Source organism: Cricetulus griseus, chromosome 2 (assembly GCF_003668045.3).
Source record: "Cricetulus griseus strain 17A/GY chromosome 2, alternate assembly CriGri-PICRH-1.0, whole genome shotgun sequence".
In the NCBI taxonomy this organism is placed as follows: domain Eukaryota; kingdom Metazoa; phylum Chordata; class Mammalia; order Rodentia; family Cricetidae; genus Cricetulus; species Cricetulus griseus.
Genome location: NC_048595.1, coordinates 426,143,829 through 426,215,239, shown reverse-complemented (window position 1 = coordinate 426,215,239; position 71,411 = coordinate 426,143,829). Strand labels below are relative to the sequence as shown.

Sequence of the window (71,411 nt, the reverse complement as noted above, 5' to 3'; positions counted from 1 at the left end):
GTTGTGAGGCTCAGCAACAATTATAAATGAGCAGGAGCATTCTGCACTGTAAAATTCCACAGAAACATGAGTCAGATGCAATATGGTGTAGTGGAAAAACACTGAACTCAGTGACAAGTTGAGTAGGGGACCAAGGGCAGAATCTACCACTTGCTTCCCCCTGGAACTTTGAACAAGTCATGTAACCTTAGTTTCCTTATCTATAAAAAAAGGCTTGTTGTAAAATCCAAGGTATCACACATAAAAGCATCAAGTACCAAGTAGATCTTCACTCTGTATCAGTTTCACTGATTTGCATCAGATGAGGGGAAAGCAAGGAAGACTGTGAACCAAAAAAAAAAAGGACTGCAGTATCAGGGAGCTGCTTGGTCTGAGCAGGCTTGAATGGTCTGTCAGACATCATGAGAAATGAGAGTGGAGGGGCTGTGGATGGGGCAAGGAGTGGGGAATGGCAAATCATGGAGTTTGGGCTCCAGAGAGTCATTTATGGCCACCAGTGATTTCATAGGCCAAAAAAAAAAAAAAAGATACATGAAATGTTCCCTGTAGGAAGTGACTCAGGAGTGTGGAAACCTACAGAATGGTTGGGTTCTCTGCTCCAGGGACAGAGGCTAACTGGATGGAATGGAATGTGTGTGATAGAGGGTCAAAGCTTAATTAGCAACCCCATAGGTAAAGCCAGAGCTCAGCACAACTCTCTCTAGATTTCTAGATCTTTGCTTTTGTATCAGCCAACTATAGGTACAAAACTAAAACCAAAAGACAAACATTTATTATCTCAAAAATAGAAATCAGAAGGGGAAAAAAAGAATAGAAATTGGGAAGTACCCTAGCTGGCTACTTTGGACTCTGGGTCTCTCACAAAGTTGGACCAAAGGTGCTATGTGGTACTACAATATCTGAAGGGTGCACTTACACAGTGGATACTCAGAAGACTTGGGGGATGATATTGCTGATCAGTAGGGGACCTCAGCCCCTTCTGTGAACTTCTCTGTGGAACATCCTGAGACCTGGCACCTTGTCTGCCAACAGAGTACACAACAGATAACAAGAGAAAAACTGCAAGGTCCCAGTCTCAAAAGCTGCACATCACCACTCCTCAAGCTCTCCTACTCACACTAACTACATAAAACTATGGCCTCTGAATTAAGCATTCCTTCCTGTAGAATGGAGGCACTCAAGATTCTGGAAGCTCATGTAACCTACAAGACACACAAGCCCACACACATCCCTTCCAGATTACAAAAAGCAGTAGATACTTGCTAGGGGAGAAGAAACTTTCCAGTAGAGTTCTTTGCAAGCTCCACTAGGGTTACCACGACAGAGAGAATGTGGTGTTAAAGCAGGAGGATTGCCACTAGTTCAAAGCCAACTGGGCTACAGAGTGAGACTTAATTCTCCTCCCTGAATCTCCAGAACGAACGATCCTTGCTGAAATCTTAATTTTAGATTCCTTTCACTTCTGACTTCTCAAACAGTAAGACGTTGTTTGTGGTGACTGATTACAGCTACAAAAGGAAACTAATATAGTATCTCTCAGGAGTTCCCAATTGACACTTGGAGGTTAGGGAAAGGCTGGGTAGAGAAGGAAGATATGAAAGAGGAGGTGAGGGAGAAGGAGCGCCTTAATGACCTGCCTCAGAAACAACCCACCTTCTTGCAGGACAAAGTGACTACCCGAATTCTCTGGGCTCTGGAGCTACCTGGGGAAAGGTAAGACATCAAAACCCAAATGCAAATGAGGAGAGAGAGCAAAGGGGAACTGTCCAAAGGCAGGCCTACAGATTGGACAGAAGTAAAAGCATGTAACTAGTCCCCTATAACCTCTGAGGGCTTGCTCCAAGATGATCATTCTGAAAATTCTACCCTTAGGAGGGAGGGAGGGGGGAGAGAGAAAATGGGGGGAGACATCTCTGGAAACTGGAGACTGAGAAGAGGGGTGAGGAGGAGGCCTTGCTACCAAAAGCTTTTGAAGAACATGCTCAGAGTCTATGGGCAGAAAACATTCTTGTGTCCCAAGCTCTGCCTGACTGTGCCTGAGTTTCAGTTCACACCCTTCCACTTCTCCAACAAGGGGAAAGAGTGTGATGAGAGTGAGCTCAAAGCATAAGGATAAAGGAGGAAAGAGTCATGTACTTTTCTAGGAATGGCAGCTTGCTCATTCTTCCAAATGACTCAGCGTCAACTCTCCAGGCCTCAGTTTCTCCATCTGCCAAGCCATGTTGTTATGTTACAGGTGCATGTGTATCATAAATTCTACACCACAGGAATGCAGCAAGCAAATTATAAATGTTAGCTGTTTTTCATCTAAAAGGCATTTTCTGAGTGATTAGATAAGATAGTGTAGACGATAGCTAGATAAGAAAGTCTCAGATCTTAATGGGTTTGTGGACTGTTGGAAGACACAGATTATATGGGACACTTATATCAGGCAGGAGAATCCTAAGACTATGGGGCTATCTTACCAGTAAACTAAACTATTGTTGAAGCAAGATGCACATCACCCATGAGGCCACTTTGTGAGTGCTAGCTAGATCTAAGAAAGATGATCAAGAGAACTATGACCTTTCCCATTCTACACCATAATGCTCCCAGCCATAAGAGAAGAATTGTCCTTGACTGATATTAAAATTTCTACAAAATAGAACCTGAGAGATGGCTTAGCAGGAAAGGGCATTTGCCACCAGGCCTGATAACTTGGGTTTGACCCCTTGGATCCACATGGTAGGAGAGAACCAACTCCAGAAAGCTAGGCTCTAATCTCAACATAAATATGCTGGTACATGTGTGCCTATGGTGCCTATGCATACATGCACATATACAAATAAGAATGTAGTAAAATTGTTAGGATTTCTGCAAAAATAATCACCATAGAAATGGCTCCATGGGTGTCACTTTTTTCTTATAATGAAGAACTCAACCTATGGAATTCCAAAGTTCCTTATTCCAGCCCTCCACAGCATATTTATAAGCTGCCTCTTCTTAGGTCTCCGTTGCAATATCACAAAAGTAAAATGATATTTCTCACCTGCAGGATTGCTGTGAAGTATTACAGAGTGTGCTGGTCCCTGGTAAACTCTCAAGAAAAATAGTTCCAGGGTGCAGAAAGAAACACTCACGCCAGAGGGAAGTTGAGTGACTTTGAAGAACCTCTCTGTTCCTTCCCAACTTTTGCAGCTTATCTAGCTGACACTGCCCTGGAGTGATGATAATGGTGACATGACATGTATGGCTGACTGAATAAGTAGAGGAGCAGTTCCTGGTCCAGAAGTATCAGCCAGAGCATCCACAGGGTCATCTGATCTATATATGGCAGTCTTCAGGCAGTTTTTCAGGACCCCACTCTGGTCCACCACAGAGACAGCACTTCCATTTCCAACTCTCACTGATCTGGAGCCAAAGTCTACCTGCAGCTCGTCTTTGAGTGGATCAAGAAGGCACACATCCCCTGTCCATCAATACAGTCACAGGGTTTTCCAGAAAAACAAGAGTAACAGAAGCACTATCTTGTGCTGGAGCTGCACTGAGAGGCTCTCTTAAGGAGTTGGTATCGTTATTCTGCCCACTTGATGGATAAGTAAACTGAGACTTAGAGCCATACAGTAGCTGTAGATTTTAGGAAGAAATCAAGATCTCTTGATATAAGGATCTCATTGGAAGCCCAGCTCTTCCCTCCAGGCCATGTAGGCACATGGCCTTGGAAGACAAAGAGACTCCATGCCTTGGCAGATCCATCCAGACTGCAGTTGGCTCTATAGGACCCTGGTCCCTCCTTCATTTCTTAGTTCATTTTCCACTTTCCCTCAAGGCCTCTGAGTAGCTGGCCCTGAGTCAGCATTGGGGAGAAGCAGGCTTCAAGCAAGCTCTTCCCAGAGTCTCCCTGGGGAAGGTAAGAGAACAATAAAGCCTTTAAGCCTCTCTCAGACCCTCCTGGGTAGGGAATTCAAACAAGACAGAAGAGGAGGGGCCCTAGAGAATTGTCCTTTCCTCCTCTGCTGAGCCAGTTCAAATTCCAGAGGACTGGGACCCAACAAGTTACAACTTACCAGGAGCTGTCCCTCCAGCTGCAGCAACCAGTTAATTATGAGGTCAGGGGTGGGAGGGGATGGGGGGAAAGTTCAGACATTTTGTGACAGTGCAATTTTCTTTTGCTCTCTTCCTCCATTCCCTTCTTTCCTGTCTCCTCTTCTTCTTCTTCTTCTTCTTCTTCTTCTTCTTCTTCTTCTTCTTCTTCTTCTTCTTCTTCTTCTTCTTCTTTCTTCTTCTTCTTCTCTCCTCCTCCTCCTCCTCCTCCTCCTCTTCTTCTTCCTCCTCCTCCTTGTTTTTGAACAACATGTTCCCAAAGGAAGGTTAGCAGAGTGCACTGGGCACACCATCTGTATACTGCAGGAACCTTCCCAAAGGTAGAGAGTGGAACTGGCCTCTTCATTTCATGCACACTCATTGCTCATGTATCAGTGCCCTGGGAAAATGGGAACAAATGGCCCAGACCTTTCTCTATTGAATGATAATCTTTAAAAGTTCCATTTCTCTCCTTGAGCAGAGAATTCATATTAATTAATATAATTCAGTGAAGATACTGAAGTCTACCCATCATCATGGCTGGAGAGTTGTTCAGTGGCTAGGAGCACTTCCTGCTCTTACAGATAATGGGAATTTGTTTTCTAGCACCTCTGTTAGGTGGCTCCCATTTGTGACTCCAACTCCAGGAGATCTCATGCCCTCTCCTGGACTTGATAACAAAGCATATAGATGTTACACACACACACACACACACACACACACACACACACACACACACACACACAAATAAATCCTAAAAATAAAAGGTCATCCATTATCTCAACAACTTAGATGGAACATTATGGGTAATTAGGTGAGTATTAAACCCTTGTCATTGCCAAATGCTGTATCTCAAGGTCTTTGTGAATACCCAAATTTAAGGAAATGGAAAAATCAGAGAAAACCTCAAGAATATTTGCAAGGAATTTTGCTATTGTTTTTAGTTTGTTTGTTTTGTTTTGATGATACAGATTTTATACTATAACCCAAGCTGGCCTGATACATACTATGTAGCACAAACTGGCCTCAAACTCACAGCATACTGTGAGCTCACTCTAATTGGAAACTCAGCCTCCCAGCCAAGCAGAACTACAGGTGTGAGTCCCGCCCAGGTTTATAAAGAGATTTTTAACTCGAAGTCTAATCTCCATCAGTATAGGCTTAAAGTGAGGGAGAGTCTAAGTGAGACTAAGAGATGGGTGAGGTGCTATCCACATTGGAAAAGAGGACCCTGAGACAATGTGGCTTTGCTATTTATGTCCTCATCTAAAGAGGAGTTAAAGATGTGGCAGAGGAGAGAGTGTTTTGAAGGGCCAGCTGATGCTTGCCTTGGCCAGAAGAGGGAGGCACACAGAAACCAACAGAAAGCCTGCCTTTTAGGTGAGCCCCTAGCTTGATCACACCCACGGAGTGGGACATCTTCTCTTGGGTCCACAGGGCCTTTCGCTGAAGTTAGCCAAGAAAGTGGAGAGGGAGTTTGCCTGGGAAGAGCAGGAACATTCAGTTCTGGAAAAGGAGTCCTACCGTGCAAACCCGAAGAGCTCACTCTAATTGGAAACTTGTAGTTTCCTCATCCTTGTCCCTTCACTTGACACTACTAAATTCTGGTCAAGTCCTCTGAACACTAGCATCAAAACACCAGAGGATGTGTCTTGATCCAGGTGCCACTGTTCCAGGCCAATCAAAGAGCTCTAAGCTCAGACTTGTAATGCTGGCCGCTTTCCCTGAGTCTCCAGAACTCAATCAACAGCCAAAAGTCCTTCTTCCCCTACCTTTTGCAAAACCCAGAGCCAGCTATGCTCCAGTTTATTAAGTCTTCCATGCCTCCTCCTGCTGAGGACTGATTCAAGACCTGCCAGGTGCCCCTAAGTCCCAGTGCAAAACTTTGCTTGCCACACTCAGAGCCATTTCTGGACTCCCCTCTCACACTGGAGTTGGAGCATCTAAGACATGACTTACTTTTCCTAGATTAGGCCTAAGTTCTTGAGGCTCTTGCATCATATTCTATCTCCAAAGAGAAGAAAGGGTATGATGAGAGCAGCTTGGAATGGGGATGGGGGTAAGGAGGGGGAGGGGCAGGGAAGGAGCCATACACTTCTCTAAGACTCTCACCATATTCACTTTTCCAAATGGCCTAGTGGGGAATTTAATTAAGAGCAGTCAGTCAAATTTTGGATAGATGTTGGAATTCTCCAACAATCCTCAGGGACTTGAGAAAGGTTTGGAAATACAATGTTAGTAATTATATAATCATCCAAAATAGAAAAACTAGAAACACCAAAATGACCTCTAACCTAGTCTTGGCTTCCTGTCATGACACTGATGAGCAACTGACACACCCTTCCCATTTGCCTTAGTTATCTTGTTTCCCATGGGCAAGTGTGTGCACATCTCATCTCCATGGAAACCAGCAGATGCTGGGACTCCAGGAATAGGTGCCAGAGTCAACAAACAAAATACAGGATACCCAGTCTGGTTTGAAATTTAGAAAAACAACAAATAATTTTTGTGTAACTATGTCACAAATACTGAATGAGACAGGTGTATACTAAAATCTGTTCTTTGCCTAAATGTCAAACTTGACTAGGCATCCTAAATTGTATCTGGCTCTCCTATCCTTAAAGCATTCAGCTCTAAGTACCTCACAGAGGAGTTCTCCCCTAGACCCACAGAGATGGACGTTTTCCTCATGAACGTGAACTTGAGCTGTTGAATCTTCCTATTTTCAGATTCATCTAAAATTTATTCCAGCTATGGATCTAAGGAACAAAAGACTCCTTTCAGATCTCCAACCATCTGCCTGGCTGCAGATCTCATTCAGGAATGTGGTCCATGACTCAACGGATAGGGAGAAAGGGATGCTCAAACCCACAAAATGTCAATGGCCTTTGGCATCCCAAATGGTTATTATCTTACCCATTCTAAATTCTTCCTTTTGCTGCAGTCCTGAGAGAGGAAATTTGGGTTAAGGAAGGGATGACACATGACACTATTGGCTCATCTAAGAAGTCTAATTCCCAGGTGCTAGAAAAAAATTTATATATCAAAGAAATGGTTCAGAGTTTTTTTCTGGTTTCTAGGGTGTAGCATGCTTTTTTGTCAGCTGCCAGCTCACAAATAATGACTTGGAGACTTCTTATTAATTATAAAACTTGACCATTAGTTTAGGCTAGTCTCACTAGCTCTTATAACTTAAATTCACCTGCTTATATTAATCTATGTTCTACCATGTGGCTCAGTTACCTCTACTACATACTATGTATCTGACATCTTTGGTGTCTCCCTGGCATCTCCTGTATGCTTAGATTCTCCCCTCCCAATTCCCCCCCCACCTCCAAAGTCAGGCTTATTCTCTCCTGCCTAGCTATTGGCCATTCAGCTCTTTATTAAACCAATCAGAAAGCTCCTTAGGCAGAGACACATCTTTGCAGTGTAAATAATTATTCTGTGACACTGGGGTAACATCACAGTGATGTTCTGGACAGTGCTGTTCAGTTCATTCCCAGAGGAGTGTTCTGTGCCTGTTACAAATGGCCCTCAGCCTTGCACTCAGTAGAAACTGATGGTAGTCATGGAAGGATGGTCTCAGAATATCTTGAAACCCTGCCCCTGAAGATAACCTGAAGGATTGTGTTGTATCTCCTTTAAGTTGGTGAGCTCTCTTGCCCAGCAGAGAGGAAGAAAGATCTCTCAACTCCCTGACAGGACACCTAGAAGCATCTTCCTCCAGGCTCTTCCCTTGTTGGGCATATATGAACAAGACTCTTTCATGTTTTTGACTCATTCTGAAATGAACTGTACCCAGAACTCAAGTGTCTTTGACAACTTGGCTGTGAGCCTGGAAAGGTCGGGGAAAGATATGTTTCCCCCAAGTCTCCAAGCTGATTCACCCTTGCAGCCAGCCTTCTTGGCTTCAGTTTCAAGATAAACAGAATGAATTCACTTAGCCTTCCAGGTATTATGGGGTATACCAAAGAGACAATGCTTATGAATATCTCACAACTTCTCAAAATGATACAATAAAGACCCAAAACATAATTTTCTTACATGAAAAAGATAAAACTTTCAAGTCAGATTGTGAACACAGGAAATACTATAGAGTGTTTTTCTGGCATGGCCAAGGTTGTGGATTCCATTCCAAGCACCATAAGAATCCAAATGAGGGCCTGGGGATATAGCTCAGTGATAAAGTTCTTGTTGGCTTGGGGTATGTACGGCTCTTGCCTAGTATGTATGAGACCCTTGGTTCAACACCCAGTGCTAAAAAAACAAAATCAGTTTTGTAGATCCCCAGGACCTCTCCAGTGCAAAACTCAGAGTGTTTAGAGGCAGGGAAAAGAATAACCTTAGTCTTCCTAGAACCCAAATTATTTAAAGAAAATAGATGGAGCTACAAGTCTCCCTGAAAAAAAGTGTAGTAGTGGCCAAGCTACAACATTTCACAGTTCAGGAGAAGGAATCTGAGAGTTAAATGAAGACAAGACAACGGGTCATTCTTGCAAGGAGAATGCCATTTATTTTCAAAGGGGAGAAGACTTATATAACAACAGCAGTCACAGTGGAAATTTATTCAGACAGAGGTCCATGTCCCCAAGCCCCCCCCCCGCCGCAATGGGTGGATAGTTTGCATACTTGCATACAGGCCTAGGTGGAAGGAGAGAAGTGAACGCCTAATCAAAGTGGACAGCAAACCCCAAGGGCACCGTAGGTCACCCAGCAAGGTCCTAACAAAAAAGAAAAGTAGAAAGAACTGCAATTTGGTAATCAGTATTTGACACCCCAGAAAATTCTTGTACCTGAAATATGTATATCATGAAAACTAACAGGAAAACAAACATTTTACATGTGCCTTAAGGTAGGCATTCTGTGAAGATACAAAATCCCAACATTTATCAATAGTGGAAAGAAGACTTGGTGATAGCCAGGCACCACTCAAAATCAGAAGCTCTAGGAAGATGCTTGGACAAAGTCTCTTTGGGTAACAAAGAACAGAAACCCAGCTAGTTCAAGGGATCACTGAGAGGGGAAGCCAAGCACCTGTCCATGAGGAACTAGAACTTCAACTCAAAACCCCCTATCCACTTACTGTGCTGTATGCTTAGAATATGACATGTACTATCATGTGTGGTGAACCCTTCAAACATGCACAGTAAGCAAAATTATTCCTGTTTCACAGGTTAAGGAAAAAGAACTGAAGTCCCAAATGGTATGAAGGTCACTAGGTTGGTGAAGACACTATGGCCCAGCTCTGGCCCTAAGTATCTCCTGCTCAGTGACAAAGTCAGTCACCAAACAAGGCCCTTCCTCTGTAGACAAAGTCAGATGGAATGTGGCCCTAAAGGACAGTATACTCTGCAAGACACTCTAATGAAGGAAGAATAGGAAGGAGAGTGTCAGAAAATGGACAGGTGCAAGAGAGGAGAAAAAAATTAAGCCAATCTGAGAACAGTAGGCAAAGGATGGTGCAGAGAAACAGAATCCAAGGCCTTAGCAAAGCCCTCACTTTAAAGAATCAATTTCTGTCCCCTTTGTCCCAGAACCAGAAATATATATATATATATATATATATATATATATATATATATATATCCAGTAATAGGCAGAAGAAAACCCTTAGTTCAAGGCCTTTCCAGAGTCAGGTGAAGAGTGTCTTTTAATCTGTCCATGCCCCAACATTTCTATTATCAAGGAAGAGGGGCATAAGCCCAGACACACTACACAGAAGACACAGAAACCCAGGTTTCACTTGAACTTTAGGAAAGTCGATGTCAAGCATGATGAAGCTGATGGCAGGATCACTGTGGTCTCAACTCAGTCATACTCAAATACAGGGACAGCAAAAGAGATCAAAATCAGGCCCTGAAGAGAAGAAGAGGAAATATCCACAAACAATCTAGAGGCCTATATACACACACAGGGAGAAAAAGAGACCAGAGAGAGAAAGTAAAGCTGCCTTGTTTGCTCTCATGAAGGACATCTGGATTTCTCAGTGAAATTCTGACTTGGGTCTCTTCCCTGTTTTCCAGCTGGACCCAACCGTGCAGCTCCTGGCCAGAGGTGCCATGAGTCAGCCACAGATTGGAGCTCAGTCCCTCTGCCCCTGTGCTCTGCTCTCTGCCAGACCACACAGCCTCCCTCCCCACCCTGCCAAGCTGGCTTAGCTCCCTATCCAGGTAACACACTTCAAAGGCACCAGGGTAAGCTGGAACACTCTGGGCCAGCCTCGGGACAAGAACTGATTCCAAAGGGCTCTGGCCCAAACACTCCTCATCAATTTTCCTGAATGTCTTTCCCCACTTGCCTCACTTCCCTGACACTGTGAATAACCCCTGGAAGTCACAAGTGGAAAACCTAATTTTTCATGAGATCCATCAAGCCTCTCTTCTGCACTGCTGCTCTGAGTGCCTTTATTATCGTGAGGTTGACCAGATGTCAGCCAATGTCAAAACACAGCTCTACAACAACAGTCTGTGCCTTCTTCCCTGAAGTTAGTCATATTCTCTGGGACAGTCAAAAGACCAGGTGAGAGGTCTAGGTGATCACAGAAATAGAACATCAGTCAAGGTGTCATGAGAAGCTCACAAATGGCTCTTATGGTCAATAGCTCCTTGCATCTCTCTCAGAGGATATCATTTTCTTCCATAGAAAATGTAGTGCCCTGCAGCCAGGATCCACATTCACTTATGTGTCCCTAGTAACACAAAGTAAAGCAATGTGTCTGGTGCCGAAGTGAACTCAGCAAGTATCTGCTTACTTGAGTTTGTTTGTTGGAGGCCCCCTTGGACTTTTATGTAACTATAGAACTTGAGAATCGTGAAAAATAACTCAGTGTAGCTTCCTCACCCATGTTCTTCCCTCAGCTTTGTCTGTGTTTGTGTTTTGTTTTAGTCTGTTTTGTAATTGAGACAGTCTCTCTTCCAGGTTAGCCCTATGATTTTACTGATGGCCAACATGAGAATGAAAATGGAGTTGTCCTATTGATCATTGTGAAAGGCAGAACTCTAAGATAATCCCTGATGACCCAAGCTCTTGTACAATTCCCACCCCATGAGTGCCAGTGGGACCTGTAGGATGTTCCTAACCACTAGACAATTTTGGCAAGAGACATTGGATATGGCTTCTGAGCTCAGGCTACCTTATAGGAAAAAGGTGGTAGGATTTGCAAACGTAATGTGAATACCTAAGCAATTGACTTTTGAGTTATTCAAGTGGGTAGACAGGTACTTGAGAAGATGTTTATAACAAACAAAAGTAGGTAGAAAGATGAAGAAACATAATCAAAAAGAACCCCATTATAACTCAATAATAGTGAGACAAGTAACCCAATTTTAAAAGGACAATGGAGCTAAGTAGACTTCTTTCGAAAGAATGTCCAATAAGTACATGACAATATTCATAGAAGATAACCGCAAATCAGAATCACAGTAAGATACTGTGTCATATCCAATAGGGCAATTATAATAAAAAGATAAGTTAAAGTGTTGGAAAACATGGAAAATTGGAGTCCTGGTATATATTGCTCCAAGAAATACACAAAGGTCCTGCTGTTGGTTGCACACCAGTGCAACCAACCAGACAACTCTTCAGAGAGTTAAACACAGAGTTAGATACCATATGAACCAGTGATAGGTATGTCACTCAAGAGAAATAAAAGTACATATCTATGCAAAACTTTGTATATAAATGTTTATAGCAGCATGATTCTTTCAAATATATTTTTATTTATTTTATGCATTAGAGTGTTTTTTTGTCAGCATGTATGTATATGTACCATTTGTATTCCTGATGCCAGTGGAGGCCAGAGGAGAGTACCAGTTCCCTGGTACTGGAGTTACAAATGGTTGAAAGCCACCATGTGGATGCTGGGACCTGAGCCTAAGTCTTCTGCAAGAGCAGCAAGTGCTCTTAACTGCTGAGCTGTCTCTTCTGCCCCATAGCAGCATGATTCATAAAAGCCAAAATACAAATAGTTCACATTTCCACCAGAAGATTAATTAATAAACAAAATGTAGTATTTCCATATGATGGGAAATCATTCCACCATAAAAAGAGATGAGGTCTCATTAAATTGCTGAGGCTGAACTTGAATTGACTCAGTATCCCAAGTATGTCTTGAAATTATCCTGCCTCAGCCTCTGAAGCAATTGAAATTATAGGCCTGCACTACCAGATCTAATTGTTTGTGTGCATTTTTAGGGTGTAAGATGAAAGAATGTCTATAGACATAACATTGTCCCTGATGCTGAAAAGCCACATATTCATCAAATAATCATGCATCACTTAAAAATGAGGATATATTATGAGAAACACTTTGTTAGGCAGTTTCATCATACAAATGTCAGAGTGTACTTATGCAGTCCTATGGGAGCCTACCACATACCAAGAATATGTTATAATATATAAATAATATGTTATAATATATATAAAGTTTATATAATGTTACTACTAGGGCTGTGATAGATAAAACAATGCAAGATTAAATTAAGGTCAAGAGAAAATGATACAATCAAGAGACATGGTAACCACTATATGACGCCCTTGCTTATGGCATAATATTTGACAATATGCTCTGTGTGTGTGTGTGTGTGTGTGTGTGTGTGTGTGTGTGTGTGTGTGTGTCCGTGTCCTCTATGTGTGAATGCACTTCTATCTATAGGTATACACATACACATGTGGAAGTCAGGAAATAACTTCAGATACTACACTTCAGATGCCTTCCATCTTTTAAGCTAAGGTCTCTCATTAGCTTGGAATTTCACCAAGTAGACTAGACTAACTAATCATGAGCTTCCAGGGACCTTGCCTGTCCCCAGTTTCCACTCTGCAATCACTAGGACTATAGACATGTGCTACCAGATCCAGCTTTTTATGTAGGTTGGGGCAGTCAGAATTCAGGTTCCTACACTTGTAAAGCAACACTTAACCAACTGAGCCATCTCCCTGGCCCATATGGTATGTTTATTTAAAAAATGTAAGTAGACAGAGTTAATTCTAACAACAGAAACTGTGTATATGCGTAAATCAACAATGCAGTTTTTGTTACCAGTTTCAACTTTCTGAAAGTTGAGATGTTTTAACAAAAAAAAATAATAGACAGTGATATTCAAAGTTGGAGGTTCAGGAAAAAAAAAAACATCTTCCACATTAAGTCTTCCTCAACTAGGTAAATTTCATCTTTCTCCTCTTATCCTTTCCATGCTTGGATCGGTGGATGGATTGGTGGATGGATGAGTGGATGGATGGATGGATGGATGGATGGGTGGATGGGTGGATGGATGAATGGATGAGGCAGATGTTTATAGTTAGTTGAATGATGTGTCCTTGGTAGTCAATTATTTAATTTATCTTTTCCAAGTCAACAGGAGCACAAGTTTCTAGTGAGTCGTGTTTATGCTGTGTAGAATACTCATTCACCAACAAACTGGTAGCCAATTTTCCTGTCCCCATGGTGTCTCATCTGTATGTGAAACCTCTGACCTCTGATGCCCACACATATGTAAATTGATAGATACATGGATAGATAGCTAAAGAGATAGTAGATGGATGGATGATGTATAGATAGGTGATAGATAGATAGATAGATAGATAGATAGATAGATAGATAGAGTTGACAACAGCATAGGCTGTTCATGTTACACAAGTGTGCTCAGCTTGTGGATTTGTCCACTATGTCTCTCTTAATTGGACAAAAAGTCTACATCTCAGCTTGGCAATGAACAGGCTAAAAGGCGCTCCCAGAGGTCTAAGATGGTTCAAAAGTTATTCCCTGCCCAATTAAGTTGAATAGTCTCACAGTCCCATCAGTAGGCCAGGAGTTGGAACCAAAGATAGGTTTCATGGAGTTCTGGAAAGTTCCAGGTTCTGAGAAACTAAGAGCCTAACTTTGGATCTTGCAGTCTTTGTATTGTTAAAAACAGGGACATTGATGACCTCGGACCATGGAAGAAAAGACGGAATACAATGCATGTTGCTCAACTTGAATAATCAGATCAGTGACCGAGCAAGTAGGCCATTGTTTCTCAAACTAGTGTGTTCTACAGTAGAGTTTCATTCTCTATTTCTTTTTTTAATTGACAATAGATTATTTCATGCAATATATTATTACAGTTTCTTCTTCCCTAACTCCTACCAGATCCTCCCCACCCACCCAAACCCACACTTTTCTTGTTCTTATTTGAAAACAGTCATCTAAAAAAATAAGAAGATACAATTAAAAACCAACTAGAATAGGACAAACTAAACAAACTGGGGGAGGGGAGAAGAACCAAAGAAAAGGCACAAGAAACACATACAGAGTCACACATATTCGAACACACAGAAATCCCATAAAAACAAGAACTGGACACCATGATATATATTCAAAAGACCTGTAAGGTTAAAAAAAAAAAATGCCCAGACAAAGAAGTAAACCTCCCAAAGTACCACTGAGTTCACTTTGTGTTGGCCATCTACTACTGGGTGTGAAGCCTTCCCTTAAGCATGGTTTGTATACTCAGTGAAATCCCCTTGGAGAAACTAATTTTTCCTTTGCAAGTGGAGTGGATTACAAATTGGAGATAGCTTCTGGGTTAGGGATAATGGCTTGTGTCTACTTCCTCTCTCGGCGCACAGCAAAGTTCCTTAAACTATTCATACCTATGGCTTCTTTTTGTCTGAGTATATAGATATATAAAATAAGTATACAAATCAAATGGCTACTGATAAGTCATAAAAGTGTGTTTTAAAATAATTATTTGAGATATATATGTATATGATTTACTATTTATGAAAGACAAAAATGGACTGTTGAGATGGCTCCGCAAGTAAAGGTGTTTGCTGCCAAGGCTAATGAACTAAGTTCCATTCCTGGTACCCACATAGTAGAGAGAACCAATTCTCACAAGTTGTTTTCTGACTCCCACATGTACTCTGTGAATTACACACACATACAAAAAGTATAATGTAATAAAAGACAAAAGAAACTCTACACAGAAAAGAGATAGACGTTTGCTCCTTTTAAATAAATAATTAAACTTTAGCACTTGATAGTGAAGGGCACAGGGCTTCTGCAATACTTTCCAGAGTTGGTTGATATTTTTTACTTTACAATTATAAATGCTGAGAACACCACTTCACAGAAACACATGATAAAAGGTGGTAGAAGTATGTTTCCTGCCATTTCAGAAATTATTAGAAATTCAGCCTAATCCCAACCCAAAAATCATTTGACATTTTCTTAAAGAAAACACAAGCCAAAAACCCAGTCATTCTTAAAATCAAACATTCTAACACAGTACAGTCTGAAGATACACTGATTTAAAGATGGTAGGAAAACACTAAGTCTTCGTTTTCCATAATTAAACCATTATGCTTCTGTAAGAAGCCTGTGTAAAATCAGCCTAACTCTGAATGCACAAAAGTCTGGAGTCTGAGCCAATGTGTTTCGTGCAGTCTACACTGGTGTGCATGACAATGCTACCGGTATGTACAATGCAGAGATTCTGTGCTGTGTGTTCAGAAGAAGAGCTGTGGTGAAGTCCCATGATGCAACACTGGTGAGACTTGCCAGAGCACCTTGGATTCATCACACATTTGATTTTGAGTTCATTTTTAATCATTGCACTTTTAGAAATCTTTTACTATTGCTACATTTCTCATGGACCCCACATTCAGTTCCATGACCCCATGTATGGGGGGACACGACTCACATTTCACGAAATGGAATCTCTAAGTGTGTTCTCCGAAAGTTGCATTACAGTGTGCATTTGTGCTTCATTTTGTGAGTAATCTTGAAAACTGAATGCACCTTAGATCACTTTGGACAATCACCTTCTAATCTAGCTGTAGAAAACATTTTTCATTTTCATAGACATCAAAGCCAAGCCACACACCTAACTCACATTGTCAGTATCTTGAGACAGTGGGAAGGGGCTGAGTGAAGCCTGGGTGACTCACAGCCAGGTTGCAAAGGTGAGGGTTTTGTTTCCCACATGATTAAGGAACTTTCTGGTAGGAATTTTGGCTGTAACCAATTTCTATCTTGCAAACTGGCTTTAAAACTAACCACTGTGAAACCAGATGGTGGTAGCAGCACACGCCTTTGATCCTGGCACTATGGAAGCAGAGGCAGGTGAATCTCTGAGTTTGAGGCCAGCCTAGTCTGCAGAGTGAGTTCCAGGACAGTCAGGGCTACACAGTAAAACCCTGTCTTGAAAGGGGGGGGGAGCAAAACCAAACACTGCACAACAAGACTGTAATGTGTCTATTAAGCAGTAATGGAAGGATTAAATTATCAATCAGGCCATCAAACATTATGCACCAAACTCAAAAACTTTATACAGTAATAGTTAAGTCACAATCACAAATATTAACTTATTTTCCAGCAAGACTTCAGTCTAACACCAGCCAACATACTAAATTAGTGTCCCCTCTAATGTTGTAGCCTTGGGAGCTTTGGCTGGTTTTATTTACATTTTTTATGGATTTAACAGGGATGTGAACTATTGTTCATTAAGATACACTGACTTTACTGTGCATACATAGTTTTCTTCTCTTACGGAAACAAAATGGTTTAATTGTGGAAAAGGAAGACAGACAATATTTTCCTAACAGCTTTCCTCAGCATCCAATGAGTGTTTTGGAGTTTTGTTTTTATTTTTGTTTTTTGAATAGGATTGTGCTAGAATGTTTGATTTTTAAAATAGCTGTTTGAGTTGTTGACTTGAGTTTTCTTTAAAGGTTGCTAAGTAAATTTTGGTTTGGGATTAAGACTTTAGCATGTTTGTGCAAATTTAGGGTGTGTACAATTTTAAGGCTAACAATGAGAGTCAGATTTTATTTTATTAAAAGACTTGTTTTTTTAAACATTTTTTAAAGATTTTATTTATTTATTATATATACAACATTCTACTTCCATGTGTATCTATCTGCACACCAGAAGAGGGCACCAGATCTCATAACGATGGTTGTGAGCCACCATGTGGTTGCTGGGAATGGAACTTGGGACCTCTGGAAAAGCAGTCAGTGCTCTTAACCTCTGAGCCATCTCTCCAGCCCTAAAGACTTGTTTTTAACTTTAATTACAATGTGCTTAGATGGGGGTGTGTGCATATGCTTGTAGTGCCTAAAGAGGCCATCAGGTCACCTGGAGCAGGAGCCACCAGATATGAGTGCTGGGAACTCAACTTAGAGCAGCTCAGACTGGTAACTGCTAAGCCATATCTCCTGCTCCCAGAAACTATGTTTAAGACGGCAACGTCTGTTGTCTTGTAACCATTTTCTAATGACTAAAGGGAAGATACTTGAGGAGGGCCATCTTCTCCCAGATGTGTCCTGTGTGTTGACCCTTCCACCCTCTCTCCACTGAACTGTGATGAAACCCAGACCCCGCCAAGCACTGTGGTTTTATTTGGCCTTTTCATAGCTCAAGCTCATCACATTAAACCTGTTTCAAGCAGTTAACCCTCTGTCTCTCTCCTCATTCCATTTTCCTACCCTCTTCCTTCTCTCTCTCCCCCCTAGTGCTGGGCCTCCCCACCCTGTCTTCTAAGTCACAACGGATCACTTTTCCTGGTTAATCTCATTTTCCAAAATTAACACGGCTTCTGCACTGCTTATTGTAGGAACATGCCAGATCCCGTGATCTGAGAAGAGAGGAGGGCTCCAGGCCCAAACTGTATTTATGGAGCTCCGCTCTGCCCCTATCTGCCTGGATCTGCTCCAGAGCCTTCTAAACGTTAATTCGTAAAACCATGAATGCATATACTGCTCACATAGGGTTACAAATCACTCTGAGTCACAGCTGGCTTCTGCTCTTTTATAACAGTCAAGCCTCAGGGTCAATTTCAACTCCAGTTAAGTTGCCGGCTGCAGCAAGCCTCACTATAAAACTTGAACTTTAAAACAGCACATGGCTTGACCCTCAAGATCATCATCTTTTCTATAAGAAATGTCATATAAAACCTACAAATCCACTGTGCAAAAGGACACAGAGCTATCGGAAGAGAGTGCCTACATCTGCCAGAAGAGGATGGGAGAGGGCTAGGCAGGTGAGCTGTTTCCTGCAACACCTCCTTCCTCCTGAGGAAGTCCCCAGCCACAATGGCAAAATGTTCTGAGCATCTGGTTGTGACCTTCTGTGTCTTGACTGTGTGAAATAGATTAACATTTTTTAAAAAAATGTAAAGGGGAAAGGTGCCATACACTTTGATGGAGATCACATTCTAGTTACTCATCAGAGAAGTTCTAGGGCTTGTGTTGATGGGCGCAAAGTTACCACAGTCCAAGCTGGAGGGACCTTGTCTCTCCAGGGTAGTGAGTGGCTGCTAGTGGGACATGGATGATTTTGTGGGTCAGGTAGGTGTGGTGCTAATGCCAGGAGCAGTGGGCAGGCTTGTCAGCATGTAAATGTACCCACAGGGTGTGTGTACACAGCTATGCCCCTCTGTCAAGCCTTTATCTCTCTTTATCCGTGCACCTAACCCCATTGTTAGCCCCTGCTTCTTCTTTCCCTGCGTGAAGAGAGATGGAGGCATGTTTTCAAAGATGTATCTGTTCTGCCACCTAGCCTTCAGTGATGTCATTGCACCAAAGCAGCCTGGAGAAACTCCTCTGCCCTGACTCAGGCCTGCTGAATTTCTTTACTGGGAACTTGGTGCCTGTAGACCTTAGAATAGGATCCAGATGAGACCATGGAGTTAGTGACATGCTCTGGTCTCTCCCTGTGTATGTATCTGGGAAATAGACAGGTCAATGGTCAGTTCTTGGAAGTGGAACCAATGAGGTAAACAAGCCTCTCTTGCTTCTCCTGACCCTGTTAGCAGACATCATCAGTGCCCTTGAGATCAAACCAAAATCTTCCAGAAATAGCCAGCTTATGGAGGCTTGGTAAGCATGATGAGCTAGCCAGGCGTTGGTGGCACACACCTTTAATCCCAGCACTCGGGAGGCAGAGGCAGGCGGATCTCTGTGAGTTCGAGGCCAGCCTGGTCTCCAGAGCGAGTACCAGGATAGGCTCCAAAGCTACACAGAGAAACCTTGTCTCAAAAAAAAAAAAAAAAAACATGATGAGCTAAAACATGCCCTCTGCCCTTTGAAAGTTGTCCAGGTAAACAGCACAAACCTTTCATTCGCTTGCAGTTCTTGAAGCTGGGTTCTAATCGTCACTTAATTCTTGTCAAAGCAAAGGAGAGAGTGACCTCAGAGGAGATGGAACATGGTGGGTGATATTTAACTTCCAACATCTCTGAGAAGATCATACTCAAAGGCCTTGCAGAGCTCAGCTATACACCACAAGCATCAAAGTTAACTTATACACAAGCAGCAAAATTCATGGCTGCAAAATTAAGCCAGTGGTCAAGGATGCATCTGGGAGTAGATTTGAATCTGACCAGAATAAGCTGGCTATCTCAATGACATTTGTTGATGTTAACTCCCCTCAGCCCCCACCATCTTCTAAAGGTAATTGTAAAGAGCCTGGAGCTTCTGGAATAGTGGGCAGAGAGAATGGAGTCATGGGAGGCCCATATGCCCCAACACCCAACACCCTCCTCACTGAATGTCACATATGGACTGCTGAGCACAAAAGTCACCTCATCAGACCCCTCTCTTTGAACAAAATTCCTGCAGACAATCCCAGGGTGCTGAGGGGGGCTACATCCTCTGAAGAACCCAGCCTGTGTCCTTGAACACCAGTGCCTGCCTCTCAGTTCCTTCTTCCCTCTCAGAAGCAGTGATGGAAACTTCGGCTTAACACAGTCTTTCATTGAGCTCTCCCCATGAGCCCACCCATCTCTCCCATTATCCCACTGCCACCATCCAAGGACCAGCTCCCCATACTGTCTCTTCTTTCTTCTCTCTACCTAGCTATCTTCTCCACAAACCATCTCCTCCTCTTTTCCTGGTCTTCACACAACGTATTTTCAAGCCACAAGAAACCAGCTAGGAAAAAAATAAGTTGTCACTGCAGGCCATCTTTTCAGAGTGCGGGATGAAGGGAACTGGGTAATTTACGGTCCCTCAGAAGAAACACCTAGTTTTCCAACTTATCTCAAATGCTGCCCCAAGCTGAGCTGAACCCAGCCCCACAACCTGCCCTCCACATTCTACCACTCTTCTTACCTGAACTTGACTTAAATGAGAAAACAGCAGTTGATCTCGAATTTGCTCCCTGCTTTACCAACAGTAGAGACAAGCAGTTAGAACAAGTCTTTCCTCTCTCTCTCTCTCTCTCTCTCTCTCTCTCTCTCTCTCTCTCTCTCTCTCTCGTCAGTGCACACAGCTCTTTCCTCCCTCTCCTAGCCAACACAACACCTAAAACTCCATTGGCATTAGATGCAAAAGTACAACTTTAAACTCTGGGCTTGTTTTAAAACTTGCCTTTCAGCAAACAGGGAATTGAGATTATGGATTTGGATCTGTGGATGTGAACGGCACTGAGTGAGATGCTCCCGAATGGAGCTAGCAAGGGCAATATTTTCTCAAAAGCAGTCCTCCAGAAAAAAAATCTTATCATAGATAAGGGTGCAGTCTAGTGGCAAAATTCATGAAATGCAGCCCCTTTTCTAAAAGGAAAATAGAGCGCTTAGCCAGGGAGGAAGAGACTGGGACTTGGAGAAAAGGCAAGAGCCCCACCCCAAGAACTCCCCAGAGATAGTCACTTCATCATTTGGTTTTGATCTGTGGTGGGCAGTCTACAACCCACCTAGCATGTCAAACTCATTTTTAAAAAAGCTATGACCATCATATTCCTTCTTTCAAGGATTAGGTTTTCTTTTGTTTTCCTAAGGAAAGAATGGTCCCTAGTGCCAACCAGCAGTCTGGGGTTTCAAGTGCCATGGTGAGGTCCTGGGTGTGGATCTCTCCTGTCCAGATCCCTGAGCTGTATTCCTTTGCACCCATTAACCTTAAGACAAGGTTTCCTTCAGTGTGGCAGGAACAGGAACAGGAACAGTCTGGTAGCCTGTTATCACTAGTCTACCTTCCTTCCATCTAAAGGGACATTTAAGGTGTCCATAGGAAAGACACCTTAGATACCAGGTAATACTGACAACCCACAGCGTTTCTTCCAGTCTCAGTCATTACTCCCAACAAAGCTAGATGGTATCCCTTCTTGAAAGTCCACATAAAACACACACACACACACACACACACACACACACACACACACACACACACACACAAAGAGTTTCCCTGGTCAGCTATGTAGGTGAAGGAAAATGGCCACTGAATGCAACTAAAACCAGTACCCCACCAGAACACCTACAAGCCTCTTGCCTTTATCCCCTTTCCCAGACTTTTGATGAGGGCGGGATCTTCCCCACCCCTCCCCCGCCCCTAAATTCATCCCAACAACCATCACGGGCTAGTGTGCACTACTTGTCCCCCGAACACAACACACAAACCTTCAGTGGTCACTTAGACGCTTTTTTTCTAAAGGTTGGAAAGGACTTCTTAGGGAGGTTATACATGGCTAATAAGAAAATGTGAGTCCTAACAGCCAGGGTCCAGGCTAGTTGTGGGGGAACCGAGTCATTGCATTGTGTTCAGCCAGCTCGTGAAGATTACTATCGTCTATTCCTCCCTCCACCTTCTCCCTGCTCCCTGTAGCTTCGGTCTGTCCCCCAAGCCCTTTTCATACATTCCATGGGGCGGAGGGCAGTGTTCAGGGAGCGAAGGGGAGCCCCCGTGTGTCTAGAAGGCCTCTCCCCACCCCCACCCCGTGTGAGTTTGTGCTGCAAAGCTCCTTGGCATCCTTGCATGGGTTGGGTGTTGGGGAGCTCAGATTGCAGCTACAACTGGCTGGCAGCCAGGGGCCGTCTATTTAAAAGCGCCTGCTCGACCAGAGCCCGCAGTCTCTTTGGAAACTTCTGCCGGGGGGTAAAAAGAGCTAGCAAAGAGCTGCAAAGCTGTTTGGGCTTTTTTCCTTTTTTGTTCCTTTTCGTTATCCCCCTCCTCGATCTGCACCCTTCTCCGGAGTTCACGCAGAACCTGCGTGTTTCGAAGAGGTGGTGGCAGAGTGGGAGACAAGAGGTGTTAGGGTCCAGGTTTAGTGGGGTTTAGGTTTTTGCTGATTTTTTTCTCTTGATTTCAACATTTCCCCCCATCTTCTTGGCAGCCGCCGACGCTTCTTACCTGTTCTGAGGCAGCGGCGAAGCTCGCAGCAGAGGCTTGGAAAGGAGTGGGGGTGCATTTTAGATTTTAAGCAACAACAACAAAAAAAATAAGCCAAGCCCATTTTTTTCTTCATCACCCCCATTTCCACAGCCTCCAAGCTCATTATTTCTGTTGCTTTGGGGTGAGCAATTCTGTGGTCCCCCCCACCCCTGCAATCCTGACCCGACCCCGCCTCGGGGTTTCTTCGGTCTCCGCTCGCTCTGCGTGCACCTGGCGCGCCTCTTTTTTTCACCCCCAACCTGTTGCAAGTCTTTAATCCTTGCAATTGGGACTTGCGTGCAGGCACCTGAATCCTTCTTGCCTCATATTTTGCAAGTGTTTGGGGGAGGGCACCTGCTCTACCTGCAAGAGATTTAAAAAAAAAATCTCCAGGCGCCCTCTTGGCCCCTTTCTCTACGCACTCTCGCTGTCCTGCCCCGCCCCGAGGTAAGCGAGACTCGGAGAAAATGGTGCTCAGCGCGGTCCTCCTGCTGCTGGCCGCCTATGCCGGGCTGGCTCAAGGTCTGGGCTCTTTCGTGCACTGTGAGCCCTGCGATGAGAAAGCGCTGTCTATGTGTCCCCCCAGCCCTCTGGGCTGCGAGCTGGTCAAGGAGCCTGGCTGCGGCTGCTGCATGACTTGCGCCCTGGCGGAGGGGCAGTCGTGTGGCGTCTACACTGAGCGCTGCGCCCAAGGTTTGCGCTGCCTCCCCCGGCAGGATGAGGAGAAGCCGCTGCATGCCCTGCTGCACGGCCGCGGGGTTTGCCTCAACGAAAAGAGCTATGGCGAGCAAACCAAGATAGGTGAGCGTTCCCGGGGTGTCAGTTGCACCGCACACGGCCAGGGAGTGGGAGGGGGACTGGGACTGGTGGGGACCCGGGACCGGTTGGGACCCGAGCGCTTTGCGCAGCATGTGGCTTAGACCGGGGTAGCTCCTGGGAGTAGATGAGGTAGGTCCTTGCAGCTCGGACTTGGACCTCTGGCAGATGCTGCTATCCTAGGCGTCTGTCTAACCCAACCTCTTGCAGTTTGCGCTCCATCTCCTCTAAACCTCCACCCCAGCCCGACCCTCCCCCACTCCTTAACTCGTGGCAATCCTGACTCCGAGCTCCTATTGAGTCTCAAAGTCCAAATCCCGTGTACCCACTCTGAAAAAGAACAGGTTAAATTATCAACTCCCTTCTCCACCCCACCCCACCCCCACACTTTGTTCCCTAAACTTAAAAAAAAAATCTTTTCGTTAAAAGGTCATTTTAATGGGGGCCTGGAGATGCGTTACACATCTTTGGAGTTAATTCTACCTTGACCCTCCAAGCTCCACTCCCCATCCCGTTGCCTCCAGACTTTCCTATCCCCCCATTCTTACTTAGTCAGGGGTGCACTCGCATGTGTACACACACACACACACACACACACACACACACACACACACCACATCTTAATAACTAATGCCTTTGGCGCAGAGGTGTTGAGACCTCATCCATATTTACACTTGCTGCTTTTGAAATGATATGATTGATTATGATCGATGACAAAACACATTAGACTGTAAAACGTGTCTTTTTTTTTCCTCCCAGGAAGAGAAAGAATACTTCAGGAATATTGGGGTAGAGTGTGGGGTAGAGGGTGAAAAGGGGTTTGATGTTCTGTGCTGAATATTCTTCCCTGAATCTAATGACTTTTTCCCTCCTGAATTCAGATTTTTACCTAAGATTAAAAATGGACATAGGTTTGAGAGGTAATGAGAGGTGTGGGATGAAGACACCCTCAAGTTCCCAATGGATGCTTGCCCTCTCCATCCTCCCCTCTCCCCCCCCCCAACTCCACTCCACCCTAGCACCCCCGCCCCCATCCCCACCAATCACTTAAACCAGACTAAAAGTGAGTGTGGCTAAATGCGCGAGGGGCCCTGGAAACGCAGAATTCAAGGGGCGGAGACAGGAAGACCATGCACTGCGAGCCACCCCTCCTCTTGCCCCGCCCATCATTGCCCCGCCCCTTCTTGCCCCGCTTCCAAGTTCTATGTGCCAGAAGTCTATGGTTTAAGTGATTGACAAAGCGATGCACAAAATCTGAGCTAGGAGAGATTAACAGCTATTGGCTCTCTCCTAGAGGAGCTACGACTTAGCTAAATGTTTATTTGGTACAGTTCCTTACAAAGACAAAGGCCTTCTCACCACCTGTCATCCTCTATCACTCACAAACTCTTCAATGTGAGGAATTTTGTAATTTTTACATTTTTTAAAAATGTAAACTAAGGACCTAAGGATTGAGCTTAGCATCTCTCCCCAGGAAATTCAGGTTTTGACTGTCACAAGAAGTTGCCTCATGAGAGGGAGAGGGGCGTACAAATCTCGGAAGCCCCAGAGACCATTTTTCCGAGTTATTTTTATTACATTCCTGACCGTCGAAACGTTAGGAATCCATTACCTGGCTTGGAGACAAGATCTGTGGCTAGCAATCCCATCACAGCCTAAGTGCACAAGTTATGACTCCGCAGTATCCCGGCCGCACTTTATTTGCCCAGCCTTGTGATTGACAGGGAGTAGTTGGGCTAGATATGTGCGCACGCGCGCGCGCAAACACCGGGCCAACAGAGCTGCAGCATCCAACTTCCCAAGCCAACCCAGTGCACGCGCCCGCGTACATGCGCGCGCGCACACACACAGACACACAGACACACACACACACACACACACACACACACACACACACAGACACACACACACACACACACACACACACACAGGATTTTTGTTCCGCGCCAGGTCGCTTTAGCATTCTCTGCAGCTGCTTCAGTCCCCACCTTCTACAACCAACCCTAAGCTGCCAGTCCCCTCTCTCCTCGCCCTCGCTCCAGCCACAGCGCTTCTCCCCGACCCCAGCCCGCCTCAGGCAGGTGCCTAGCCAGCTGCGGTTGCGCCCTGGCTGCTGTCCACAGTGGCGAAGGTTGATGCTTTCCTCCCGGATGGGAGCCGGCTCTCGGAGAAGATCTTTCAAGCCGAAAGCCATTAGCTGGATCCCTAAAAAGCTAAAGATGACGTCATTCTAATGGAGAGGAAAATAGTGAAGAGAGGAGGATGTCCTCCGGGTCCTTTAGAAAAAATTCCTGCTCCCTAGATCCCCCTCCCCCACCATCGGAATCTGAGTAGTATGAACGGATGCAAGCCATAATATACATATACTGTATTTATATTTGGTATGCAATCAAAAGTAAATGTTATATATTCCTATATTATTCGCATTATGTAACAACCCTAGCACAGCGCGTTTCTAGAATGAGACGTGAGGAGAGGAGGAGAGTGAGGTGGCAGGCAGCCAAAGCTTCGGGAGAGGAAGGAGTATGCAGGCAGGCGGAGACTAGCGTTCTGCTGAGTCCGTTGCTTGGTAACTGGAGAGGGCGTGGCCTAGAGATCGCTTGGTGCTGGGAGCAGGCCCGCCCAGCATTTTCTTTTGGCTGGTTCAGGGACCAGAGATAGATATAGAAGCAGAGGGCAGTGTGTGTGAGGCTACAGGGACGAGGGAGACAAGAGTTTCTAGGGCCAAGAGCAATAAATAAAAGTGAGCTTCAGTGGGTCAAAGAAGGCCCAGACTTTCCTGAGGGCCGTGTCTAGAAAGGGCCTGTGGCTTTGGTGGTGGGAGCCCAGCATACTGGAGGGTCTGAGTAGTGTCTCCTGGGCTAACAGAGACGTGAAATCTGAGACAGAGAGAGTAGAGGGTTGTGAATGTCAATCCCGTCATTGAGAAATCAGGCAAAGAAACATAAAATGTGCTTTAGGGGAAGTAAGGAGAGGGGGGCATTACCTAAATGAAAATGCTTTTACTACTTTGAGGGGTTTGGCCTCCATAGGCCTGGCTTCAACTCCAACCCTGCTCCAAATGCCACGCTGAAGTCCATCCAGAGTAAGGCTTTTTGGCCAAATCCGTGTCTCATGGAAAACTGAGAGAGCCAGTTTGCTGTCCCATTGCACACTCTTCCTTTGAAGCAAGTCTATGAGAGCCGACTATGCTGTGGCCAGCCAGAACAGAGAGCTGGGCCGGCGCGGGTGGTGCTTTAACTCGACGCTTCTTGCCTTTGCCCCTATCTTTCTGCTGTGTCAGCAAGGCCTGAAGGAGCCAGCACAGCTGGCCCAGAGAAACTCCTTTTCTTTCCAAGTCCCTTTTTTTCCCCTTCAGTACCCTCCCCTCTTCTGGCCCCTCCCCCATTTCCACTCCCCAAACTCCGAGGCGTCATCCCCTGAGGGCAGGAGTTTTAAATCTGAGCCTCTGTGAGTTAGTCTCCAAGCTTTAAGCAAGCAGGTGGAGCCTGCAGCTGCACAGGCCAGGGCCAGGCTGACCCTCCAGCCAGAGGTCACTGAGCCTGTTAGAGCAGAGGACATGGAAGCAAGAATCCCTGCTGACCCTGTCCTGGCCTCTGAATTCAGGGAGGAGGAGAAATATAGAAGGGAGGATTTACCAAAGAAAGTTTTACTTTGTACCTGAACAGTCAATGCCTATGAAACATTCAGGTATTCAATGTAGAGAAAAATTTTAAATTTTGAGAAGGGATTAGGACGCTCCAGAGCCACCACATTCAGAAGCTGGAAGGGGGTTCACAACCAAGTATGATCAAGGGATGCTCCCCCCCAACCAGTGGGAGTGGGGGGAGGGGTACCAGGAGCCTCAAACAGGCAAGTGGGAGGAGTTTTGTTTAGTTATAGTTTGCTCTTTTACCAGTTAGGCAAAAGTAGCAATTCTCAAGGGCTCTCCTTAAATTCCAAACTGGGAAGGCTATTCAAGGCAATAAGATTGGTCACATGTCTGCAGAAACAAATAAGCGAATAACCAAGGAAGCCAATACAGATGTCTGCTCCCCTCCCCCAGCCATGATTTATTTCTATTATGATATCACTTCTTTAGAAAAAAAATCAACAACAACATGAATCCAGATGAGTAACCAGACATTTGTTTGTGAGAAGTGGTCTTTCCTGCCTGGCCACATGCCCTAGCTGCTTGCTAGTATGTCTCCAGAAATTGTCTGGATATTGGTCAAAGAGCATTTAAGCTGCAAGAAACCCATAGCTACCATCATGGCCAAGGTCCTTACTTTATGGATAAGGACACTGGGACCTGAAACAGGAAGCCACTTGCCCAAGACAAGATCTGTGGTGGTCAGGACTTGAACTAGGCTCCTCCCTAGAAGTTGTGATGCTCTGCCCTGCTATCTCTGGCTCATTTGGTCATCATTAGGGCTCTTGCCTATGCCTGGTCTAACCTGCAACCCAGACACACCTTAGGCCAACATTGCTGAATGCTTCCCTCCAATGGTAGGTGTTCTGAAAGTAAAAGAAAAACCCTCCATTTAGGGGTGCTCTATTTTGTGGGCTGGAAAAGCAGTAGAATAACCCAAAAGTAGGGACTCTACCACCTACTTGCTCTCAGGGTTTCTTCTGACCCCTTTTCAGGCCAGTGGTTTGGTCAGAGGAAGTGAGCAAGGAGGGTTTTGAAGGAATGGTATTCAGCATAGTCTCCAGGTCTGCGGGCCAAACCTCATTTCCTGAACACAAGGAGCTCTCCTGATGTGGCAGGCAGGCCCTTGCAGCCCTGTGGCCACCCGTGCTTCTCGTCTCTCTGGAGAACATGGTACCTCAGTGGTCTACTGCCCATGGTAATCTGTCCCCACAGCAGAGGTCTTCCCCGGGGCTGGCAAGCAGGATGATGGGACCTGCTTGCCAGGATGGGGTGACAGAGGTGACTACAGGGTTTCTACGTCAGAAAGAGAAGGAACCTTCTACCACAAAAGCTGATAAAGAAAAACTCACAAGCCAGGTATGCCCAGGCTTCTCACAGGCCTTTGGCTGAGAGGTTACAGCTGGGGGTTCAGGTTAATCTGAGGCTATGCCAAGACCCATCCTCACCTGCCCAGAGGTTGAGGGAGGTTTTCCCTTTGAGGTCGCTGGGGAAGCAGGCAAATAACACTAGTTTTTCTTCCCAGTATGACCTACCAGCTGAGTCTTTAGCTCAACCAAATAGGTTATCTTACACTTTAGTCCTCAACCTAAACTGTCAAATAAATGCCCGCACATGCCACCTCCCGAGCCAAATCCTAAAGCTGTCACTGAAATTGCACCAGAACAGGGCTTAATGTGATATCTCTGCCAGTTTGGGAATTTATATGAGTTGCAGTCATTTGCAGTCTAAATTGCACCCATCAGGGCTGTAACAACTCTATTCCCAACTATAGGTGTGTTTCCTTCCAAAGTCTTTAAAACAGCACATTCAACTGAAATCTAATACAAGCCACAGGCATAATATTTAATTTTCCAATGACCACATTTTTTAAATTTTTTTTCTAGCATCCAAAATTTTTAAAGGTTAAAAAGAAACAGAGGAAATTAATTTCAGTAGTGTATTTTAACAGAGCATACCCAAATATTATCTTCTCAATATGTACCCAAACAATGATAATGAAATTATCAATATTCTTTCATATACTATCTTTAAAGTTCATGGCATCTTCTTATATTTACCATATAAGACCTCAGTTTAGACACTGTTGCAGGGTCAATATATATATATATATATCATATATATATATATATATATGATATATATATCATAAAGTTTTTAGTATGTTGTCCCAAACATACTTGAAACATTTCCGGTGAGCAAGCTGCTTCGAAATTTAAAGTTAAGCTATTTGAAATTAAATGAGCCCTTCTGGCCCTCCTCCCACCTTAGGGTACAGTTGTCTACATTTGTTTTCCTCTTGGAAGTTAGCTCATCATTCTGATTGTTAAAATCCCTGGATTTTACTGACCACAGGGATCTTCCTAAGAGAACTTGGGCCAGGCAGATGCTGCTGTGGGCCAGGCCTCTGTCCAGAATCCCTCCTCCCTTTCTTTGTATGTAAATGCACTCATACAGGGCAATTGAGCTAATTAGCATCCATCTGCAGCTGGAAGGCAGTCAGACTTGGGGAGACTGAAGCGTGTCTTACATTTTGGGGGACAATGCTCAGCCTGTTTCTGGCTCTCCCACAAGACTAGTGTTGCAGCAAAGAGCAGGAAGGAGGCTGCCTATTGGCTGAGAAACAAGACAAGGCAAGGTGGGGGCATTTAGCCTGGCTATTTTTGTCCCTATCCAGCGACTGATCAGTGTCCTGGGCCAGCACTATCTAGTAGAACTTACTGTGATGATGAAAGTGTTCTATCTGCACAGTCCAGCACAGTAGCAGCCAACAAGACGTGGCTGTGGGGTACTGGAAATGTGGAGAGAGAACAATTGAAGCCCTCTGGGGTGTTGTCGTTTTTTGTTTGTTTGTTTGGTTGGTTGGTTGGTTTGGCTTGGTTTAGTGGGTTTTGGGTTTTTGTTGTTGTTGTTGTATTTGTTCATTTAAATAGCCACTCTGGCTCCTGGATAGCACAGTCTCTGCCAAACAGAAGCCTCTCTCACCAGAGGCACCTGTTTCCAGCACTACCTGTCTCTTCACTCCCCTGTGCTTTCTTTCCTGTAGTGAGATGATCCTGCTCTGAGGCAGGAGCATGACTGTGATGGCCTCCCACAGCATTCATTTAGCTATCAGTTGCCCCATTTCCTTTTCAGAAGTGCTTCTAGACCCAAAATCTTTTTGCCTTTGGGGCAGATTCATTTGTGCATTTTAAAAAAAGAGTATTTTTTGAATACCATCCAAAAAGAAAGATGAAGATAAACGACAAAGCTGTGTGTCCCTAAGACCTGGATGTCTTACATTCCAACAGAGAGCTAACATGAGAGTCCCGGGAAACCCAGCAACTCTTTTCACTTCTCATAGGGAGATTCTGGGTATCCCCATCCCATCTTCTGCCTGCAAAGGGAACTGGAGTTTCTCCCTGGGCATAGGTGGCCTGGCAAAGCCCTCAGTTTCTATTGGGCCATGAGCACCCCCATACTTCTCATCCTCTGACGAAACCTTTCAGGAGGAGGGAGATGGGGTGTTTCTCCTCTCTGGATCACCTTCCAGTCACAGATTCAGAAACTCTCTGTCCCACTATCCTCCACTCCTGCACAGCTCTCTCTTGTCCTTCCCCGACCTTCTCAGTGCATGCTGGAGGCACACAAGGAGGGAGGAAGGATTGGTGAGATTCTCACACTAGCAGGCAGGGGAGACACCCAAGTGCCAGATTTTCAAAATTGCATTGTCCCTGCAAATGTGCCCAAGTTGAAGGGGTCCTCGGTCTCCTGCGCCACCTACTGGCCACCTGGAGGTATGGCCCTGCTTGTTTCTAAAAGCCATGGCAGTTCCTGGAAAAATGTTCTTCTGTACCCCATCTCAATCCCTTCAGCAACCTCAGTCCGTTTTCTCATGGTGAAATGACTCAGGGATAGCCAGGGTATTTGTGGCCTTTTTTTAAAATCTAAAAGCCAAACCTTCCAAAAAAAAATCCTGTGTATGATTCGGCCACAAGGCAGCTGTGTGGAGACAGCTGACATTCCAATTCAGAGGCCGCCTTCCAGCCCTTTAATCTTCCTCACTCTTCTCTGGCCCACCTCCAGGTCCCCACTGCCTCTCTGGAGTCTGCAGGTGACCACAAGACCCTGATTAGTATCTTTGATACTGGAGTCTCCCACTGCCTGAGTAATAGGTTTCTAGCTTTAGTGGGGTGAAGCGGCTCCAAAAACTGGGAGGCATATCCAGATTTTAAGCCTGCCCTTCACAAGCAAGAAGCCTGCAAATTAGGGAAGTGTAAGCGCCCCCAGGAGCCCAGACTTAATGAGGCCCAGAGTTTGCAAAAGTCCTTTCAATTCCTTAAGGAAAGAGCTCTTATTGTACTTACCTATCTGCACAGAGCCTCCAGACTAGATACACCTCCTCCGGCATCCTGTCCCCCACATCCTGTCTCCAAGTCCACAGTCAAGAAAATCGGCTTCAGCCCGAGCTATCCTCTTCGAATCCCTACAGTACTAAATTCCACCTTGGGCAGTCAGCCTGGGATTAGGCATCCCAACAGGTTCTGTTTGACACAGTGGAGTTAGACTCTGAGAAGGGGACAGGGCTGAGATCCCCACGATGAACATGACTCGGGGAGAGCCTGCCCCCGGCACTGTCGTGTACTCCAGGCCCCTCATCTTACTTGCCAGTAGTTGTCTCTCTTTCTCTCCTGAGCATGAACACCTAGAGGAAGCCTGACAAGCCCAAGGAGAACATAGACTGGGGATCTTGATGTCATGTGTGCTCTTCTAACTGTCTCCAGGTGCCTCCCTTCACACCAGATCTTCCTTTGGGCTGGGAGCTTGGAGCCATCCAACAGTGCCTTCTCCAGAACTCCTCTTCCCTTACAAATTTCCCCTCATCCTAACTTCCTTGAATTCTTTCCCCTTCTCTTTCCTATCTGAGATACCTAGCTGACACCATTTCTGGGTATCTGAGAGATGGCGGGTTTTCCTTCACCCTATTTTATTATTGTGTGCTATCCCAAAGCCCTTTATTTCCCCTTTTTTGAGTATTTGAATAGCAAAGATGATAGAGTCTGGGCCCCCAAACCTTCCTGACACTATGTCTGGTCTTGTGGTGGGTCATCCTAGACACACCACATGGGGACAGTGATCTAAGGTCTCCCCACTCGTTATCTATTGAGGTTGCAAGGTCAGGGAGCCCATCCTCGGTGGGCACCAGTGAGAACAGAGCTTTCTGGAAATGTGTAGTGCGATGGCCTAGGCAGGTGGCACTAACAGACTAACAACACATGAACAAAGTCCTACTTCTTTTTCCTAAAGGTCATAAGTCAGCTAAGTATAGACTCTGTCACCAAGTTGCTCCTATATATAACTGATGTGGCCCCAGCCAGCTGTCAGCCCCTCTCAGAGTAAGCTGACTAATGTCCAGCCTCCCGGGACCCAGAGCATGGCGCAGAGCCAGCTAGGAGCTAGTGAGGAGGGATGAGGCCTCTGGGTTCCATCTACTTTGTACTTCTCCAGAGCCCACATCTCTGCCTCTCCTATCTCCAAGTCCTCAGCATAGTCTCCACCCTCTGCTGCTCCTGTCGCTAGATACCCAAGTCCAAACATCTCTCACCACTCGGCCCGGCTGTTCAGAAAGTACAAAGGCTTCCAAGAGGGCTGTTCTTGTCCATGTCTGGGCTGTGCCCTGTTTTCTTCCCTTGGCCCAGATTTCCGGGTCCTGACAGCCCAACCTTCTGTCTCCAGCCACTTCCTCATCTCCTGGGCCACGCTATTGGCCAGAGAACATTTTCCATAACCTCCACCTGCTTTGGGCTTTGCCCTGCCTCCTTCCGTCTCTACCCTGCCTTCGCTCGCGCACTAATGAGACTTGGTCAAGAATCCTCTGATGACGTCTCTCCTGCTTCTTGCTTTCTTAGACCTCGCATCTCTCTGAGCCCCTGTGACTGCCCTGACCCCCAAACCTGCTCTCTGGCCCCAGAAGCTGATTCTTTGACTCCATCTTCCTGCAGAGAGAGATTCTCGCGAGCATGAGGAACCTACCACCTCTGAGATGGCTGAAGAGACCTACTCCCCCAAGGTCTTCCGGCCCAAGCACGTTCGCATTTCCGAGCTGAAGGCAGAGGCCGTGAAGAAAAACCAGAGAAAGAAGCTGACCCAGTCTAAGTTTGTAGGGGGCGCAGAGAACACTGCCCACCCCAGAGTCATCCCTGCGCCTGAGATGAGACACGAATCTGAGCAAGTGAGTCTTAGGAATTCTCTCCTCCCCATCCCCGCCACCGCCACCTTACTTGAGAGCTTCTATGCCCGCAGAGGATGTATAGGCTAGACCAATCAAAGGGCCCAGTGTGGTCATGGTGGCCCAGCTGAGGATTTGGATGGGTGTTTTTGAGAACATGAGTTTATTTATCAGGACTGAGGGCTGATCCAAGCAAGTGGAAACAGGAATAGTTCTTCAAAGAAAGTACCTATATTAACAGTGAGCACATATGATGTATGCGACCCCTAGAGCTATGGCCAGTCCCAAGAAGAGGCTGAACACTATCCTAGCACATCTGGAGAATGCATCCTGTATCTTCATTGCTTGGAAGGGTAGAAAAGTTGAGGGTCAGTGACCCGATTAATGAGAAAGCAGGTCTTGATGCCTGCTACAAACAGGCTTACTGTACAACAAAGGCACCAGGCAGGTGAGGGAGAAATAACTTCAATAGCTTCTGATAGAGGTGACAGATTTTCTCCCAGAGTCCCTTTGGGTGCCACCCATGAGCCACAGGATTGCACATCTGAATGGTTTCCAGTTGGGTCACGCCAGGTCTCTCATCCCTCCCATTCGCAGGGCCCCTGCCGCAGACACATGGAAGCTTCCCTGCAGGAACTCAAAGCCAGCCCACGCATGGTGCCCCGTGCTGTGTACCTGCCCAATTGTGACCGCAAAGGATTCTACAAGAGAAAGCAGGTACGTGCCTCTGTACCAGGCTCACGGGCCCCATTGCTTCTGATTGGCAGGTCTGGAGTGGACTCCAGGGACCTTACATATCTTTCTTTCTTTCTTTCTTTCTTTCTTTCTTTCTTTCTTTCTTTTTTTCTTTTCTTTGTTTTTTTTGTTGTTGTTGTTGTTTTTGTTTGTTTGTTTGTTTTTCGAGACAGGGTTTCTCTGTGGCTTTGGAGGCTGTCCTGGAACTAGCTCTTGTAGACCAGGCTGGTCTCGAACTCAGAGAGATCCGCCTGCCGCTGCCTCCCCAATGCTGGGATTAAAGGCATGCGCCACCAATGCCCGGCGGGAACTTACATTTCTAACAGGACAACCTACAGGGGACCCCTAATCTAAGTTACAAACTAGATTCCCTTGGGGCATATCTTGACCCTGTCACTTCTAGCCTGTGACCCCAGTTATTTAAAGCCCCTGGGCCTGTAGTTTCTCATGTAAAATGGTGACTAGCAGTCCCCATCCCCCTGATGGGGAGAAGTAAGTACTACATCTTGGCAAAGCACTTGGAACAACTCCTGCCATATAACCCATCTTAAGCGGTGTCTGGCACATGAGTCACAGAGCAATGTCTCCTATTTGGGTGGCTAGAGTCCTCTCTTGATGATCCCTGGAGAAAGTGAGGTTGGGAATCCCAAAGTGAGTAACAAGCAAGACCTACTCCAGGGTAGGATGCCTGAACTAACAGTTTTCTCTGGGTTCTCCGGTGAGACGGAGATCCCCAAATCCCCAAGAGTTAGCTGAGGTTGTACCCCTTTCAATTCTCAAGTCTAGGGAAAAAGTAGGACAAGAAGAGGGCCTCAGGGTACAGCTGTCTCACTGCCTGTCGCCTCTTCCCCCCAGTGCAAGCCTTCCCGTGGCCGCAAACGTGGCATCTGCTGGTGTGTGGACAAGTACGGGATGAAGCTGCCAGGCATGGAGTACGTCGATGGGGACTTTCAGTGCCACACCTTCGACAGCAGCAACGTTGAGTGATGTGTCCCTCCCGTCCTCCCCCTTTCCTACCCCCAGCCCCAAGTCCAGCCAGCGCCTCCCTCCACCCTAGGACACCGCCCATTTCATCTCATTTAGGGGAAATATATATACATATATATTTGAGGAAACGGAGGACCTCGGAATCTCTAGCAAGGGCTAAGGAGACACTCCCCACCCCAACCCCGAAAATGTATTTCTTTTTGAAGCAAGTTGAATGGACAGAGAAGGGACAACAAGGAAGAGCAATGGGGATCGAGAGATGGCAAGAAAGCATTGGTGTAGACCAGAGGGAGTGACAGACAGGGTTACAGAGAGAGAAAGAGAAACAGCAAGACAGGAAGGACACTACAACCAGGGCAGGATCTGTCCTTCACTTCCAACCCTAGTCAGAGGTCAGAGAGGTGTTGGAATACTCAAAAGTGTGGCATTCGGTGATTCCCAGCTTAGACTGGTCATGGGGAGAAAAGAAGCAACAAAATGTATCAGTGCCTCTCTCTCTCAGGTCTGTGGCTTCCTTCAGCCAGCTGTGTGGATGGCAAGACCCCTGTCCCTCCTCTCCTCTAACCAGTGCAGGGTGGTTTCATCCCCAAATCTACAAACACTAAAATGCATTCCATCCCTCTGAGAACAAAGGAAACTGAGTGATTGCCAATAGGCTTTTCCCCAAATGGATGAGTGAACTCAATATGTGTACAGATTTTACTCTTGATGGAGATTTTTTTTTTTAGAAGTCAGTGCCTGCCCCCAACACTGGAAAGACTTGACTTTCCAGGGTGACAGCAAGCATTCAGAAGCTGTGGCTTCAGCCCTTGACTTCACTAGACTCAAAGCTGGCCCAACAGCCTCTGTGGAGAAGGAGGATAGGCAGAGAAAGCAACGGGGCGCGTGTACTTAACTACAAGGCTCCATGTAGACATATATAAGCGTATAAATCTATTTTCTTTATTTTTCCCCTCTTCTTTTCTTTCAAAGTGTTGCATTACCTCTTCAAAGTAGTTCCCTTAGGGCACTGAAGAGCCTCCTCATTCTGGGAAGATCCATATTCAACTAATACAAGCCAGAACACTAGCTTTGCCTGCTCCTGGGCAGCCTTCCCCATGAGCTTCACATTTGGCTCTTTTGTAGGACACAGTGTCAGATCTTCTCATGATTCCCAAACTGTGTTTAAATATATCCATCAAGCCAGGTAGCTGCCAGCACCAGTCGTGCGACACCTCTGCAGCCTGGGCCATGCCATGTCACCCTTGCATGTCACCCTCAGGAAGTAACTGTCTTACACCATGATACATAAGACCACCAGATGCATCTTTAACCCACTGGCCTGCCCAGGCCTTTCCTTCTGTCTCTTCAGAAATGCATTTTGAAAGCTTCCCACAGATGCCAGGCTGACAGATCAGAGAGAAACTGACATGAGAGATGGCGGAGGATGAGGCAGTGGGGTGGGGGCGGGGCTTCCACAGAGAGACCTAGAAGATGGAGCCAGGACTAGGGGCTGGGGGAACAGAAAAGTGACAGAAAGAGGGAAATACCAGTAGAATTTCCCTTGGCTTCTCCCACCTAATAAACCTTCTGGAATTTGAGAGGAAAGTGGAGGCGGGGTGGGGCGGGGTGTCTGAGTTAGAAACAAGCTCAGGTCACAGAGCCCAGATGGTAGGGAGTTGAGGCAGGATCTAGACTTGAGACAGTGGCTGGAAAAGAGGATCGATAGCCTGACTGAGTATTGAAGGGACAAGAGGATGTGCCTCAGACACCACAACTTCAGTTCAACTTCAGCCCACAAGAAGGGACTGAGGCCAAAGAATATTTCAAGGTCTTCATCCACTCTGCCCCATGCGTACATCCTCTCTGACGCGGAGGATGGCGTAAAGCCCAGGACGACTCAGGCATAGATCTTCATGGCTGTTGTCATTTGCCAGCCAGATTTTGATCCAAGAAAAAATGTCATTGTCCACTGGCTTCTTCAACAAAGGGTTTGCTTAGGACTGTCCTTGAAGACTGAAGACAGCCTGCCAGGAAGAGCGACTAGGACACAAGAGGCCCCTTTTTTGCTGTGGGCACATCTCTTTGCTCTTTCTTGATGGCATGGCATAGTAGAGGCCCCCTCCAATGCTGAACAACAAAAAGGGACAGCAAAGAAATAAACATATGTCCACTCATGAGAAATAGATGGCTATGGAGCTTAGGGGATGTCTCCTGTTGCCTGGACAAGACAGTTGGCTGGGAATGGAAGAGGTAGTTGGTCTTCACAAGACAAAGGGCCTGATGGGAATGGCAACATAAGGACTTACCAGGCCTGCAGGATCAGTGCACCCATCTCCCTGCACAATGTCCCCAGCCCCCAACTCACACTTCAGTATGTCTTAGGCCAGTATCCTAACCCTTCTCCATAATGTTCTCCTTTCTGCCATTATTTCTCTGGATCTTGAGCAGTCATGTGACTGGGATTTGCCAAGTGGATACTGGGGTACCACTGCCCCTAAGAAAAGACTGAGCCAAGAACTGCCTACTAACCTACCCGCCCCTCAGGCCTGGACCTGACTCCTGGGGACGGGTGTTCTCTTCACCCCACTACTTGCTGGACCTTGAATGAGCCTCTGCCCCTTACCTGGACCCTTTGTTGTGAGCCACAGATGGAGGACATTGTATAGACACTTTGGCCTTCCCCAGTTCAGCCTACACCCTCCAAACTTGTGAGTCTCTCCACTGCTTTTAGGAAGAGGCATGTCTAGGCAGCTACTCTCTCCCTAGAGGAAGCTTGCCTTTAATAGACAGATGGAACTAAACCTTCTGAATGGGAGGTCTGGCTGAACCCAGGATAGAGAGACCAAGAAAATGGGGTCACTGAGAGAAGAGGGCTTCTCCATGTCACAGGGAGGGAAGGCAGGCTTGCAATGGTCCCACAATGCCCTGAGCAAGAAGCTCTTTGGCTCCGTTAGAGACCTCTAATTCAAGACTCTCCACAGCCATAGGTCTAAGTGTTGCTTGTCCCCATCCCCACTCTTCCTTGGAAGGCTTCTTCCCATCTCTTTTGACAAATGCCTCACTCAAGCAGAAGAAAAAATATGCTCTCTTCCCCCACTACTGCCAGGTTAGCTGAAAGAGGCCTAGCCAGGACCTATTCTCCACCCCAGACAATCTTGACCATCCAGAACAAAGCAGGGAACCTGGGGAAGAGAAGACTGTGTGTTTCTCTGACGGCCAGGCCTAGACAGACAAGGCTTGGGAACATCTGCCCCACAGGAGGCGAGGAGACCTTCTGTGGTCACTCCTCTTCTCCCTCCAAGACCCTCTTCCTACCACCATCTATCTTCATGGTAACTTCCTCACTGCCAACCTCCTTAGAAGATCAGGTTGCCATGGCAACCTCCAAACCCCCTGCCCCTTCCAGGCAGGGTAGCAGTCCTTTGGCTCACTTAGACTCCTGGAGGGCTTTGGTGGATAACCTCAACTTGAGAGAGGAGTGAGCCAAGAAGAGACCCTTTAGCCTTCTGGCATTCAAGAGAAAGGAGGCTACAATTTGAAAGATGGTAGGAAAAGGGAACAAGGATTTTATCAACCAGGAGCCTGGGGGTTGTACTATCTTTATTTTAAAACCACTAAAGTGCAAGGATTCTTGCACCATTGTTACTCGGCTTTCTTTTCCCTTTTAGGTTCTTGTTTCTTTAAACATACTTTTTTTGGTTTTCCAATGGAGTATAGACTTTAGCCATTTCACAGACTCTGGCCTCCTCGTTTAAATCTTTCTGAATGGGGAAAAGAAAGGTGGAGGGTCAGAGGGGAAGGGGTCCTTAGCCATCCTGCATCCATTTACCCCACTTCTCTGGTCCCTAGTCGCCAGCCTTGTCCCCATCTCCAACACCATCACCATCACACAGTAGCCTGTCACCGGATAGCACAGTTCAGACAAGACTCCTTCAGATTCCGAGATGTCTACCGGTTGTTTTTGGTTTTTATTTTTTTGTTTTGTTTTCAGTTTGTTTTTTTTCAGCAGCAATAACCACAGCACATATTACTGTAGGTCTTTGTAATAACACAGCACTGTAGGTCTTTGTAGTGTTCCGTTCAGACACCATAGCTCTGATTTCTCTTCTTTTTTTGTTTTCAACTTTTAAAGAAAAATGCTTATACTTTATACTGGTGAAATGGATGAAAAAATAAAGATAAAACAGCAAACCAGTTTGTGAAAAACAAAACGCGGGAAAAGAAGTCACCCCAATGTGGAAGAGCTCGGCTCCTGTTTAGCATATTGTACTTAAGGAAATAAAAAAACGAAAAACCCAGAAGATCTCACATTTTATTGCAAAGTGGAGATTTCTGTATTCTATTTATTCAACCTATAATTTATGTTACTCCTTGATCTTTGTCTCTTGTCATGACAAAGCATTTATTTAATAAAGTTATGCATTCAGTTAGCTTGCATCACCTTCCTCCTGGGGCAGGGGGCTCTGTGAGCACCCAGGCTGCCAACAGGAGGGGAAGGAGAAAGGATCTGGACCTGTGTGTCCTCCAGGAGGTCCCTGAGTGGAGGAAGGCCAGTCCTCACAGACAGCGCCCATCCTAAATTGCCACTTGCTTGAACTCTGTATCCATACCATAGGTTATCCTACAGAGCTGCTGAGAGACTCCAGGAAGCCAAATTACATACATAAAGCACACAGAACGGTGAGCACACATGTGTTCTAAGGTTATTGCTTTAATTTAATCTTCACCACTGTCAGTAAACACAGTAGTCTCATCCACCCCTAGACAAAGCCTCTCCTCCATGGAGAAGATGCTAACAAAGACATTCCTAGAATATTCCTCAGTCACTTTCTTCCAGTCTTTTACAAGCACATAGAAACCTCTGGCCTGGGTGAATCGATTATCAGCTCCTCCCAGGCACCCTAGCTCAGTTAACCCCAGGGGAAAAGCAAAGCTGTGAATCTACTGTTCAGGTTTAACCACGCCCTCTGCCTTCTGCTTTGGTTTCCCTCTGGGTTTTCTTTAGGTTTTTTTCAGCCCTTGGGCTCTTTGCTCAGTTCTCCATGGCCCACGTTCAATCTCAAAGGTATCAGAGCAGAACACTGCCCCCTACACATACCATTGACCACACATACTACAGGCCGCGACAGCTGGAGAAATGACAGTGGTAGGCTGGCTGTCCCTTCTGTCCCAATTCAATGACGAGGCTCTCAGGAGCCCTAGTGTCCAGAGTCCGTCGTCCCCACCCCTCCACCCCTCTTACCCCCCCCTCTTGCAGTCACATGGTGAGATCTTGTTTCTCACTGTACACATGTTCTTTTCGGGCCATGCAAAGTCTCCCTGGGGCTTCTTGGCCCTCCACGTCAAGAGCCAGAGACCCCAAAAAATGAGTTGTGAAAGGTGCAAGCAGCGCTGCAAGGAGAGAATGAATACTGGGAAGGGGGTATGAGCACAGGACACTGTGGGTGACTTGCCGTGTCACCTGGGACAGGCTTCTGGCTTCTCCATCAAAAACTGCTCACCCTACTATTGCCTATGCAATGTCTGAGGGGATCTGGAGCCAGGATTTTCCACCCAGCTGTTCCTCCTTGAGGCTCATCTCCCTGGGGCCTCATGACCCTAACCCACTCCACATGCCTCCTGTCCCCCGGGGCCTTATCTGACCCTAATAACCCTTGTCTTCTAACTCCCCACTCACAGCCTGCAGCCATTCAGCAATCTACTTCTTGGGTATTCTGCACAATTCACGATCAGGAGGCACAATCCACATGGCCCATTTATGCAACTCACCTGGGCACTTACAGTCTTGGCCAGTGCCTGGGATCCACTGTCTCCCATACTCACCCATGGTGAAGAGCAGCAGGACCGAGACCACACGGTTCTGCTGCCCTATTCATCTTCGGTCCACTTAAGCCACACTCTGAGTCTTGGAACTTCTTTGTCTCCAATGATGTCATCACATCCACCAAGATACCCATGCCAGACCCCCAAGTATCCCCAGTCAGAACTCCTCACTTAGCTCCCCATCTAATGATTCCACCAATCAGCTGCTCCCTGCTCCTTCTGAACTCAGTGACTCTCACCATCTTCCCTAGTCCTGGTTTGGGTTATGTTCAATTCTGCCTATCGAACCCAACTCCACCCATCCTCTCCTTGTCTCATTCTCTTGGATGGCCTTCTCAGCCACAGTTCACATTCGAAACACATATCTAGTCTTGCCCATCCTTGGCCTTAATTATCTCCCAGATTCCAGGCCAAAGTTCAAATCCCTCAGCAAGATACCCAAATTCCTCCTGATAGGTTCCCTCAGCGAGATACCCAAATCCCTCCTGATGATAGGGTCCCCCACAAGCTCCTTCTTCAGCTTCCCCTCTGCCTGCACCCTGTGAATGCAGATGCCACACAGGTCCTCAGCCATGTTCAGGCTTCCGAGTTAAAGCACAGCTTAGGGTTGAAGGCCTTTCATGTGTTGTTCCCTCTCTCTAAACCCCACCCCTTAGAAGACACAGCATGCACTTGCACACACACACACACACACACACACACACACACACACATTTTTTCTCTATCTCTTCATTACAGCTCCCCTTAACAGTCCAAGATGCCTTTCGTGACAGCGCGCATGGTTGTTCCTCATTGCACCACAGTACCAGCTTCTGGAGGGCACACCCCTGTCACATCGTGCCATAAATGGTCAATCATTGCTCCTGGGCTGTTGCCAACACCGGGATGTAAACACTCCAGGACAAAGAACACCATCTCTTTCAGCTCCACTGCATCTCAATGCTCAGGAGACAGCAATAACTACATTTACCCAACACTTACTTTATGACAGAAATGGTTTTCTATTCTGCAAGCTGTTCTTTGAGACAGGCATTATCCCAGTACTTAAAGATGAGGTTTTTAAATGGCATATAGAAGTTAGAAATATGCACAAAGTCACACACACATAATCAGAACAAAACAAATTCTTCCCCACAGCAGCCCGTGTTCCTAACTAGCACATTGTAGGTGGTTAATACAGAATATACCTAGCAAATGCAGAAGCTCCATCAGGGTGTCTGCATGTCCAGAGGGCACAGAGAAGGGCCAGCCTTGTGGATGTGTACCTGTGACATCACCCAGAGCACGAAGCTTTGGAGCACTGCTTTCCTAAGACTGTCTTAAAGTTCTTAGTAATGTTGGAACAAGGGGCCTCATATAGTCATTTGTCTCAGGCCCTGCAATCTAAGTCACCAGTCTTCCAGTAGAAGTTACACACGAGGTGTACAAAAAGATTCTCAGGGCCTATCCACAGCTCCTAATTCAGGAAGTTTGTGGGAGGGCTCAAGAATCCATCCTGTGAACTCCTTTCAGAAAGTTTAAAGTGAGCCTAGTTGCAGTTCCCTGTGATGCCACATGGGGACAGTATTGCCTCAGTGTTTACCACTGGCCAGGCTAAAACGTGGAAGGATCAGGCCTCTAGTGAGAGATCAGGGGACACATTCAAAAGCCACACCCAAGCAGCCCTCTCTTTCTATAGGGAGCTAGCAATGGGCAGAGCAGGTTGTGGCAACACCAAGAATCTTCCACAAAATGTTCTGGAAAGAACCTAAGCAAGGTGGCTTTCTGAGGGACTGTGAGTAGAAGGGTGACCCCAGAAACATCCCAGAATCCCTCTCACCTGGTAGAGTACTTGACAGAAGTCTCACCAGGATATGGCCTTGTTCCTTCCTTGAAGCTTAGAGCTTCTTCACTAGGTCAAGGGTAAAAGCATACCCAAGGTTGACCAGCAACCTTGATCCTCAGGAAAATGAAAACTAGTAACTGTGCTTTTTATGCATGAACTCATGAGGATTGGTTTATTCTGGGCAGTTCTACACCGAAGTAGCTCTTTCTCCTGGCAGGGGTCAGCTTTGGAATCTAGTTTCCTGGCACCTGTGGAAGGTCCCAGGAGTCCCTGACATCTCCAGATGTGCCCGGGAAGTCAGTTGAGAGAAAGGCTTCACAAAGCCATTAGAGAGGCCCTTCCATGGCCAGATGCAGACTGGAAGTGGAGCTCAGCCTTGCACTGAGGAGGAAGATGGCTTGCCTTCCCTAGGACCCCACTGCCAAAGGGTTATGGAGAGTTCCTGGACCTGACTGGGGTTTCAGGTGCAAACAGAACAAAGTGTGGGAAGCCCTGACACAGAACATTGCTTTAAAAATCAGTTTCCCAAAGAAGAGGAAGGATGCAGAGGTCACGAGGGAGCAGAAAGGTTGAGTCAGGTGTAGATTAGAAGAAAGGATATGTGATAGGTAGGGTTTTAGTTGGGGCGGGGAGGAAGGGAGAAGGAAACTGAGATTGTCATGTAATTCAATCTTGTTTGTAATTCAAATAAAAATGATAAAAAAATAAATAAAATTCTTAAAAAAAATAGTTTCCCCCACCCTATACTCTGTGACTCAGTTTCCAGTCTCTCAGCTCAAGTTCTTTTCTTTTTTGAGACAGGGTTTCTCTGTGTAACCCTGGGTGTCCTGGAACTCACTCTGTAGACCAGGCTGGCTTCTAACTCAGAAATGCACCTGAGGCGAGTGCCAGTCATCACCACCACACCCACCATCCCTAGCCTGGTTCTTTATCCATATATATCTCTTTGTGCTTGACTTGCTAATCTACAGCCAGCTTTTCAGGGCCCTCCAGGAGCAGCTTCTGAGAACTCAGAGGTGACCTTTCTGAACAAGCCCAGCAACCACAGGGTCATCAGCGTTTCCTAGGCCAGGAGCCCATGTGAAACAGTTCTTGTCCTGGGCTGAAAACAACTTCAGGGGTAAGAGATTCCCAATCCCAGTGTTTCCCATGCCCCATCTCCCACCACAATGTCATCTGAAGGATTCTCTTGTTTTATTTTTGTTTTTGTCTTTTTTGGAGGGGGGTGGATTGGTTTTGCTTTGTCTGGGTGTTTGCATGCCGTATGCCCAGGCTAGGCTTGACTCTCAATCATACTGTCTAAGCCTCCCGAATGCTAGGTTTGCAGACCATGCGTCCAGTGTCTTCTGGGTGTTGAAAAGAGGAAGACAGGCCTATCTACGTTCTCCCTCATCACCCGCCCTCCTCGAAAGAGTCAGCTAGAGAGGTCCAAGAGGTTGGAACCCTTCCCTGGTTCGAAACAGCACAATCCTGGGTCCCACCACAGACCTGGATATGGGTACAAAAGCATTTTCCTGCCCCTGTGTATGGTGACTTCCCTGTGTTAGAGGCAAGTCAGACAGGAGGCTCAGTCAGCCTCCCAGGGATGCCCCAAGACACACACGCAAGACACACAGTTTATTTTTCCTTCCTTTAATCTTAAGTAAAAGAGACACAGGGGTTCAAAAATAAAAATTTCTTTCCCCATTCCCAAGCATGTACCCAGCACCCCCAGTGCCATCCTTCCCCTCCCTAATAGAAGTAGGAATGGAGGTACAGGTTATCTGCAGCTGGGAAGGGGGCAGGGGCTTCTGAGCTCAGTGTCGGTCTCTTTCCAAATATAAATACATGTGTCAAAACCTGGAAATCCTCCACACCCATCACCCAAGCACCCTCCATTTCTGCCGGTGTTTGGAGTGGGGGAGCCAGGCACAGAATGGCTATGCTTTACTGCACCCTCTGAGCATGAGCCCCACCAGTCTCCTGCTGCTCATTGTAGAAGAGATGGCACTCTGGGTCTCCCCGAATGGTGGGGGCTCCCTGGATCAGCTTCCCGGTATTAGGGTTCACACACCAGCATTCCCCACGTTGTCCATTCAGAGACATCTTGCACTGAGAGGTAAGAAGAGGAAAATATGAAGATTTCCCCCCAAAGCCACCTACTCTTTCCCTTCACTCAATCCAGAGCTGACCAATTCCCAGGTGCACAGGGATCTTTCCCTGCCGTAAGCGAACACTGGGAAGCTTGTCAAAATGCAGATTCCTGTACAGGTGGCCCTAAAATGCTTCATGCTCAACAAGCTGAAAAAGGGTGCTGATGCTGTAGGCCCAGGGACTGTGCCCATCACCGGGGGTGTTGGAGACACTAAGACTAAGAAATGACTCAGCTCCAGTGGGAGACCCAGAATAGAGTGTAGCCACGGTGTAAGATTGAAAATCCTCACATCACGATGGAGTGTGTGCCAGGCACTATGTGAGCAAGACAGCCCACCCACTGACACCCAGTCACATCCATAGTCTAGTGACATCCATAGTAACTATTCCTCACCACCGCTCTGTGTATTAGGCACCATTAGGTTCCCACTTTACAACTGTGAAACTGATGCAAAGATTGGTTAAGGCTGTCAAGGCTCCTAGGGAGAGAGCTGAGATCTGAACTTGGGTTGTTCCCATCCAGGGTCCTTTATCTTATCACACAAGCTCAGTAATCACTGTTCTAAATGGGTTTAGTGGTTCATGGGGTACAGAACATCCGTGGCTCATTGGAAGTGTTCATTATTTCTTCCAAGTTCCAGCTGAAGCAATTAGCTTACACTTGGAGGGAAAGGCACACAAACAGCTGGCACCATGGGGGGTGGGGGTAGATGCCTACATGATGACGGATCTGAGGAAGCAAAGCCCAAAAGAATAGCAGGGTCTTGTATCTCAGCCCCTGGGGCTCCACACATCCACTCCTTAAAGTGAAGCCTGACTGGCCATTAGGACGACCAGAGAGTTCTGTAAAATACCCCACACCTGAAAAATCCAACTCTCACATTAAACCCTGGCATCTAAATTTTTTAAAGCTACCCAAACAATCCCACATGCACTCAGGTCTAAAGAGATCTGCTTATGAACAGGGTGATGGTCCAGTCCCCACTCCCCGCTCCACACCACCACTCCTGCCAACCACATTCCCTGCTCCACCCTTTCCCCTCCCTCTTACAGGAAATGCATGGGCTCTTCTTCCCCTATAAGAGGTTGTGAGGAGGAGGAGGAGGTGAGGGGTGGTCCACCTAAAAGGACTTGTACATACGGAGAAGCAGGAGGGCAAAGGCTCCTGGGAGTTTACTTAAACATCCTCAACTCTTGCTAATGTACCAACTACTACGTTTAGAACTAGATTTTCAGTACCTAACCCTCAATTTTCCATCTCTTGAGATACCTGGGAACCAGAGAGGCTACTTGGCCAATGGCTAAATTGGTGATTTCAAAAATACAGTTCATGGACCATTAGTGACACATGGCAGCTTCTTAGAAATGCAGACTGAAGATTCCTACCCAACCTATTAAGTGACAAACTCTGGAGGAGGGCCCAGGGGTCAGCTCTCAGGGAGCGGGGGACGGGGGAGTGGGGAATGGGGGAGCTGAAGTGCCAGGGCTTAAACCTCTTCCCTCACTTCTCCAGGGCACTCCTTCCCAACAGACACCAAGAGCAGATAGAAGACAGCTGAGGGAGTGGAGTCGGCCCTGACCTGCCTGAGGCCAAGGAGGGAAGGCACCTAGAGCTGATGTGTCATCCTTTTGGTTACAGAAGCCTGCTAGCTCAGCTCTCGGCTTCCAAGATCACACACAGGTGCAGTGCTCACACACAGGTGCAGTGTGGAGAAAGCACAGCAGGGCTCAGGGCTGAAGAAGGGCCTCCCTAGCCCAGGCTGGCACCCACACTCACCTGTTTAAGGTTGTACAGGCCATGCTTGTCACAGTTGGGGATATGCAAGGAGTAGAGGTGCTCCAGGGGACCCCGATCGTCCGGAAGGCGCATGGTGGAGATGCGTTCCAGAACTTGGTCCAATTCCTGCTGGCAAGGGGTCTAAAGGCAAAATGGACACCTGGGGTGAGAAGAATGAACCCACAAAACACTAGTACTAGACACACTAGTCTCATAAGGTCTCATAAACTCTCTCAACACCAAATGGCTAGTAGGGCAGCATCTGTGGCAACCAACCCCATGGTGCCATCCTATCCTTCTAGAAAGTCACATGGCTGCGGATTTTCACTGTGCTCTTGGAACTCTTGACTACAGCTTTAATGAGTAAGTCAAAATGGGTTCTCCTTGGAAGATTAGAATGTATATCTGAAGCCATGACCCAATCCAATTAAGACATTGTCCCTAGAAAATTTATACCCCGACCCAATTCAAATGCTGTCCCTGAAGCCACTACCCTAACCAATGGCCCAAGCTCTGTTCCCTAACATCACCCAACCAGGGTCAGTTGCCCAGAAAGTAAAGATGAACTGGGAAGAAGCTCATTGCAACCCAAGGGAGAAGACTTTGTTTGCACCTCTGGATTTTTCTCTGCTAATGTACCAAAGCTAATGTTCTCTGCTAGTGTCCCAAAGTCAAACAGATACATGAAGGTTTTTAAAAAGAGATTCCAAGAAACCATGTCCAATCCATTTTAGAGAAAGAAGTGCCATGTGGCTCACGGGTCATCAACTACGTCAATGGTATTGTTAGTTTTTTGTTTGTTTGTTCATTTGCGGAGGAGTGTGTGAGACACGGTGTGACACCCTTCCCAAGTGTGAGGCTCCCTTCCCACACCCTCCTCCTCCACCAGACCCCATTCCTCCACTGACCCTGGCAGGAGGTGGCCGCAGCTTCTTGGGCTCCTCCAGGCTGAGGTGGTGTTTGCCGCCTTTGCCCATCTGCCGGTGCTGTTCGCTGACCTTCTCCCGGAACACAGCCAGCTCCTTCATGCCTGACTTGAGGGGCTTCCGGCCGGCACTGCTTCCACCTCCCAACATGTTCATGGTGCCATCCACATGATTCTCCACGAGGCCTCCCTCAGAGTGGTCATCACCATTGTCTACAGAGAAGAGAGGAGGCCCTTCAGATTCAGTTTCCCAGGGAGATGGGGCTTGCTGAACCGTAAAGGAGGGGGACTATAACAATAAGGGAAAAGACAACAGCTAAAGAGTGACAACTATGTCCAGGGCCCATGCTCTACAACCTATCTGGATTACCCATTTCAGTCTCACAATAACTCTTTAGGTGACATGATGGGTTAGATACAAAATGTTCCCCACAGACTCGCGTGTTTGAACTCTCGGTCCCCAGGTGGTGGTACTGTTGAGAGAGCTTGTAGAGCTTGGCTGGTAGACAGGAGTTGCTGAGGATGCAACTTGGAGGGTTATGGTCCACCCTGCTTTTGGCACCACCCACTCGCACTGCCTCCTTCTTGAAGCCAGCCTCTAACAGGCGTGGCTTACTGTCCCCTACAGAAGTCCTCTGAGACTATCACACCAACTAATGAGTTCCTCTTCTGAGGCGGCCTCCGTGAGGCATCTGAATGCAGTGATAAATGGATGGAGGCTCCGCTGGCATGCCCTATCCTTCACACACAAGCTGGAGCTCACAGCGGCCAGGTGCTTGACCACGATCACAACCCTGGCAAGTGATGGATCCAGGAGTTGAACTCAAGTTGTGTGACTCCAACTGAGCCACACTCAGTTCTGCCCTCATCGCCCAAAGCCGGGACACAGGAGGACAGAAGGATGAAGACAGACACAAAACTCTCAACACAAAATGGAAACAGGTCATCCCTGGGTCCATCAGAACCTACCAGACCCACCCACAACAACCAAGTTCTCCTTCATTTATGGTCTGATCAGGGCAGACCAACTGAGGTTTTAAAAATTACCACCATAATTACTCCCTGTCCCATGGCATGGTTGGCAAGGGAGTACAAGGAAGACAGTCACCTGCCAGTGAGAACCAGGCTCCAACACTCCCATCCCTCTTCATTTGCTCATCCCTCCTGATGAAAAGTTCCCAAGTCTTTTGCTCCTAGGCTACTAGAGTACTAATCCCACTGACTTTTTATTTGTGCAATACACCTACCTGTGTATTGCACCCCATCACACTGAGAAGCCCCAGTGCAAGAACTATGTATGATAGGTTTGACTTTGTAGATTTAGCTTCCAACAAGGCATAAACCCTAACCTAGATGTTTGCTATAGAACAACTGTTCAGTCTCTTCTGACTGTCTCCCAACCTCCTGCATGCAGGGGACTCTAGGAGCAGCCCCCAGATTTCAGTCTCAGCCTGGCTGACTCATGTCTTTCCAGGGAAGAATGGCAGCATGGGAATTGTGGTGGGGTCAGGTCTGCAGCCAGCGAGATACATTGTCAGTCCAGCCACAGCCCACAGGTCCCTTCATGCACTGGGAACCCTTGCATTCTTAGGTGGATGCAGAAGTAGAAGGCTGGAGAGCCGAAGAAAAGCTTAAAGAAATCTGAAATGAGCCAAACCTTGGGAAACAAACAGGAGGCCTCTGATGCTGAGAGTTCTCCACCAGCTCTTTAAAATTAACCTTGGAAACATCTTGCACTGTTCTGGTCAGTCCTTACCCCAAGGGCCAGGATTTTCCCAGCCCACTGCAAGGTAGATCTAGCTCCCCTGCAATAGCTAACTCCCCTCTACCCTGCTTCTACCCACAGCCACACTAGTCCACAGCTCCCTGGAACAGGTCACAGGATCTTCCCAGGGCATCCAGCACTCAGCTTGCGGATCTATGATCTCCAAGCCCTCCTGGGCACTTAAACCACAGACAGTAGACGAGGAAGAATCCCTTGGCTGAGTCCTCAAGGTCAGTCCAACACTGAATACCCAGAACACCCTCTGCCAACTCTGGAGACATGTGCAAAGAGATGGACACTCTCAGATGCTAGGTACTCAGGTGTGGAGTCTACAGGCAGGGCAAACTGTCCACTAGACACAGCAGACGGTGGATGTAGAGGCCTAGAAAATGTTTTTGCTCATATTAAGGTCAGAAGAAAAAGTTTAACTTTTTAACTCAAAAAGCCTTAACAGAGAATACTGATATACTTGCATTTATAAGGCCAGATGTTATCATCTTAAAATGCTTTTTAGTGGACGGGCCCACAAAGGTGAAAAGGCCTCATGCAGCATCCTAATGTGATCCTTCCTGGATCCAGACCCCAGAAGACCCCAGGGTCAGCTGGGCAGCTCTCTCCTAGGAGACTAATTGGCTTCCTGTCATGAGAGTTGCCCATCCTCCCCACCGTGAAAGTCAGTTTGTCCATCATCATGGAGGCCATCTGGATTTAACGGAAGGTCTCCCATTTTCTTCCTTTATTGATCTCACCACTACCAGCAAACATGCCAATAAGATGGGGAAACCCACAGGCATAGCTTGCTGACACAGGCTCCTTGGAAAAGTAGCAGGACATCCATTTCTTATTATGGAATAGACTGTGGGACCCAAGTAAGTCCATCATGAAGCAGGAGGCCAGGGAAGAGGAATGAAATGATGGCCAAATAGAAAGCAAAAGGACAGTGGGCTGAGAAAGGCCTTGTGCCCTGTTACTATCCCGGGCCAAAGGTGTTCAAGGGTTCAAGACCAAAGTCTGATTTTCCACTCAGCTTTGAAGCCCTGAACAAATTACTTAAGCTCTCTGTGACTCCACCAATCGTCTGTAAAAAGAAAGCAAATGGCTTCCAGTTTCTGGATCTTGCTAGCTAGAATGATTCCCAAGAGCTTTTCATGTTGTGAATTAAATGAAGCATGATGGGAGCTTCTAGGTGAGCTCATAGATGCTAATTCTCCACATTGGTCCCCACCTCCCCTGAACAAGCATCTCCATCCCCCCATACATTTTCTTATAGGCTACAGAAGTGACCCACAGGAAAACATTCCAAATAGGGAATTTCAGCTACAGGTGGAATGCTGTCTAAGAACACAAATACAAAGTTGCATTCTTTTCTGCCTAAGAGAGTTAGAACCACAAAATAACATTGAGCAACCACTTATAAGTGCAGCTGAGCAGGCTATGTACAGAGGAAACATTTCTTAATCGCCCCCAAGATCTAGATGGAAAAGGCTTCAGCCTTCGAGATAATCAGTAGGGACCTGCAAGGCCCCTGAGGGACCCTGAAATGTCCCCCTACTAGCTGGTAAGCATTGGCCTTCTCCCCAACACAGCAACTGAGGAAACGGATCAACATGGAAGCATGGAATGTCACAATTATATTAGTACACAAAAAGTAAGGCTTCTCCAAAAAGAAGATAAGTAGGCAATTAAATAAATGAAGTCAGAGCCCCAAATGGAGGGTCTGTAGCGCATGGGAAACTCCCTTTCTCTGACCTTCAACAGGTGCTGGCCTTCCAGAACCAGAGCATCCCACTTTAGACATGTATACGTGAAACAGGCAGCTGAGATGAGAGGGAACAGATGGCTTACCGTATTTTAGAGTTGGTGAACCTGAGGCCCAGGTCCATCTGGGTCTACAGAAGCAAACACACTCTGCCATCATCAGGAGCGTCACAACTGGCATGGGGCCCCATGAGTCCTTTGACCCACCCTTACCAACCTGGCCAGGGAGTCCAGCTGGAGGCTGACACCTGAAAAGAGCTACATGTCCACTTCATGCATCCATAATGGTTTTAAGACTTGATTTAGGTATGTCCCTCTCTCTCTAAGGCAATCCTATTTAACTATAGAATCACAGACCTTACTCAATGAATCAAAATCTCCATGTTTCATAGAGGCTGCTTTCTTCCAGTTCCAGGTTCTGGTCCCACTGCTAAACTTGAAAGTCCATGGTTCATGATTTGTAGAAAATTCTCAAGTGTTCTTAGCAAAACAAACTCCAAGAAGCTAAAAGCAATTCCTCCAAAGTCCTTGTTCTGAGTACTTGACCCTGGCCCTTGATTAGGCATAGTCATAAAATGAGCCCTGCCCTTACCTCCAAGCCATCACCGTCCTCCTAGCCTTTCCCTTTCTTGCCTTGTATTTATTCTAAACTATTTCCCAGCCCTCTATCTCATGATGATCTCAAACTCTGAAAGCTCAGGCACCAATGAGGTGAAGAGTCACAGTTTCAACAGGTGCTGGCCTTCCAGACCCAATTCCAGAAGTGCTTCTGAACACCAGAGCCCAAGTATTGAGTCCTGGCTGCTTTCCTCGTTCTTCCCTGGCTAGACACAGAAATCGCATGGCCCCTTTAGTGTCAATCTCTCCAAAAATGCACTTAGCCTGGATACACACTGGCCCGCTTCCTCCTCTTCCTCCTCAGACAACCTCTCTACTAATACCCATGGCAACAGATGATTCACTATCAAACTCCAATGGGCAAAGCACCCCAAGAACCAGCCAATTGAGTTCCAGACTCACGAGGCATCATTCTTCCACTGTTCTTGCCAAACCCTTTAACTTTTCTGATCTTGCTACTCTTCAGTCAGGGCAGTGGGAATAATGGTTACTATCTAACCATGATACCATTTTATTACTCTCCTCATCCAAACTTTCATTTTGGGAAAAGTCAAGCTTTATACAACATGGATGGATGATCTGTTTCTTGAATGTGTAAATGCAAGGCTATCCGCCATATGTGGGGGAGGGAGGGAGTAGCTTATATCTAATAACAGAATAATCAAACACATGGGAAAAAATCAATTAGAAGTCAGCTCCCAATATTTTATGCTATGATGTTTCTCCTTTTTGATTTTTAAGATTTTGTTATGTATTTCATTTTCTATACATGGATTTTTTTTGCCTTCATGTATGTTAATAGACCATGTGCATGCAATATCTTCAGATGGCCCTGGATCTTGAGTTACAGACTGTTGTGAGCCATCATGTGGGTGCTTGGTATCAAACCTGGGTCCTCTGTGAGAGCAGCAAATGCTCTTAACCAATAGGCCAGCTCTCTAGCCCCCTCAGTTTGATGGGGGAGGGGTGTTGTTTACATTCTATGTTTTGTTTTTCAGTTTTCAGTTTTTGTAGTTCTGGGGATGAGCACACACTACAGAAGGTAAGAGATACAGAAGAGAGAAAGAGGTGCTTATATAATTATTTAGTTTACACACTTACACACACACACACACACAACACACACACAACACATACACACACACACACACACACACACACACACACACACACACACACACACACGCTTGGGGTTCTTTTTGTTTGTCTTTGTTTTTTTAAGGAGACCCTTGTACGGGGTGGAGGTTTAAAGTAGATGATTTTGTTTTGTTCTTCTTTTGTGGTTCTGGATATGGAGCCCCAGTTTTGCAGCCACTAACTGCACACTCTCTATGGAACTATATGTCTAGACTAGCTATTTAAATCCTATATGTGGCTAAATAGCAAAGCTTTCTGCTGCTAAACAGAAATCTTTGGGCAAGATTGGACTTGCCTAAAGTCCAATTTTATTTACAGTCATTTTATTTACAGAATTTATGCAAAGAGGCAAGGGAGGGGAGGGAGGAAAATGGGGGAGAAAGGTGTTCATAAGTACCCAGCACACATGGGTAAATGTCCAATACACATAGGAAACAGATTGTTAATGAAAACTGGAAGCCACTCCCTTTGGACGGCTGATCACTACCACCACACTCACCTTCAAGGCAACTGTTCCCTAGCACATGCTGCAGGAGGTAAGGGAGCCAGAAGAAAGGGGGTCCTATTTGTTTGTTTAGTGAATATTTAACCTGGAGACCTTAGTCTTTTGAAGTGACATCTTATTTTCCCCCATCATTTTTTTCAATAGGTCTAGGACAACAAGTAGCAGTGGCCTCTGGCTCTGGAATCCAGAACAGTGTGGGATGTCTGAATTCTGAACAGTACACAGGGATGCCTGGATACAGAATGATGCACAGGGATGCCTGGATACAGAGTGGTGCACAGGGATGCCTGGATACAGAACGGTGCACAGGGATGCCTGGATACAGAACGGTGCACAGGGATGCCTGGATACAGAGTGGTGCACAGGGATGCCTGGATACAGAGTGGTGCACAGGGATGCCTGGATACAGAGTGGTGCACAGGGATGCCTGGATACAGAGTGGTGCACAGGGATGCCTGGATACAGAGTGGTGCACAGGGATGCCTGGATACAGAGTGGTGCACAGGGATGCCTGGATACAGAACGGTGCACAGGGATGCCTGGATACAGAACAGTGCACAGGGATGCCTGGATACAGAGTGGTGCACAGGGATGCCTGGATACAGAGTGGTGCACAGGGATGCCTGGATACAGAACGGTGCACAGGGATGCCTGGATACAGAACAGTGCACAGGGATGCCTGGATACAGAGTGGTGCACAGGGATGCCTGGATACAGAGTGGTGCACAGGGATGCCTGGATACAGAGTGGTGCACAGTGATGCCTGGATACAGAGTGGTGCACAGGGATGCCTGGATACAGAGTGGTGCACAGGGATGCCTGGATACAGAACGGTGCACAGGGATGCCTGGATACAGAACAGTGCACAGGGATGCCTGGATACAGAGTGGTGCACAGGGATGCCTGGATACAGAGTGGTGCACAGGGATGCCGGGATACAGAGTGGTGCACAGGGATGCCTGGATACAGAGTGGTGCACAGGGATGCCTGGATACAGAGTGGTGCACAGGGATGCCTGGATACAGAACAGAGCACAGGGATGCCTGGATACAGAGTGGTGCACAGGGATGCCTGGATACAAGAATGGTGCGCAGAGATGCATGGATACAGGATGGTACACAGGGTACCTGAATTCTGAACAGTACTCAAGTGCTCCTGAATTCTAAATGGTGTATGGAGTATCTGAATCTTAACGGTGTAGAGGGATGTTTGCCATGGTGTAAGTTAGTCCCCAGAACACAGTCTAGTTTAGCCTCTCTGGGTTGGAGGGCCATCTACCCTCTGCTGACATCCAGCTTCTGTTCTAACTCTCATTCTTGCCTCACTGTGTTCCCAGAATGGAAGATGGTCAAGTAAAGCCTGTCTCTTGGGCACACTGTAGAAGAATGTCTCCTTGTCCAGCAGAGCACAACAGACAGCCCCCCTCTCAGAATCAGGCTTGTAGAAGGAAATGGCTTGGTCAGTGTTTAGATCTATAAGCCTCAGGGACCATCCTACAGCTATTGCCCATTTTCTGGCTGAGAATTAAAGAGTTCAGGAAACATTGTCAAGTGGAAAACTGAGGTAACACATGCCATCCTCCTTATATGGGAGACCAATGCACCAGAACACACACACACACAGAGATAGAGAGAAAGAGAGCAAGAAGTTGGGCATTGGTGGCACACGCCTTTAATCCCAGAACTCAGGAGGCAGAGGCAGGCGGATCTCTGTGAGTTTGAAGCCAGCCTGGTCTACAGAGTGAGTTCCAGAACAGGATCCAAAGCTACACAGAGAAACCCTGTCTTGAAAAACCAAAAAAAAAAAAAAAAGGGATTGACCACTTGGTTGAGGAATCCCCTTCTCCCCTCGATTCTTGCAACACCAGTCTTTGAGCTCCAAAGCCAGACTCAGTTCTAGCACAGTTGGATATGCAGTGCTGGCTTCAAAGTCAAAGCACCATGATTCTGACCCTGAATTTGCTACCCTTGGTGCCATGAGTGATGCCAAGCTGGATGCTGAGCAGGATTTGGCATCAGTGTGTTGTTCATCTGTAAGTTGGGGAGTTAGGCTAGGTCTTGGTTTCCAAATGCAACAAGATGGATCATCTTAAAACCTCTAAAAATAGTGCTGGGCCCAAGTCCTGGAGATCCAGAAGCAGCAAGCCTGGGCTAAGACCAAGGAACCTGTATTTTAAACAAGAACCTCAAACACTGGCATTTCCAGGGCTTCATCTTTCCGTGATTCTTCTGCAGGGTGTTCTTGAAGTACTTGGTGAGGAGAAAAAGAGACCTCTGCTATTGGAGCAAGACAGCCTCATGTAAATACTCAAGCTTTGTCCCCATTGGCTCCCAGGTTTGTGGAGAGACACAAATGGATGCTTCCACACATGCAGCGGGACTGTCCTCCTTGGCCAGGTACCATAGAGATTTCTAGAGCATGCCCTCATACTGCTGTCTCATCGCAGGCTCCCCCTGAGGGAGCACAGCCTCACTGGAGCCCCCCTGCCTGCGCACACTCAAAAGGGCTGCTATATAAACACCAGGTTCATTCCTGGAATCGCAAAGACCTGGGGAGGGTCAGAGCTGAGGCAGACAGTTTGGGAAAACAAAAACATACTCAAATTCAGCCCAAGTCCTCTGGGACTCCACAAGCCAAGTTGTCCTTGAAGAGCCATAGAAACTGCTATCAAGACAGCAAACAGCACTATCAGTTTTCACTTCTTCCCATGAGTCCTGAACATTTTCCTCCGGCTCACTCACGTCATCCAGGAACCTGGTAAAGTGACTCAGTGGCCAAAGGCCCCAGTCAGGAGTGTGTGTGCCTCTTAGCATACACTTGACCAGAAGCTACAAGGACAGAAAGAAAGTACCTGACCTCACAAAATATGTGCATAAAAAATGTTCAACTACCTGTAGTTGTAAATTATTAGCATCCTGACCAGAAGGTGCTACAACTGGCAAATGAAAACACAAAATGGATAGTGACATAGTAGAGTAACACACAGTAGCCATAAAGACAAGCTTTCACTTGTATGCACACCAATAGATTCAAAAACCTAATATTGATAGGGGAAACTACAGCTCTCTCTCTCTCTCATTTTGTTTTTCAAGACAAAGTTTCTCTGCGTAGCCCTGGCTGTCCTGGAACTCCCTCTGTAGACCAGGCTTGCCTTGAACTCAGATTTCCTGCCTCTGCCTCCCCAGTACTGGGACTAAAGGTGTGTGCCATCACAGCAAGATTTTCTGCCAACCCAGAAACAAGTAAGAGAGAGGGGAGATCCAGGCAATTACCTAATTGGAATTTCACAAGAAATAATAAAAATAAGTGCAAATAGCAGGGGGAAAAAGTAGAAAAATCACACATCTCCTCTGGGATAACTTAGAAGGGACCTTTGAAGGAGTGAGGAGAATGGATAGTGTGGCTACCCAGGGTACAAAGCCACTTGGTTTTGACTTGATAAAAGACATCACTGGTCAAAACATTCTAATAATTCAACTCTATTTCTGCCCAAGTAATTTAGGTCTCGTCCACTGACAAAAATGGGAGGAGGGGGGAATAAGTGTTTCGGTGGATAAGGGGCCTGCCCACCAGGCCTGACAACCTGAATTCAATTCCCAGGACCCATGTGGTAGAAGAGGACTGAACTTTGGAGGTTTGAATGGTATGTCCCCCAGGGTCTCGGGCTTTTGAATATTTGGTCCCTTATTGTGGCACTGTTTAGGAGGCTTGGCCTTGTTAGAAGAAACCGTCCTTGGAGATGGACTTTGAGAGAAAAAAGACTCCTATCATTCTGAGTTCCTTTGCTTCGTGCTTGTAGTTAAAAACATGATTCTCAGCTTGCAGCTCTGCTGCCGGGCCTGCCTCTTCGCTGCCATGACAACTCTTATGCCTCTGGGTAGTGTTTTATCACAGCAACAGAAAAGTTACTTATACAATAATTCACACAAGCTGGTCTCTGCCTGACATGGGCAGCGCATTGGAGCGTGCGCGCGCGCGCGCGCGCACACACACACACACACACACACACACACACACACACACACACACACACATGAAAGCAATGCATGTAATTAAAACAAGCAAAAATCAGTGGTCCATGGACTCAACTACTCCTCTGAAGGATGGAAGCCTCAAAGACACTACTTTGGTCTTGGCTTCTCCAGAGACTTAAACAGTAAACTTCATAAAAAGGGACCGTTGTGGGAGGTGAGTGATAGAGAGGGGACTGGCAGGGTACAATCCATCTGAAGGAGGAAATGGAAAACCACAAAGGCTCTAATCAGGGACGAGGAAGGAGATAAATGCAGATGAAGGAAGATTAAATAACAGTAAGGGTGTGTGAAAAAGTCATAAGGAATCATACGATTAACTACCTAAAAATACCTATAATGGACATAAATATACACTTATAGTTTAAATGAAATTCTCACGTCTGGGCTAGCATGGAATGGACAAAAGCTCATAAGGCTTCAAACCTAGAGAAAGAACCAAGGGTAACTAAGGAATGCTGAGAGGGGAGAAATACCTTTCCCCAGGGAAGAGATCACCAACTGGCTTTCCAATACCAAATGGTCAGCCCTAAAAAAAACACATACGAGTAAAATTATAGACTGAGCAGTTGTATTTATATGTTTAGGAATGTACATACGTATGATGCATGTATATAATGTATGTAACAATATTTTTTAAAAAAAAAAAAAAAAAAAAAAAGAGGCCATGAATGTGAAAGAGGACAGCGAGGGTAGGTGGGTATGTGGAAGGGTTCTCAGGGATGATTGGAGAGGGAGAATTGGTGTAATTACAACCTCGATAAGTAAATAAATAAAATTGTAAAAGCTAGATCTCACCACAGACAAAAAAGAAATTCGCTTTTCTGGAAGATCACGTACTTTCTTCCTCCAGACCAAAGGAGCAGTTCCTACCAAACTTGACTCTCCTCTGTGGATCCTGTCCCTGTAAAGGGACCTCACTGTTTAAGAAGATCTTCCTAGTGCTAATCAAAAGCTGGGTCCCCTGCTCACAACTGCATTGGATACATATACATCTCCTCTGACGTCGTTACTTGGACAATATTTAACTGTTTTTTAAAGATTTTATTTATTTATTTATTTATTATGTATACAACATTCTGCTTCCATGAATATCTGCACACCAGAAGAGGGCACCAGATCTCATAATGGATGGTTGTGAGCCACCATGGGGTTGCTGGGAATTGAACTCAGGACCTTTGGAAGAGCAGCCAATAGACATTAGAAAAGCTAATTACGATGGGAGCCCCCCAGGTCCTTCCCTAGAGAACCTTCCTAATTCGTTGCTGTCTTTGACACCACACCATCTAGGCCTCCACAGCAGCAAGAGTGGTTAGGGAACAAATGAAAAGCAGTGAGCAGTAAAAGCATGAGATGGGAGGAACACATGTTTCTTCGAGGACCTATATTCAAATACTTGATTCTGATGGTGTGACCCCACAGTCCCATCCCAAGAAAGCGACACCTACTGCCCTTTCCAAGCACTCTTTCAGCACCTTCCCCTCCTGACGGCCTCCTCTCGGTCTCCATAACACCACTCCCAGATACTCCACACTGACACACTGAACCCAGAGGAAGCAAAAAGAACTGTAAAACCTGCAAGGATGTCCAGGCTTGCCAGCCACACTCTCAAACCAGCACGCCAGTGTCCTGAATATTAATAAGTGTCTTTAAATAGGTCACCGTGCTTCCCTCTTGCTTCAACCCAAGGTTCACCGATGTGTGACTCATCTAATACATCACCTCCATCACCGTCCCTGACATGCTCGCTTTGTTTAAGGAGCAGCAATCCAAACTAGAGACAAATGATAGAACCTTAAGCAAGAATTCTCATGACTGGGCCCATGAGATGGCCCAGTGGGTAAAGGTACTTGCTGTGCAGGCATGGTGGTGTCCTGAATTTGATCCCCAGAACCTACATAAAGGTAGGAGAGGATCAACTCTACAAAGTTGTCCTCTGGCCTCCATATGTGCTCCATGGCATATGCTAACTCCTCTATCAGACAGACAGACAGACAGACAGACAGACAGACAGACAAGTCAGTCAGACAGACAGACAGACAGACAGACAGACAGACACACACACACACACACACACACACACACACACACACACACACACACACACACACAATAATAATTTTTAAAAGTCTTTTTTCTGGGACATAAATGGGCCATCAAGCCATCAGAAGAACCCCTTAGGGAAGATTTCAATGGTCATGACTGCCCATTGGAAATCCTCAAACACAGACTCCAGGCTCTGGACTGACTGAAAGCTTTGCCAAGCAATATGCTACAGCAGGCATCCTCCTCTGTCTCCTTTTGGCCTTGAGACAGGGTCCTTCACTGAACCTGAAGCTTGGTGGCTTTCAACTAGAATGACTGGCCAACAAGCCCTAGTGATCCTCCAATCTCTGCCCTCCACCCCTTCACCCCCATTATAAGCACCTGTGCCTGCTTTCTCTTGGGTATCCAAGCTCAGATCCTCAAGTTTCCATAGCAAGTGCATTTACCTACTAAGCCAGCCCTCCTCACTCCTCAACCTCAACAGAATTCTTGAGATGACCAATCAGGTTTCATCTAAACAGGTGCTGACTCTCTCCTGACCTCTGCTGAGATGGGGTGAGAAGAAAGGAAGACATCACAGAGTGTGCATAACAGCATTTGATTACTTGAGTTTCTGTGCTAAGTCATTTGTATACAGAACTCCATTTATTATCAAACGATCACAAGATGATGAATTCTTACCCCCTCTCACATTCAAGAAAAGCCCTGGAGCTCAAAGGCCAGCTGCACAAAGTTACCTTATTAAAGGCAGGGCCAAAACCAAACCCGGGTTGCTGAGCTATGTAGCTCTTAACTCCTCCGGATGCCTTCTGATCATTGGATCACTTAAGGAAGGGCAACCAAAGACACTTCAACCTCCAGGGAAGAGTGCAACCGTTTAATATGCCAGGTGGTCCCACCCAAACACAAAGCCTTTCTGACCCAGGAAGCTCAACCCACTTGACCCCTTTATCCTGCCTGGCACACCCCTATGGCTGTTGATACAAAACCAGTCAGCACTATCAGTTAAGGGGAAGATCTCAGGACACCAGGGAACTTCTATTCTCAGTCTTTTCCTGACCTTGGGCACTTCAGAAAGCAAGTTCAGCATCCTGGGGAGACTGGGCATCTCCATCCAGAAGTAAAGACAATAGTCCCCAAAGAAACTTCCTGGGAAGCTGCCTAAAGGAACATTTTTGAGAAGTTATCCCTTAATTACTGCCACCCAAGGAAAACGAACTTTTCCAAGAAACAGTATCAACCCCACTGATTTTGTGCACATACTCACTCCAGTGGAAGAGAACACAGCAGCGAGAATCCAGGGCCATGGGTTTGCCTTGCCACTTGACCCAGAATGCAGCCTTGATTTCTTCATCTGACTCTGAGCTGTGTGGAAGGAAATGCCTGCAGCAAAGCATTTCCAACTGTCCCGGACTTATTGTCTGCCCGTCGAGATGGCACCTTGGCTAACTGCTACCAGCTCTCTCCCACCCCACAGTCTAACTTGGACCCCGCCAGCTGGAAGCCAGCCCCCCATCTTTTCAACCCACCAGGATGAACACACTAAATAGGCTCCTCTAGTCTTCCAAGCTCCAGCAACCTGCCAAGGCCCTCAGGGCTCCCAACCCCCTTCCCTCCTCGACATCCTGGCTCTGTTTAGTTCCTTGAATGAACATGGGCTAACACACCTACACCCGTCCACTAATTAGAAACCTCCCCAGGCTTCACTCCAGCCAACTTCACCAGGGTCTGTGGGCTAATTTCTCTGCCCAGCACCTGGAGGTGTGCCAGCCAGTCCCCTTCTCCCCAATCTTCACTTCTGCCCTGCTTTCCAACAGCCAGGAAGGGATGTGAGGCAGACAGCCAGAAGGGCTTTAAGGCTTCCAACTGCCTACCCTCCTCAAAAAAAATGGGGGGGATTTCTAATGGTAGTGGACTGTACTTCTCTGGAAAGCCAGCTCTCTGAGCAAGGTCTCCCTCTGAGTCCTGACTGACACCCAGGCTGAGCCAGCCCAGATCTTCGTTGGCTTTGTTAAGGAACAGAAGGGGAGGGGGGCTAGAAGCCAAGGAGGAGGAGGGGATGGGGGATGGTCCATTCTCCACTAGAGAAAAAAGGGGGGAAAAAATCTCTCGTTTGGCTCATTGTGGGAGGAGTGACTGGAGAAACTGAAGCCCCACATATATCGCTGGTCTCACAACTCATCACTAAAAGGGCTTCACCTTCCCATCCCCACCATGAAGGACCTCAGGGTCTAATCCACCCCAGATTCCCCAGGGTCCTGGGTTCCAGTCTAAGTATGTGCTGACCACCCCCAGTTTCCTGCGGTCCACCTCAATTAGATCCCTAAAAACAGTTGTTACTGAGCACACACAGGCTACTACTCAGGAGAGGGCTTTCTGGGGTTCCATCTTCCTCAAACCTTAGGCAAGCAAGCCCCCATACTCAGAAAAGCCTGTTGGGCCAACATGCCCCCAAGGATCACTCTTCCCTGAAAACTTACAGGCAGAGATCCCATCTCAGCAGTGAGGTCGGCCCTGGAGGCCATGTAGTAAGAAAATTGTCCTAGAGAGAACATCCAAATTCTTTGCCAGGATCCTGTTCAAACACCTGGCACCCTAGGCTCAGAGACACCAAACCCAAAAATGTCTATTTCCCTGGGACAAAAAGGGGGAATCTCAGGGGTCTTCACTGGACTTGACTACTGCATGCCCCTGAACACACGTATGCATGCTAAGTGTATACAGCACTTGTGTTAGTATCTGACCCTACTGTTCTGAAGCCTGTGTCCAGCCAGCTTCCTGTGAGGAGCACCTATAGAGAAAGGGCAACCCACCATGACCATCCTTGCCCCAGTGACACCTCAGCTGTTCTCCAGTCTTCCAAGCTCTGACAGCTGGAAGGCTAGGTCCCCAGGTTGGCTGCCAGGTAAAGGCAGGACTCAACCCTTTGTCATTAGCTAAATGAACAGAAAAGCTGGCATAAGAACCCAAGAGTTCAAGCTCTAGGGTCATCTCTGTCCCTCTGGTTTTTACTCTAGGCACTATCAAGTGTGAACTACAGCCCTGGAACGGTCAGTCCCAGAAATTTGGACATGGGCCCCAAAATGCACTCAAAAAGCCTAACTCACCCATAAGAAATGCAAACCATTTCTTCTCAGCTGGTTTTATATTGCATTAAAGTGCAGTTTCATTACCCCTTCCACAAAAGGACTCCCTAAAGGCCAGTGAACATAGGTCAGATGGACTTATTCCTTTTATAGGTGAAGAGGTAGAAATCAAGTAACACTACCACCAGACAGCAAGCACTAAGCATTACATGTATTGTCTACTTTTTATTGTTGTTGTTGTTGGTGGTGGTGGTGGTGGTGGTGTGTGTGTGTGTGTGTGTTTGTGTGTGTGTGTGTGTGTGTGTGTGTGTGTGTGTGTATGTATGTGTGTGTCTTATTTTGTGTGATAGCTACTCTCATTTGTCAACTCAGTGGGCTCTAGACCCAAATGAGAGATGAGAGGCTTCTAGACACTTCTGAGGATTATTGTCTCAATCAACTTAATTGAGAAACCTAGAAAAACCTGCCCACTGTGGGTGGCACCATTCCCTGGTCTAGGACCTTAACTGTGTAGCAGGAGAAAGCAGAGGACAAGTATTTATCCTATGCTTCCTGAGTGTTTGTATTCCTGCTGCCACCACCTCCCCTCCGTAATGGACTGTATCCTTGTGCTCCGAGCCAGAGAAATAAACCCTGCCTTCCTTCAGTTTCTTTTGTCAGGGAATTTCATCCCAACAACTAGAAAAGTAATTAAAACATTTTGTTTTGAGACCCCAAACTCATGGCAATCCTCCTGCTTCAGCCTTCCTAAGATGACAAGCATAAACTATGCCTAGCTATGTTGTCGACTTTGATACCCATCCATGCAAGTGTAACCCATTAGAGTCATGAGCACCACCAATTTCTGATTTATATACACATAAGCAAAGCGAGGTTCAAAGAGCCTCTATTACATCTGGATACACAGTTGACATGTGCCATTGGGTCCTAAAGAAATAAGCAGCCCACCTGACTTGACCAGTCTGGCCTTCATTTTAAGGGCCAGCTAACAAAATAGCAAAGATATCACTGGTCAAGATTAAGTCAGCTAATGTGTATGACAACTTAATGTGGGCAAGACACAAAAGTAATGTGTGTGACACTTCCCATGGTCACAACTAGTCTAATATACACACCCTGAAAGAGATAAAACTTATCCCTACTTAACCAAAACCTGTTTTTTGAGAAAGGCCCATGCTCCAGCTTTGGTTTTGATTTTGGGTCGTGGAACTCACAATGTAGCCTAGATTGTCCTCTAACTCTTGAATAACCCTGCCTATCTCCCGTGTGCTGAAATTCCAGGTTATGTGCATCAAACCCAGGCACCATACAGGCTATTAGACATGATATCTGCATTGGGACCAGATTAGTTTGAAAGCAAAAGCCAGGGTACTTCCGCTATAAACTGTTGTCTACACAGTCGTTTCTCTGCAGAAACTGTGTGATGCTTCTGTCTTCTTCCTCTTACCACTCATCACACTCGTCCCTTATGTTTTTGAAGTGTTCTCTCCATCACCAAAGCTAGCAATGGTATACCACAACCTACCCATCACCTACATGCACCAAGTATCCGGGAACAAAACCTCTGGCCCACAGGCTCAAAGGCATTTCTCTGCCAATAGCTCAACCCTGGCTTGAGCACAGAGGTAGAGGAGTTCAGCAGCAGGAAGCCAGCAAAAATCTTAGCTCTAATACTTGGTCCCTCACTGAGCCCGTGTAGGCACCTAGGACGGAAGTACAAAAAAAACTCCCTCCATAGCTGAGCGGTGGTGGCACCCACCTTTAATCCCAGCACTCGGGAGGCAGAGGCAGCTCCATGAGTTTGAGGCCAGCTTGGCATACAGAGCAAGTTCCAGGTCAGCTGGGGCTACACAGAGAAACCCTGTCTCAAAAAAAAAAAAAAGAAAAGAAAGAAAAGAAAAAAAAACAAAAAACAAAAAAACTCCCTCCCTTAGGGGAATGGAGGGAAACTAGACCAAAGGAGGCAGAGGTTTCAGAATAGGATGAGGACACAAGAGAGGCTGACCCCATCTTTGGATGGCTGCCTGCCACCTCAGGAAAACACCAGCCAGAGATAACAAAGAGAAGCTGAGGGGCCTGGAACATCTGCCAGCCAGATCTTGGGCTGTGAAGCATCTGTTACTCCCTCCTGCGCCTCCACTTTAGCAAAAGCAGCACTGCTCGCCCTTAGGAGCAAAGTGCCACGTCCCTTGTCCATGGAAGTCCCAGCTCTGCCTGCTCCCTGACAGTCAGCCAGTCTTTTTCATTCCAGAATCTGCGTTTTGCTCAACGTTCCTGTCTCCAGTCACCTTCTAGGCCTCCCTCTGATTGGAGCTGAAGAAGCTGGGACCAATAGATTATCCATGCTACTTTTTCCGAACACTGCCCACCTACTTACCATATAGTCAAGTATTCCAGCTGGGCCAGCGGTGGAAGAAGCAAAGAAAGAAACAACCATGTGTGTGTCGGAGGGGATGGGAGCTACAGAGACTTCAAGGACAGGATAAAGGCAAGAAAGAGCTGGAGACAGAGAAGGCAAACACTAAACACTAAATGCAGCCACAGTGGTAGACGGCTGCAGCATGAGACCCAAATGAGCTAAAGGTTTCTGCCGCTCCTTCAATCCCTTTAGCAACCCTGGCCCTACCTTACAGGAGCAATTTACCCTCTTCTCCATTCCATTAGCCATAAGGGCTTGCAGAGCTTCCTATCAGTTCTAATAGCAAGTCATCTGACTTTTTACATCAGTGAAGAGCCACGATGAGAACCAACCAGAAGCTCATCTGATCGTGAGGCCTCTCTGCATAAGCTGTCAAAGGTCTGCTGCTGGGCGGGCTGTGGTAGTGCATGCTTTAAATCCCAGCACTCCAAAGGCAGAGGCAGGCAGATCTCTGAGTTGGAGGCTAGCCTGGTCTACAAATGGAGTTCCAGGACAGCCAGGGCTACCCAGAGAAACCCTGTCTTAGGCTTGGGGGGGAGGATGGGGGTTTGCTTCTGAGTGGATGCACTCCTGCTTCCAAGCAATCTGAGGCATTTATTATTGTAATTACTATCACTACTACTACTATTATTCCTGGGGGTGGGGCATATACCACTGGACAGCTCTAGAGGTTAGAGGACAATTTAAAGGGATTGGTTAGAGATATCCTTCCACCATAGGTTCTGAGGACTGAAGCCATCAGGCTTGCATGGCAAGTGTTTTTATCTGCTGAGTCATCTATCTCATCAGCCCCAGAGTACTTTTATAGGGCTACTTTCACTGAGTGGCCCCACCCCACCCCATACCCCCACCCCATCTTCAGGAAATGCTTTGCCTAAATACTCTAAAGCCAGCTGCGAAGGTAGACTGACAGTGAGAGCCATCCTAGCCTCCCTCTTCCTTTGGCTCGTTAGCAAACTCAACAGTCCAAGTTGGCTGAGAGCCTCTTCATAGAGAAGCTTCTCCCACCTGTTAGAAGTCAAAGCATCCTTAGCCCTATTTTGTTAAAGTGCTTTGTAAGTTTATAACATTTTTGGTGTTATTACACAAGTTTTTTGTTTGTTTTGGTTTTTCCAGACAAAGTTTCACTGTGTAGTCCTGGCTGTCCTAGAACACACTCTAGACCAGGATGGCCTTGAACTCACAGTTATCCGCCTGCCTCTGCCTCCCTCTCTGCCTCTGGGATTAAAAGCATATTCCACCACTTCCCAGCCAAGTTTCTCTTTTTTAAAAATTTTTATTATTGTGTATGTGGAAGGGCGGGCCTATACACCATGGCACTTGTGTGAGGGTCAGAGGACATTCATGGAGCAGGGTCTCTCCTTCCATCTTTACATGGGTTCCAGGGATCAAGTTCAGGTTGCCACAGTAACACCTTTACTACTCACTAAAGCATCCCTGCCATCCCACGGGATTTGTCTTTCTTCAACTTCCTTCCATCTCTTAAGGAACTGGGTCATCATTGCCACACAAAGGAAAGTATGCAGGGAACATTTCTGACATTTGTAGAAGGCAAGGAATAAACACGAAACAAAGACTTGACATAGAAACTGCTTCCAATCCTAACCCCTGGGCCAAGGCAGGCCAAGGTCACAGTATATGCTTCCCTGGTGCCCTCCACTGCCCTGACTCTGACACCTTGGTACACAGAGCCACACCCTGCTCAGTTCCCAACCAACCAACCAACTTCAAGAGTCCCCAGAAGTCCCAGAGCAGTAGCCTCACTCTTCTGTGGCCCTCAGCAAAGTCCTGCAACCTAGACAGACTGGTTTAAGTTCTGTCCAGAACTGGGACAAGGAGGTGGAAGGTGGTGCTAAGAATCAGCAGAGACAGTGAGTCCCACTCATTCCAGAGTCTATTTTACCATTTTGAACTCGGTATGCAAATTTATGCAAGACGAGATGCAAAGCAGTGCTCTGAGCCAGAAGTCCCATTGCTTTCTCCCCCTTAATCTTGAAGGCAAAGTGAACCACTGTAAATCAGGTTCCCCCTCTCCTAGTAACTGAAGATTCAGGCCTCCCCACTCATCACCTACCAGCAGGCCAGCCCTTGTCGGCTCTGGGACTTTAAATGACTGAACATTTCTATAGCACCTTTATATATGTTAAGGGCCAGACAGCCACTTGGACTACCACGCCCCTCAGCATAATCCCCTGCATTGTATGAAACCGGGAGCGGGGAATGGAGGACAGGAGACAGGGAAGATACTGAGGAACCAGCCTGGCCTGAACTGTGAAAGGGCTTAGCCTGGCCCAAGCCTGCACCCCCTATTCAATGACCCCCACCAAGATTCTTTTTTTAGATACTTCTGCCCACTCCACCGCCTTATCCCCTTCCAGACCTTTAAAAAGCATGGTTTTGCAACAGTTCTCAGAGTTCCTTTTTCATTTTTCTTCCAGGCCTTCCCAGACTGATTTCTGTTTCTATGAACCAAAAAGGCCCAGCCCATCACTTCTTGGGATGCAGGATCACCACCAGCCACCTCTACCCACTGACGTGCCTACCCCCACACCCTGCCTTCCTGCCTGCCATCCCCAGGAAGCCAGCAATACAGCCCCTGAGTCCCTGGGAACAAAGACAAAAGAGCTAACAGCAAAGCCGGAACTGCTGGGGTGTGCTGTGTGGAAATAAGAGGGTATGTTTAAAATTCTCAAAAGCGACCTGCTCAAAGAGGGATGCTGGTGATAGGGGGAGGAGGGGTTCAGCCTTCAGAGCAGGGAGGAGATGGGCAAAAGACAGTGGGGAGGCAGCAGCCCTCATTGCTAAGGTCTGTCTGGACCGTGTGTGGTATCTTCTCCCCACAACTAGAACTTCAACATTCTCCACACAGAGTCCCTAGTCCCTGGCCCATCTCAAAAGCCTCACCCACCGGCCTAGAAGCCTCTATCTTTGCCTCTCTTCCAGACACCCTTGCAAAGCCAGGCTCCTGCCCAAGTGACTCTTTGAGTCCTACAGTCCTGCTGACCGCGGTTTTCAAGTGTACCTACTCAGCTTCCAGTTCCCACTCCCGCCCCACCCCCTACCTTGGTTAATGCCAGCTCTTCCAGAGAGCAACACAAGAGAAAAAAAAAAAAAAAAAAAAAAAAAAAACGAGGAAGGCATCCGGGACCTTGGGAGAAGGCTGAGGCAGCAGCTGGGATGAGTCGGTGGAAGGGAGTCCCATAACCAGGCAGAAAATCCGGAGTGACATTCTTCCCATGAACTCACCTCATTGTCCCCTAGCTCCCCTGACAATCCCTACACCCCACCCACTCCACCCCCACCCGTGCGCCTGTAAGGAAAAGTGACCCAGGGAACCTGCCACATCTGTTGCCTGCACAGGCCTCCAACCTATTTCAGAGTCTTGGGAAGCAGAAAGGTTGGATTTCAGGCCTAGAATGAAAGCGATGGGGGAGGGGGTTGTATTAAAATCATGAGAGGAAAGTACACCACGACTTAATAAAATGGTCAAAATCTGAAGGATTCCGCAAGACTTCGAGTTACCCTGCTGAGGCCGATGATGACTCTGGGGCCAGAGGTGATGGGGGAGGGGCGTGGAGCGAGGACGTCTTTTTCTTTTTATTACTTAGAAGCAAGAGGCAAGGATTAATCCCAAGGCCGGCTGAGAGAGAAGAAAGAAACCCTGGGACTCGAGAGGAAGCCCCACCTTGCTCCGCACTCAAGGTCAAAAATGCCTCCAAGAACTATAAGGCTTCAACTAACCTCTAACTATTAGGAAGGGGCGATAGCAGACCAAGGGAAAGAGTGGGGTGCACAAAGAAATCGAAAAACGGCGAGAACGCTTGTACTCTTTCTTGTCTTTCTTTCTCTCTTTCTCTTTCTTTCTTTCTAACAAATACCTACGAGAAACTTGGTCAAAGTCTCCTTTTAAACATTAGCGAATAATGGGCGCAACTCACCACTGTCCCCAAGATGAAATAAAACACAGCTTTCTCCAGACCGAAGGGGCAGGAGGCGTTTGCAATGAAGAAGAAAAAAGTGAACTCCAGGCAGCCGGACTGTGTCCCCCAAGTTAACTTTTTTTGGAAAGAAGGGTTCCTTAACAAAGAACCCTAGCTTCCCCATTCTGTGGGATAGGAAGAGTTCCCTAGTTTAGGAGGAGATAGAATGTGACACACACCCACGTTAAGAGTGGTCGCTTCCCGGCTCCCAAGCTGCTCCAGCATTCAGACTTAAGGCCCAGATGCTCAGCCGCACCTCTTGGCTGCCAGGGTACCGGAATGCAGCTGGCGATCCGGCTAAAGTTACACAGATGGAGTCCCCTCCATTCTCCACCTGCAACCTTACCCTTTAAAAACCACCAAGTCTTTTTTTCTCACCTCCCAGTGCCAGAAGGAAGAGTCCCCTCCACGCGATCCCTTCTCACCCGAGGTCTGCGGTGTCACCTGCGCCTGGTTGCCTCCGCCTCCCAGCAGCTTTCCCACCGGGGAACAGTAGACCGGTGGTCACTGATTCAACTTGTGTTCTAAATAAGTTGCAAGTTCCTACATACTCCACCCCACCCCACCCCGCCGCCCCTAGATCTGACCAACACTATGCTCACCACTAAGTCCCTCCAGAGTAGTAGCGAGGGTCACTGTCTTTCAGAGAAGACGGTAGGGACTCGGCGTCTCCTCTTCCCTCCTCGTTTACCCCAGCAAATCCCACTTGCTCAACCTGCAGCCTCCCTCCTCGGATCCGTCTTTCGGGTTCCCGCTCTCAAGAGCCTTCCTGGATCCGATCAAGGACTGGACTCTTTCTCGTCTACAGCAGTCCCAGGGTCCTGTCAGACTTTCCTTCCCCCACGTGAGGGCCGCCAACCCGGAGACCCCACTGAGCTGAGAGATGTCACCCCTAAACTACTGCTCACAGTCCGCATTACCTGCAACCTGCTGTGGGGTGGCGCCCACACGACTCTTTTCACAGGTACCCGCGCCGCTGACCAGCGCCTTCAGGGGCAGCTCGGAGCCGGGATTGGGGTAGCAGCGCAGCGTCTGGGCGCAGCGCGGGGTGTAGACGCCGCATGCCTCGCCCTCCAGCCGTGCGCACACCGAGCAGCAGCCGCAGCCGGGTTCTCGCACCAGCTCGGCGCAGGGCCCGTCGGGCGGGGGTCCGCAGGCGGCCAGACGCTCGGGCGTGCAGGGCGGGCAGCGGAACAGCACCTCGGCGCGCACTCCAGGACCGCAGCCGCCCGCGCCCAGCAGCAGCAGCAGCAGAAGCGACGGCAGGAGCAGCGACAGCGCGGGGCCGCCCAATCTCGGCAGCATGTTGACTTGTGGGCAGCGTTAGTGCAGCGAGCTGGCGGGCAGGTGGCACGGTCCTGGCGAGCGCGGGAGACGCCTCCTTGCCTTCTTTCTCCTCCCCCGCCTCTGCCGGGTCCTAAAAAGCCTGCTTCTCCCCGCCCCCCTGCCTTCTCCCCTCCCCCTTTTGGAGACCACTCCCTTCCCCCCCTCCCCAGGCACTCCTGCGTGCGGGCACGTGCTTGCGCACACGCCCACTCGCCCACCCTACGTTACTAGGACATTAAACTGGCCCCCCACTCCTCCGTGACCACGGTTTTGCACCCTTCAGCCTTGGCTCGCCCGCCAAGTAAGAATAACTTGCAAGCGTGGGTAGAATCGGCGTGGAGTGGGAAAGAGCCGGTGCTTTTGTCTCCTGTCTTTTAGTTTAGTTCGTTTTGGAAGGACTTAGTTTGCGCACTTCCCACGTGGCCGGCTCTGAACTGACTGCTGGGGAAACACAAAGGCAGTCTTGACCTTAAAGATCTCGGCGTTCACACCGACTCCCTCTTGTTGCTAGGAACAATGACCTTGAGCGAGTCCGGAGGAAGTTCAGGCTTTCTAGACCAGACTAGTCCCAAACAGCACCTCCTAGCAACAACTTCAGTTTCCCAAACCAGAGCTCACGGCTACAAAAGATGAAAACCGGTGTATTTCCTAGTACCTAACAAATCTTCTACCTTCCCACCCACCCACCACCCGCAAGCCCTCTAATCTCTGAGAAACTCGGGCCACCATCCACAAACCCACCATCCACAAACCCTGCTGTATCTGTCCACCCCCCCTCTCTTCTCTCCTCACCCTTCTCTTTTCTCTCTCCTCTCTCTCCCCTCTCCCTCTGTCTCTCTTCTCACTTTTCTCTCTCTCTCTCTCTCTCTCTCTCTCTCTCTCTCTCTCTCTCTCTCTCTCTCTCTCTCAACCCCGCCCCCACCCTACTCACGCCCACTGAAGGGGGTCTTGAAAAGGTCAAATTAGACCCCCTGGTGTGTGTGAGCAAAAGCCCTTGCGCGGAGCTGAAGCGCTCCCTCAGGTAATACGGTTGACAAAGTGTGGCTACCTCCATTGTTCCGATGGACGAGTCACCCAGCCTTACTGCCCCAGCCTCCATCACTCCAGCCTGGACAGGACCTTAATTACTCTTTCATCCCCCAGGCTTATGACCTTAACAAAGACCTTCGCTGGTTGAGGTGTCTCCCTTCCCCCACAAGACTTCTCCAAGCCAACCTTTCTAACTTTAGGTCTCAGAGCAGCTGCTTGCTCCTGTCTGCCGGGCCCCAAAAGTGAATTTCATGCCTCCTAGAAGGTAAGTTTCAATCTTAAGAAATGAGGAAAGAGTTGTGGGGGAAGAGTTTGGTCCAGGTATGTATCTGGCCATCTGTAGAAGAGGGCTATTCAGATGGGAAAGGGGGGAGGGGTGTGAAATTAAAGCTCTGATATTCCATGGAGGGTTGGCAATGGTGCGCTCTCAACCCAACGACCAGCCGAAGTGAGGACAGGGAAATGGAAGAGTGAGACTAGAAAGTCACTTTGGCTAGAGATCAAAACCCCTGGGGAGATGGGGAACTGGCAGGAAAATAGTTAATTGTGTTGAGATTTGGCTTAATTTGGGGCATGGAAGGGGGAGTGACACAGAATCATTGTTTGAGCAGAGGGATGGGATCTACACAGAATGAAGACCTTACAGTAGGAGAGCGACAAAAGCTAGCGGGGCTT

The 71,411-nt window shown here is 47.0% G+C and overlaps 2 protein-coding genes across 2 annotated transcripts; one reads left to right on the top strand and one right to left on the bottom strand.

Annotated features, from left to right (window-relative positions):
- Window positions 1–22,661: 22,661 nt before the first annotated feature.
- Igfbp5 (insulin like growth factor binding protein 5) lies at window positions 22,662–34,571 on the top strand. Its single transcript, XM_027397175.2, has 4 exons — window positions 22,662–22,995; window positions 32,623–32,852; window positions 33,447–33,566; window positions 34,440–34,571. The coding sequence occupies exons 1-4, from the start codon at window positions 22,662–22,664 to the stop codon at window positions 34,569–34,571; spliced, it is 816 nt and encodes a 271-aa protein (XP_027252976.1).
- A 9,556-nt stretch (window positions 34,572–44,127) lies between these two features.
- Window positions 44,128–69,686, bottom strand: Igfbp2 (insulin like growth factor binding protein 2). The gene is made up of 4 exons (XM_027397174.2): window positions 69,302–69,686; window positions 47,020–47,249; window positions 46,112–46,252; window positions 44,128–44,292 (listed from the first exon to the last, which is right to left on the bottom strand). Exons 1-4 carry the CDS (start codon window positions 69,684–69,686, stop codon window positions 44,128–44,130), a joined length of 921 nt encoding a protein of 306 aa, XP_027252975.1.
- Between the last annotated feature and the right edge of the window lie 1,725 nt (window positions 69,687–71,411).

Excerpts from the sequence above, each read along its gene's own strand:
- Igfbp2 (XM_027397174.2), bottom strand. The coding sequence starts at position 69,686 with ATGCTGCCGAGATTGGGCGGCCCCGCGCTGTCGCTGCTCCTGCCGTCG. Across the intron at positions 47,250-69,301 it reads CACCCCACAGCAGGTTGCAG|ACAATGGTGATGACCACTCT; the intron begins GTAATGCGGACT and ends TCTTCTCTGTAG. Across the intron at positions 46,253-47,019 it reads TGCGGCCACCTCCTGCCAGG|ACCCCTTGCCAGCAGGAATT; the intron begins GTCAGTGGAGGA and ends TTTTGCCTTTAG.
- Igfbp5 (XM_027397175.2), top strand. The coding sequence starts at position 22,662 with ATGGTGCTCAGCGCGGTCCTCCTGCTGCTGGCCGCCTATGCCGGGCTG. Across the intron at positions 32,853-33,446 it reads TGAGACACGAATCTGAGCAA|GGCCCCTGCCGCAGACACAT; the intron begins GTGAGTCTTAGG and ends TCCCATTCGCAG. Across the intron at positions 33,567-34,439 it reads GATTCTACAAGAGAAAGCAG|TGCAAGCCTTCCCGTGGCCG; the intron begins GTACGTGCCTCT and ends TCTTCCCCCCAG.